The 72,089-nt window shown below is 36.6% G+C and overlaps 1 protein-coding gene across 4 annotated transcripts; it reads right to left on the bottom strand.

Annotated features, from left to right (window-relative positions):
* Window positions 1-4,944: 4,944 nt before the first annotated feature.
* Window positions 4,945-52,719, bottom strand: LNPK (lunapark, ER junction formation factor). 4 transcript variants are annotated; one of them, XR_009958744.1, is made up of 14 exons: window positions 52,639-52,719; window positions 48,546-48,627; window positions 47,213-47,257; window positions 45,885-46,072; window positions 41,771-41,829; window positions 39,058-39,098; window positions 32,417-32,497; window positions 32,272-32,323; window positions 27,150-27,374; window positions 21,738-21,843; window positions 20,968-21,038; window positions 19,489-19,659; window positions 11,225-11,483; window positions 4,945-5,493 (listed from the first exon to the last, which is right to left on the bottom strand). XR_009958744.1 is itself a non-coding variant. In XM_062578429.1 (13 exons), the coding sequence occupies exons 2-13, from the start codon at window positions 48,570-48,572 to the stop codon at window positions 11,287-11,289; spliced, it is 1,260 nt and encodes a 419-aa protein (XP_062434413.1). In that variant the 5' UTR covers window positions 48,573-48,627; window positions 52,639-52,719; the 3' UTR covers window positions 10,529-11,286. The 4 variants fall into 4 exon arrangements, 3 of the variants coding, with proteins under 3 accessions (XP_062434413.1, XP_062434412.1, XP_062434414.1); XM_062578429.1 differs by lacking the exon at window positions 4,945-5,493 and having other exon boundaries at window positions 10,529-11,483; window positions 47,213-47,254; XM_062578428.1 differs by lacking the exon at window positions 4,945-5,493 and having other exon boundaries at window positions 10,529-11,483.
* Window positions 52,720-72,089: the final 19,370 nt, after the last annotated feature.

Below are 72,089 nucleotides of genomic sequence, written 5' to 3' on the forward strand. Positions count from 1 at the left end.
TTTTCACCTCATAGTGAAGGACAGCGAGGTGAAATCAGCGTTTATATACTGAAGATCGTGCTTCTGGATGCCGCGGCGCTTAGAGGCCCCGTTCATCCTCAGCACGAGGGTCTCCAGCAGAACCTGCAGAAAGTGACAGCTAGGCAACACACACATTTTCTTTGTTCCTCCCTGACCACAGATGCATCATCTGTGGAGGGTGATACAACCCTTAAACTCATTTTTCAGTGGGGCATTGACTCAAGTGGAAATCTCAAGGCTTTAAGGAGGCTGCAGTTCCAAAAGCGCAGCTGGACACCCAGGTACCAATTTGAGCGTTCAGATATTGACTTATAAAAATGTCAATGTTTATGTTTAGTAACTGATCTTTTTGTTATTTGATAATTTTATCAAGCCATCTTCTGAGTCCAAAGGCAAAGATGATGGAGAATCAGCATTAGTGTCTTTGAGGGAGGGCAAAAGGAGAGCAAGATATATTCTTGTATATACGTTTTGCATATTCTTGAGAGTTATACAACTTTAGTTTTGCAAAGCAATTTTCCCACTTTCTCTGAGAATCAAATCTGATTTGAAAAAATCTTACATCAGCAGGGTTGGTTTGCAGATGTTATTTGTACCATTTGTTTATCAAAAATAACTATAAAATATTTTTAAAACATCTTTCCAAACTGTACAAATAGCAATGTGACATGGGCTGTCTGTTTTACTTATACTGTTTTACTGTTTCATATTCTGAGCAAACAGAGAGGCTATTTTCCCCAGGGGTTCAGGAGGGCATACTATTTCATTTCTTCAGAAAATTGTTTTTCTGGATTTCAATCTTTTTAGCCAGATATGACAAAATATAGTATCAAGAACACTTATGCTTTTTATCAGCTCTATTTTCAAAGCATAAATAATAGATCAGTATACATTTAAGTCAGGTGACCAAGTCTTATTTCAGAAATCAGATAAAGCATTTTACAATTTTTAAAGGACACTGTTCATTTTCACAACAGTATCGTTATGCCTTTAAAATGCTTCGAAAGACCAATTTATAAGCATGGAGTGATTCTGAGGATGTTTCACTAGTGTTAATAATACCTTACTCAGGTGGCATTCAATTTTCTGAATCCTTGAGTTAATGAGGCAAATAAATCAAAATTAAATTGGCCTTGGAAAAAAATTCAAACAAAATTGCATCCATCACATTATATATACTGAGACTCCTTCAGTACTGTTCACGATGGCTAACAATATTCTGGCTCACAGAATCATTACACTTATTCAGAATGCATCTTGTGAAAATTCTTAAAGCAATAGAGATTTTAAAAATCAAATAGATCAGACAACCACTACTGGATGAACATAATGTCTTACTGTATTACATCAAGAGCATTCACAATAGCATGCACACAGTTTTAGCTGAGTAGCTCCCATTAAGTGTCCCTAAATTTCAACTGCCCACATTTGTTCAGTCATCTAACAATCTCCTCTCAGCAGGATTTCACACCGCTGCAAGCGTGTAAGATAAGTTTTAAGTCTGAAAAAGAAAATACACTCTGCATCCAGGCTGTCATTCACTGTCTTTAAAAAAGCCTCAGCTGAGCAAATAGCTCAAACAAGCAGAAACGCTAGTGTTTTTGAAAAATAAATATTTCTACTAATATTGTTGCAGTAGAAATGGTGAAAAAATACTATATTCCCTCTCTTCTCTAAAATGAGTGAAAATAAGTATTTTTTGCAGATACTATAAGAGGGATTCTACTATTGTTAGGGAATACCGGTGTTGTCTGCTTTAAAAATGGTTAATATTATACACTAGTATTTAGAGAAAAGAACTGAAGATGTCAGAGTTAGTAGTAGAAGTAATTCAGTGTGGTCAAACAACAGTCAACAAAAACTGACTTGTAATGATAGAACAGTTACCAAGGTTTTGCCATTTTCTCTTGCAGTAAAGTAAAAAATATACTTCTCCACCCACTTTTCTACCAGCACAATTGAATTTTTTACTGGAAGTAGCTTTCTTATAAAAACAGAGCCTTAACAGAAAAACAGACTTCCGTATTGAGTTGTTGCAGCCACACTCATTTGCTATGTCATGAACACACACAGTACCTTCGTTTGAAAACTGTTTTGGTTTTCAGCTATTTTTAGCTCAAGATTTCCACAGAGACTTCACATTTTTAAATGGAAAATGCTGTGCAACAAGATTTCTTTCAAAATAAACCAGTCCTATGAACATTTAAAATCAATGAAAGAATACAAAAAAAGCTGGAATTTTCATTTTGAAGTAGTTAAAGGCCTAATATTCCCTTACATGGCACAGGTTCAAAGCAACAAGAAATGTTGCACAAAAACATGTTTCCAGAACTTCCCCATACAGGATCTTCCTTGTGGCTTTGCAGAAAAGTTTGTACGATCAACGCTGATTAGGATTAATTTATATAATGATCTATTGTGTTTGTTTTTTCTCACTCCCAAAGGGAGAACAAGAATGGAGATAGCAACAAATTCTTCACTTGAAAGTGTTAGAAAATCTGTCAGAGAAATCTTTCAATTTTGATGAAATTTTTGTTAGAAAAGTTTCGGGTTTATGATCAATTTATGGCCAATGCGTATACACAACAAGCGATCACCCCCAAAGCCAGTAGTTAGAAAAAGAAACCTACACTAGAAAAAAAAGTTACCCTTCTACTTACCTTAGATTTGGGAGATAAGGTTTCAGTTGCTACTCCAAATCAACCACATCAGTCTTCTGCCTCCTGCTTAAGTGTGCCAATAAGGCCAACCATGATTGTGAATTAGGTGTACAGATTTTTGATAGCTTAAAAATCTCCTATTTTAAAAGGTGTTGATTTCACCTCAATACTAAACAGAACACACACTTCTCTGAACTCCTGAATTACAAATTATACTCTTCACTGAGCAAAAATTTCAATGCATAAACACTCTAACAAGCCAACACCTCAATGTTCAGCTCCTGAGGAAGCCAGTATTTTAGAACAGTAAGTCCTACTGCACTTATTCCTTTGAGTTTTGTTCATGACATTGATGAGAAGTCATCATTCAACGGTTACTCAATGGCTTGCTCAGAATGACACAGAATTTTATTCTGATTTTTAGTCCACAGAACAAAAGCTATAAACTGGTACTAATCCTCCTCTTACAGATCTGCAGAGTCTTTATACTCTTTAGCAATGCAGCACATATTTATGTTTTTATAGTGCCTACCAGGCAGTGGTTGTGCACTATCCTTATCCAAATAATTTGTAACAACAGGTGAAGGAGAAGACTTGGAAAGCAAATGTATCTTGATGTGATCAGAAAAAAAATGAAACATTGCTGGAGCAGTTAAAATACCCTTCTAACTCAATACATAGTGCAGTTCTAATGAGATTCTCATACATTCTAAAAGATACATACAAAAAAAAAGCAAATTGACTTGCGTCATCCTCATACATGCAACTATAACTCTTGCAAGTATTATCACGGGAGCTACACAGAGGCAATGATGTCAACTGCTTGCAGGATCTGGCTTTGGCCATAAGTCAGAAGATGAACCTTACGTTACCTCAGAACGTATCAAAAAGAGTTAAAAAAAGATTCTCCCAGAAAACAGTATTGTAAAAGCCAATGGTACAAAAGTCAGAACTCACTCCTTTCTACTACGAAGCAATGTTAATTTAAAAGCCAAGATTCATTTGAAAAATAATCACCTGTAAATCAAAAAGTCTCCAAAGATTAATTTCTGCATTTACACTATTTGCAAAATATATTCAAGTTAGAGAAATCCTTTCTTTCCTGAAATAATTGCTTACAAGATGAGAACTAAAACACAATCTCAAGTGTAGTAAAGGTAATTGCTGCACTTACTGCTCATGTCATGTTGATGTATTACTATGTATCAAAGGTCACAGTTCTGTACTCATACATTATCAAATTTGAAAGAGCAATATTCGATTCTGACCAACCTTTAAACTGCCCAGAATGTGTGTGAAAATGGATATGGGGCTAACTTGGATTTTAAAAAAATGAACCCATGTTTCGGAAGCTGAGGGGTCAATCAGCCAGACTGACAGGGTTAGATGTCAGTTCTGCGCATCTAATACTCTCTTGGATTATCAGTGAGGTGCGGTACACTGATCAAAAGCTAAAACAGTTGTACTAATGAAAATGAAACAGTCTGAAAAAATTAGGTAATACAGGCCTGTGACACAGGGCAGTACCTTATGGACAATAATGCAAGAATAAGGACATAAATCACCACTTAGACACAATAAAACTTGCAATATCTACCCCCAAATGTATGCATTTATGGAATGGGGAATCACAGACAAAAAGTTGGTATCTTCAGAATTCTACTGTCTCCTCTGAAGTTGGCACACAATATTTTATACTGAATCAAGGCAGGTTTTCAATGCCTCTGCTTCACTGCGCACACAAAATTTTGCAGTCTTGTATCAGCCTGACCTTTAAGAGCAGCTGGCTGTTCATGCCATGAGCGAGCAACTTTCACAATTGTTTGTGGTATAGATAAATTGGTCTTATCAGAACTTACTCAGCCTTGAACAACTTTTGTTTTCCACCTATGCCAGTCCAACTGTGGGGGTGGGGGATGCAATGAAGAAACAGGGACATCCCCACCCTTGTTTTGGTAACACATGAGGCCATTTAAAAGTCTATGAAATCCAACCTGAGCAAGCATAGCCAGTGCAAAGGAATCATCATCTCAAGAGTGTAAGTCACCTTAAAAATTTTTACAAGGCAAAGAGCAACCTGACTGTTATTCCAGTCACAAAATCCGGATCAGATAAACAATCAACAGCCTTTTCAGAATCAAGTTATTCCTTATTAATATACACAATAAAGCTAGCATATATTTGAATAACAAGCAGTGTAATTTAATCTTATGCATTTTTAAAAATTTTTTGAATTTAATAAAAATATATTTCAAAAGGGGAGCACAAGCTTAAATATCTTCCCAATTACAAGTAGAAATTTCATAATGAAGTCTGTCAAACTAACAATACACAGTAATCAACATTTTTGCCATTTGTTTTAATGAAGTTTCAATTACAGGTGAGGTAGCTGCTGGTCAAGACCTTAGCTAAAATTGAAATGATACTTTTGATTAAAGAGGCTATTCATACTGTATACTACATAAACACACAAAAGCTTTACTAATGTAACAAGACTATTAAAACAAGAACTGAAATATTCTATAAATAGAGTATCTCCTGTTTAAATAAATGCTCAGTGTACAATACAGAATACACAACCAAACACATTAAGAAATACTTTCACATTTCATCTAAAACCTCATTTTAAATAGTTTCTTTAAATAAACTTTGTGTTTTTGTAAAATGTTTGTCTCTGTGTGCTGAACAATTCATAATTAAATTTCCTCAATTGAGTAGAGCTCCTTGAAGTGGTGTAAGGAATTAGAGGGTAGAATATTTCAGGATAGCTGGAAGGTCTTTGTTGCTTCAGGGTTTTCTATAAATCCAGCATCTTAATTTTCATTTAGTCAGCAAAATGGAGAGAGAAAAAGAGAAAGAAAATTATTATTTCAATTTAAGTTACAAATTTAGAGTTGAATTTGAATTTGCAAACTGAATATCCCAATTGCCTGATCTCTAGTATTTGTACCTATTGTTTTCTCCTGTATCTGATTATTTAAGGATTTTGCTACATGTATTTCTAACTGTTGCAATTTTCTTTTTGCAAATTATTCTTGTCACACAATGAAAAGAATATACGATTTCACAGTGGGAAAATCAGCTTATGAGGCACTGTTGAAAAACATTAGCAATTGCTTACTGAGAACTCTTCGTAGCCTAATGCTACGTACATACAAAAGCAGTCCTGAAGTATGCTTGTTCTCAGTGATGATGGTGAGAAATACTAGTACTACAAGAATTATAGTCAGGACCTCCCTTCTAAGGAAAAGTTAAGTCATGATCAAATTGATTTTATGCAACCTTGAAAGGGTTATATTATGATTCAGTGCTTTAGATTTTTCACTGTTGCCAACTCAGATAATCTATCAAGAATCTTAAGAGTTTGCTTTAATCTCAAAACCCCACGGTTTGGGAGCAAATTATTGTATAATCAATACATTTCATTTTAAAACCATTCTCTCTATCCTGCCCATCATACACATCTGTAGGTCTTATTCTTGCAGAAAAAAAGATTGAATGTGCCCTGAAAGGACCCCAGAGAGGTTCACAAATCAAAAGCAATGGTGAAGAGAAGCCAAATTCCTTGAAACTCACGAGCTTATGGGACAGCTTCATTTTTTCAAACACTGCAGGGCAGCAGTTTTTATTGTTAAAAGCTATCATAACTTTTCTACTTGTTGCATAAGCACCCTCGCCCCTAAAAAAGACGAAGTGTCAAGCAATTCCTACCCACTCGGAATGGCAGCTTTTCCTTCTGAATAGGGAAAATTGAGAGCGTGAAGTACATTTAATCCCATACTAATAGATACAGATTCATGACTATGTAATGTACAGATCACTTCCAGTGGAAGCTTACAGTTTTTCCTCTGAAAGAAGCTGCGATATGTTACTACACATCAAGACCTGGAAGCCTACAGTCTTATGTCAATCAGCCCAGTAGGAACATTAGTAACAGAAGAGTTAGTTGTAGTTGCTCCCCTTTGTCACCCTCCACAGATTTGAAAACCAAGAACTTCACCTCAAGACCACAGTCTGTCCTGCTCACTCACCCATCACCACAAATCCACAACTGCTCATCAAACCCCATTAAGAAACTACAGCTCAATAATTACAGGTAACCATTAGGGAGAAATATTTCTCCTAGTATGAGTGTTAAATTTGTTTTAAAGAGTAAATATTGCTACAGTTTCACTAATCCTAGAAGTGAGGAGCCCTGCCACAGATTGGTAATTATCAAAATTTCTCAAACATCTTCCTTTCAGTGAATCAAAACTTTCTGACAACAGCTAAAAATCAACCCTTCCATGAACGAATACACAGATCCTAGGGCTTGATACATTCTTAAGTAAAAGAACACAGGAAAGGCACACGCTACTAGAAAGAATTCATTGGTCAAGGAGTCTAATCCCTTATTGTCTGCTCACTCCTATCAACCTATTTTAAACCTAATATCTCCTGGAAATTTACTTGGCCAAATCATTAGGAAGTTTCAAACTCCCAGTTTGAGTTTATTCATGAATTACTTCCTAGTGTTTATATACCTCACACATTTATAACTAAGATCTTTTATTTATTTAAAGTGTCAGTGCTAGTCTTTCATGTCTCACATTCTGAAACTTTGGAGGCTAACTTTGCCCCCCATCTCCTTCCCCCTCAAAAAAAGAAAAAAAAAATCAAGATAGGTGTGCATTTACCAATTCAAGAAAGTAATTGAAAAATGAGGTACTTAGATGTGAGGCACTGAAATTTTAATCACATGACTGGAAAAGACCTCTAGTCCTATCTGTTAATGAAGGACCAACAGCTCTGATTTCTTTTCCCACCAGCTTCTGCTTTTGCTGTTTATAGACTGAACAGCTTTGAGACACAGCAAACAGATCCCACTACATCATCCACTGATATCAAGATGTCCAAGGGTAACCAACTGGCTGACCAAAATAATTGTGTTCTCCAAGTCTTACACTTCAAAGTAGCATTTTTCCCTTATCTCTGCAGTCTTAAGTGTCCTCAGTATACTTACATTTGACCAATTCATTTCAGTTCATTTTGAACTGGAATAATTCATTTGTCTTTCATGACAGATTCCACACAGCCTAGATAACTCCTCTCAAATACATAATATGCATTTGAGTAAGATAACATCTTGCAATTACTTCTAGATCACTATATCTTAGAAGCATGGCACAAACAAGTTTAAGTATTACTTTAGTGTCCCACTTAATGATTTTTCTCCTCCTCCACGATACAGGAATAATGGAGTTTGTACATCATCTTTCACACAACTAGGCTTTTAAGTACTTTTGAAAGTATTCAAAATGCATATGATGTGTTCAAATACATATTGGGAAGCAAGATGACAACACGAGCTCATCTTATTTGTTACACTCCCCCACACATTCTTCCATCTCTCATCTTTTGAGAGTCAGCCTAAAATTGGGATAAGTATCACTGACAACTGCTGCACCTTTTCATTCCAGATACTCCTTTTTCAAGTTTTCAGAGCTATAGAAACATCACTAACACTGGCTAAACAAAGCCTAAATTGCTGCTCATTGAAAGATATTTATGGATTCCAGTTCAATTTCTGCTGGACAGGCATCTATTATTGCCATTCTTAAAGATGCCAAGAACCAACTGCCCCAGAAACAGAATCTTTACTTCCGTATCAGTCCTGAGGCACGCACGCACACTTGGCAGTATGTATACCTGTGAAAGCTTACTGTAAACTGAGGAAAGCCCAGAGTCCATTTCTATCACCGGCATCTCCCTGCATCTAGTTTAGAGAATTAATTACCTCTCTGCCCTCACTTACTATAGCTGTTTTAATCCCCTAAAAAGTTACAAAATTAGAAATATATCGTTCTCAACTCAATTAATGCCAGGACATCCTAAACTTTCCCAAGTCTCCCAAAGCAGTTAGTGGGAATGATTGCTTGGAAACATTATCCTTGCTGCTTTTTCTATACAAAAACCTCTGAAAAAAACTATTATGTGCATAGGGCTCCTTTATGTCTTCCCTCCTCAAAAAACACTAGGCACCCTTAGTTCTCATAAATCGGTTTCACACATTTAAGCAAGTATTTGTTTTCTTGTCAGGTTGACTGTTTCTACCCAATTCTTCAGTGACATGCTAAATACAAAGTATCGATCATTTCTGTTGCAAGTTGATAATGTCACATTTAAGCATGTTAGGAGCAATGTTGGAGCAATGTTGGGAGAAATAATGCTTTTCCCTGGACATCTCATGCAAGATGCCAATTTTTCCAAAAAATTCAGATTCTCAACAACTTATGATTTGACATAGCAGAAAGTATGTGTCCTTGATAAAAAGAGTATCTGGAAATACATATCTTTCAGTAACAAAAAAAATTATAAACAGATTTTCTCAGCCTATTCAGTATATGTTGTATGCATACGGCCTGATGACAACATCAAGGTAAGAACCTAGAATACTCTACAGATATAAGAGATTTAATTTTTAAAGTAAATAAATACATGGGCCTAAAGTAATCTCAATCACTGAAGTGACAGTAATTCAGATATCCCTAGTGGGGATCATGCATGAAATTTTACCTGGTTTTAGTACTATGAAGATAGGTACACGCTTACTGGGTTGATTTACTACACTACTGATTTTTTTAAAAAAAAGAACAGAACAGAAATAAACTGATATACAAAATAGGGCTTAATATTTGAAAATCTTACATATGTACAAATCCATAAGCATTATCTTTCAAAATTATTCTCAATATTGTTTTACAGAAGTTTCAGGATAGAAGATGCACTTAAATTACCAAAAAATGTGTTTCCCCTATCACTTCGTAATATGCGCTTTTCTCACACCCAGAGGCAATGTTTTGAAAAGGGACCAGTTTCTTTGGATTCCAAACTAAGAGTCACACATTTAATGGCTGTCCATTTTTATTAATTCTTCTGTATATCATGTAACTAAATATCTATAAGTACTCTTTTAATCATTTGCCAGTATTTAATCTACTATGACTAATTAAAATGTGAATTGCAACTAGTTAACTAGAAAAAAAATTTAATCTAAATACAGATCTTCTGAACTTGAGTCTGAGGATTGAGCTTTTAAATCAACCCAAAAGAATCAGAAAATAAAGTATATATTGGAAAAAATAATTACTGCTGTTTAAGTAAGAAATTGTCTCATTCAATATGAAATCTAAGGTCATATTTAGAAACATACTTCTTGCAGAGGACATTCACATTAAGATTTTGCTATCTGAATATTGTAAATTAAGTTCATTGAGGGCAAGATTAAATATTTTTAAAATGTTAAAAGGTTTTTCTAACCTACCAACCTATCATATAGTGAAGTACATGGAGGGAATTACAAACTTGACAAAGGTTTTAATCACAACTACTCGTAAGTCAACTGAGCTATGCATGGACAGCACGTAAATAAATCTTTATATATATATATACACACATATATATACATACACACACACACACACACACAGGTGCCTCAATTCCAGTCACCAGAAGAATTCTGATTCAAGTTCCCAAATATTAGTTTTATCTGAACTTGCATAATAAGTGTGCTTAGCTTTAAACAGTTAGGATTAAAAAGTATAGCTCTGCAGTGATCCAGCAGCAAATACTCATTGTAATGTTATCCAAAAATAGAATCAGATTTTAGGCACAGTTAAGTCTTAATAATTGCATGTAACTTCCCCTTATTGATGGGGGATTGATTTCAGTTTTACTAAAGTCATCTTAGCTACACAATATGTATATATGCTCTTCTTAAGACATCACGTTATTTTTCAATTTCCTTGTAATATAGTTGCATATAGTAGATTAAAAGTTCTCCGAAGTTCTAGGAATCACAAAGCAAATACTGCTGCTACATATCTTTATTTTCCTTTAACAAAATACACAAAAGGCACAAAATCCACTTATCTTGTCATTATTGTACAGGTATAAATAGTGCTTTGTATTCAAGTACAATCAAGTGCAGACTTCCTATATTATGTAAACACAAAAAGAGCTTTGTATGTGTGCACCTCCGGTTCATCTGCAATGCAAATACTACCAAAGGAAATACCATTCATCTGAGTGCCATTTAACTGAATTCTGTCAAGAAGTTAGACAACGAGTAACATTGATATCACCGTAATGACACTTTCCATATGCTTAAGTCAAATGTTAGATGACACTTCAGCTTGTAAACATCTGTGTATTTAAAATATAGTCAATTCATTTTCAGCAGGAAAGCATTAAAAAGTATCTTAAGTTCACTAGACCAAACTTTACTAGGTCAGTTGCTGCCAAAATTGCTCTTTGTTTGACAGCTAAAGGGATACCAAATTATAGGCCACTTAAACTTGTACTTTTTAGTTTAAGTATGCAAAACTGAACAATAGCTACAACTGTTAGACTTCAAATAACTATACATTCTGCTGTGTGTTAACTCATTTAAAGACACATGCTTAACTTACAACACCCATTTTTAAACATAGCTTTGACATACTGTGGCAGTGAGGCAGTTCAAGCTCAAGCAATATTTAAGTTGTACCATTAAAAAAGCTCACCTGAATAGTAACAGGCATGAACAAAGCTAAAAGAACTAGCTATAGAAGGCACTTGAAGTATTTTATTCTGTTTTCATTAAAGATTCTTCATTCTGTTCAGTTGAAATAGCAGAATCCGTTTCAACAGCTGAAAACTCCATTTCACTTTCTGCTTCATCTTTTTCAACATTTTCAGCTAATCTATCATTTAGCAGCTCAAGACTTGGGGCTTGGTTATCTATCTGCTTTGTCTCAATGATTTGAGCAGCTTCTTCAGATTCTGTGAAAAGAAAAAATGTTATCACTTTCAGAAGTAGCTAATATTTAGAAAAGAAAGCATGCGAAATTATCTTCCAATCACACACGAGTTTCAACTAGTTACTACATGAAATTCTCAAATGCCAAAACAGTTCATCTTTCTAGCAAGAGTCAAAAGTAAAAAAATGTAAAATTTAAGGAAGAAAAAATATACTATGGAAAAGACTTCAGACCCCATTAAGAGTAATACAGTATTTGGTGCACGTATGTTTACATTCGCCCTCGGAATCTTTCTAGGCTTATTCTTTTAATGTGAGACTGTATCAGAATTAAGATTTGATGGTAAATCAGCTTTTGTGCATAGTAATGAAAGCTTGCAATGGTATAGCTCTTCCTACAAGGCTTTTAACACAGATTTCAACTCAGTAGAAACTATCCTGAACATGAACAGCATGTAACTATAAAAATTTTGGAACAAACTAGTCTAGGACATCTGAAAACAAAATCAAAATTACTAAGCATTCTTAGTCTACCTGTGTCTTTACTCTCAAAGTGTGCCAGGAATTTGTCGTAACAGGCATATTTTGACGATTAGTCAAATACTTGTATTACCTCTAAAGTAGTTACTCCTAGCTTCCTAACAGGGTTTCAGTAACAAATGGGAAAAACTGTCATTGTGAAGTAAGCATAAACAATGAGTAACTGAGCACTAGACTAGACTCGTAGATGACACAGGGGCAGCAAAGACTATCAATGGAGGTCCACTGATTATTATAACGCACATCGTGAAGGTAAGCAGTTTACAAAATTACTACAAATTGAAGTTTACAGATCAAAAATGTTAACCTTACCAAATTTTTGTAACTGCTTATGTACCAAAGTGTGTTGGGTGTCTGAAAGCATCAGGCTCAAACAGTCTGATTAATCGCAGAACACTAGCAGGGCTGAAGTTTTCAGAGCCAGTGCTCTGGCTTTGCAAGTTACTGACAGAGCAGCAGCTCCTGCACCCTCTAGTCCAGCAGAACTGGTATAACTGCTATCTGTCACCAGGAACATGGGACTTCTCTCCTCCCAACACATAGTTCCAAGGTCCACATCATTATCCTCAGCTGGCTAGTCCCAGGCTCCACTTCAAACTGTTCAGTTCAGCTCAGCTTCCCTGTTTCTTCAGACTTGGTCTTCCATCTTAGCAGGTTTGCAGCCAACTTTCCTCTTTACTTTTTCAGTTGTTCTCAGTCTGCTCAACACCTAACTTTGTTTCCTGTTCCAATACCTCTTTGGAGCCGTTTCACAGATTTAGTCCTCTTTCTCCTCTCCAAACAATTTACTGTTCCCAGTTTCTTTCCAGACTATCCCACTCTTCCCCATTCCTCTTCAAACAATTTCCCTTTTTTCAGTCCCAACTTATGCCCACCAATCTTAATCTCCCAAACAACAATTCTGTCTCACCTCTTCCTATTTTCCTGAGCCTCATTCTATGAACAATTTTGCTCCTTTACCTGATTCAAGCTTTTCCACATTGAGTTCAGTAGTAAAGAGGGAATCTAACTGCTACTGGTTAGGCTAGAGTCACAAGAAGTACAGAATGGAAGAAAAATGACTGTGCCCTCTTTTATAGTTCTCAGTATGGTTCAACGCAACCATTACTTTTTTACCCAGTTTCAGTTCTGTAGTCCTCAATGGAATGATGCTTAAGATCCTGTAGAATCGACATGTTCTCAGTCTGATGAAGTGTAGCAATTGAAGAGACTACGCATTCAGGCTGGTGGTGGATTTAGATATTCAGAAGTGGATACCAAGTGCTTAAAATTAGCCTAAGAACAATTTTAGGGACTATTAGCTGCTAATCCCAATAAGCTTGCAATAAAGAGAAAATCTGACAGGATACATGTTCTAACCATCTGTACTCAAAGGAACAAGAGAATGATGCTCTATTTTTTTAATTCCACTTGAAAGCATGGAGACATCACTTCTAAGGAAAAATTCAGGTATGTATATATTTTTTTTTACATGGCCTTTTCCTTCATCTCATTCTTGAGAACTCTCCCAAACATACAGCTAAAACAAACCAGTTTACATGAAAGCTTTAGTCTAGTAGAAGTCTCACATTCATATGGAACTCACGAGTGGATCCTTTAAATGGAAAGGCAGAAATCATAATAAGTGATGCTACTAACTCCACCTATAAATAAGATCAGCCTTCATTAGCAACTCCATTTTAAATGCATCAATTTGACTTTAGATAAACTTTCCATTGATCATAGTATGGCATGATTTAAACGACTGCAAAAATAGTAACTAAGAGAAAGTTTTGAAATTAAATTTAAAGATGACAAAAAATGTTAGTGTCTTTAGTAACTAATAACCCATGATTTTACTGAAGAATACACATACACATGATCCAAACAGCTATATGCTATTTAAAATGTATTAACACAACTCTTATAAGAAATACTGTTCCTAACTACAGCAATTCCTTTTTTCCCCTCAACACTTCTGATTAATGCCTAGTACTTAGTATATATACACTTCATATCATAGTCAGCTAGTCTGCTTTTTATGACGGAGAATATTTCACTGGATAATCAGTAAAATCACTGCACCACTATTAGTTTAAGTGGAAGACATGGCCATCATGCAGATATTCACAAAAACAGTATAAATTACTTTTACTTTGCAACTGTACTTAAGAGGAAAAACTGTTGCCTTAGCACCGCGAGTACAAACAAGAAATCAAAGATGATTCTTATTCTTCTTTAGATCATCTTTGGTTGGAGGAGAGAGACACAAGATAATAGGAAAAACTACAGAACAATTAGAATCCATAGATTCCAGAATTCTGAAATACTGAGAGGTATTTGTGACATTTCAGTAACAATGATGGCACACTTATTTGCAATTCTGCCTTTGCACTAGAATTGGACAATTCCTGGCTCTAAGCTTTGCTATTTGAACAGCAACTGCTTATCAAGAGAAAATCATTCTTTCTGAACTACAACAAAATAAGCTACAAAATTAAAACTCAAAGTCCAGATGACTACAAATTAAGCTAGTTTAATACAAAATAGTTAAGCATGTCAACTCCATACAAGTTACATTATTAAAACATGTTCTGTACAAATGAGAGACCAAGCACTACAGACAGCGACACACCCGTTTATCCAATGTTAATTTTTGTTGAGGATGAGATTATGCAAGGAAGCTCTAAGCTATTCTTCAAACACTTTTCCAGGTACAGTTCTCAAGAGCTTACTGTCAACCCTCCAGATCTTCCATCTACTTGGATCTGTTAGCAAAGCTTGTAAGACTGTTCTTGACTGAAATACATTGAAGGTAGTAGGAAAAAAAAAAAAAACACTCCTGCTATGTAAAACTATCTGGGTTAACTCAACAGCATTTGCCTGAAACAAGTTAGATAACTGCTTGTGCAGCAGCTTTCAGCCTCAGGGCAAAGAAAAGAGGTTTGTTCTCAACAGTTCTCTTCCATAGAAGGTCTATACTTTACTCACAAGGACAAGTAAAAGATGACAGAGGTAAGAATCATTTGGAAGTCATCACCTAGTTTTTAGGTAAATACTTAAATCCAGAATCCAATTTATGAGAGCTCCTGTTCATTATATAACATTATCTGTTCTATTGTGTATACATCAACACAGAAGTATAAAATTAATTCCTAGCATCTGGAACAAATTTGTTTTCAAAAGAAAATACTTGTGTGATAATTTTTCAGAAAACTTCCTGCAGTTAGACTTCACTAACAGCAACTGGCAACATCCAACTTAAACCTAGCTCAACCTACACTAACCTTTCTATTGTCTAAAACAAATCAGATTGAGACCTTTGAGACAAGTTTTCTTCACTGCTGCAGCTCCATTAGCAGAACAGACTTTCACAGTGCCATATGGCAAAAATATATTTAAGGTACATGTGCTTCACAGTAGTCTGTTCGTGGCTTTTATATCACAAAAAGCTATTGTTAAGCCTTTGGAAGAGTCCAATATTAACACAGCACTTGAATCTTTGCACCCTTAGTTTTCTACAAAAGGCAGGACACGCTGCTCAATGAGACTGAGCTTTGGCACACTGAAAACAAGTAATTAAATTTAAAAAGTAGTAATATTTACAAGTAATTAAACTCAAGGCAAGCTGATCCATATTTGTGTGAGAAATCATGGAATTCTGTCCATATCAGTTGAATTACAGAAAGAACACAGAAGGCAGAAATTCTCAACTTTTAAAGGAAATAAGGGATTGGATGAGACACAGTGCACTAATGCTATGCTACAGAAGGAGTATGCGCATGATTGTAAGTCGAGCCAGATCTCTGGAACAAAGGATGTTTACCAGGCCAGTTTTTTGAAAGTAGACTGGAACAAGTCTGACTAAAGCCAATATTCAAGCTTATACCTGTTCTTTGTCCTCAGCCAGTTTTATTCTTAGATAAAATGTTTCCGCTCCATCTGCGACATTTGCCCAAAGCCAATCTCTATTTTTTACATAGCTCAAAGCAGCACAAACTTGAAAGAGCAATATCTTTCAAGGCTAATATTACTGTGAATCATTTTGTTGAACAAAGTCTCTGCATCTGCTTTTCAAATACTAGCAGTTGCAGTCTACCAAGAAGCCTTAAACACGAGAGCATTAAATCATCATTTTGTCAAGATGGTCAAGAAATTTATACAAATCTGGAGACAGCATAAAAGATGTTGTCTCCATAAAGCGCTTTATGATGCTTCATGATGAGATCTGAAGTTCCAAGGCATCTAAGACCTTTGAATACCAGCACCATACATTCACCACAAAATACTGCAGTCATTTGCCAGCTTTCTTGTTTCAACTTTCAAAACATTCCTAAATGTAACTATTTCAAGAATGCATAGTAGTAGCAAGTATGAGCAATATAGAATTAATCAAAAGAGTAAAAGCGGTTCCTCATTGCTTTAACATGATCCAAACATTAATACTTCTAAATGCTCATGAGAAAAGAGGCTAGCCTTCAATGAAAGGCATTTAAGATCAAGCCTTTTAAGAAAGAGATAAGAACAGAACCAAAATATATTGCTTCACTCTGGTAGTAAAATTTCCAAAGTTGCTCTGTTGAATAGTGAAGCTTGATGTTTTTTCCAGTACTCCGCATAAGAATGACGGCTGATAACTCCATGTTTCCAAAGGATTTAGAAATCTAAATTTCAATGCCAACAGCACTCCCCATAAGCAATCTTCACATCTCTTATCCAGAGGAGAAGTATATAACATGCTTGTTACTAAAAAATAGATTTGGCTTCACACTATATTCGTTAGTAAATTCAGCTGACCAGAAAAAAAAAAATCTTTATACCACTTCTGTATCACATTAGCTTGCATAGTTCCTTTATGCTATGCCTTAAAAGGTGTTACAAATAAGAATCTGTTGTCAGCATCCTGAAGCTGGTTTCTTGGTGTTAACATTTGTTTATGTCTGTAAGTAAAGACACTCTAGTCTTGTTATGAGAGCTAGTATATCACTAGGAGTGAACAAAAGCCTTCCACAGTTATACCTCAATAAAATGATAGCTTCATACCCTAAAATTACAATCAAAGAAATGTTCACTTGTTAATAAAATCCAACTGCCTTTAAGCAAAATTATGTTTCAAATTAGTGTTCTGATGTAAAAAGTGATTTATTGAAAGTGTTATTTCCTCATTCATAAGATTACTCTGTGGCAAGTCACAGGAGGTTAACACAAAGAAAAACTGATAGTGTAGCACAGACCTATATTACATCAACAAAACATTTTGCAGAGATATCATTTATGTAGAATATTAATACATTTATTCCATTCCTAGCTGTTTGCTAATTATCAAAACAGGTTGTTTCATTTTCATCTTGGAGATGACATTCAGAAAAGAGTAAACATTTAAGTTATGCACCAAAAGTCAGCATACCAGTTATCTTTGCCTCTCCTGGAAGAAGGTGGGGGAATATATCAATCTACCCTTCCAAGTAAGGAAGGAAGAGGAAAAACCTGGGGTTTGACCCTCACATCTTTTGAGAGCACCTTAAAGTAACACCATGCTGGTAAGTTATCAGTGTTAAACTGGAATATCTCACATTTACTGCATTAAAATCATTCTATATTTTATCTTGAAATACTTGATACAATTCTGTTTCTAAAAAAAGCATGAAGTATTTTGCAGAATTTCACTCCTACAGCATCTCATGTGTCTAATGAGAATCATGCACTAGTTTGTAAGGTTTTCAGTTCTTTACAACATCTATAAACCAACTCAGCAGCTCAGACCCATTAAAGGCATAGTTTGATAAATATTTCTTTAATAATACCAGCCTAATTAGCATGTGCTCTCCCCAAACCTCTATGAATTTGCAGCTGAATAATACTCAGAAGTCTACGGCACATTATCTCCAAGGGCTGCACATCTAGTCTTTTAGGGTTTCTCCATTTGATTGAGGTAAAACTCAGTAACACATGATAGCTTGTCTGTATCAAAATTCTGACTTTAGAAGGAGCTAAGCAGCTACTAATTCATCTTCCACTCACTGAAATGACAATCGTTTGAAGACAAAGAAAAAATCTGCATGGTCTTTACTTCAGGCATCTGATTTAGGCCTTACTTCCATAACAGTAACAGTAGTGAAGAATGTTTTAAAAGTTCCCATCTCCACTGTTACCTTTGTTACTCTTCTACTGTAATTTTCCTCTCTCAGCTGTGTGAATACAACTGTTAGAAATAGTCATGTTGGTGTATTTTAGGAGTGACCCATAGCATAGGGGCAAAAGCAAGGAATGGTTTATATAATATATTGTCTTAATTCTAAATACTTCAGTTTGGAGCTTTTCAATTACGCTAAGTGATTTGTCAAAGGTGAGAAAGGTGCGCAGAAGCTCCTTTTAATGCCTTCTTCCATCTCACAGAAGGACACACTACCCCTTCAGGTAGGCCTGTAGCCAGCTCTACAGCTGCCTTGCAACTAGCTAAGGCAAGCTGCTTCTAATGAAGGAACAAGCACCGCTTTCATTAAAAGAAAAGAACACTATGGCACACGAAACAAATTTAGCCTACAAAGCACCCACAAACCACAGAGATGGCTAGTTGGATCAGACTTGCCTAATCCTCTCAGTCTTCTCATGCCTGAAAGTAAATACCAATTCTATTTTGTACCCAATATTAAAGATAACTGAATAGAAACATTATATCTATTGTGCTGTACGTGGAAGTTTCCTGCAGTTGGTGCAGTTTCAATCTGAATCTCAGGGGTGTACAATTTGATAACTCTGTACCACATGCTCCCTGGTATAGACTAATACAAAAATTCCAATATGCATACAATAACACATCTGACTAGAGATTCTTTGGTTTTATATTTTAATTTCTAGAAGACTTCTAAACATTGAATCTTCCTGTTGGCTGTACACCAGACACCTACTTTATCTGCAGACTATAAAACTTCTCAAAAGGAACTATGTTAAATTAAAATTGACAATTTGTCTTTGAACTCCCTGATCTTAAACAAGGTAGTTTTACTAGATTTTCCTGCCCTGAGGAAAACAAAAGGAACAAAGGCAGAAATTCCAACACACCTCAATCAAATGACCTGTTGAACACAGTGAAAGTTAACCACTTCAGGACATACCTTTAACTATTTGTATAATTTACAATGCTATTTTCCATCTGTTTATCAGTAACATTGGAGTTAACAATTTTATTAAGCCATTATTTCCAAGACATACATGAAGAAACTTCAGGTACAGGACAGCAAACCACAATATCAACAAGTTAAGCTAATAACGTTTTTGTTTCTACTTCTAGACAAGAAATAAAAACAATTGAAAAAACACTGCATCCCCCAGGAAGCTGTTCTTATTCTTATAAGAGATTCACCTAGGCAGAGAACTCCTTACATACAGCAGGTAAATAAGAATGCTCAAATCTTACATATCAATAAAAACACAGTGCCTACAAGAAGGTGGAGGGGGGGAATCTCACCAGATATTACAAAGAGCAGACTTCATGAGACTAGTACACACCTTCCGTCTGTTCATTCTCCTGCAGCTTTCTCTTTCTACTATCCAAAGGCTCAGTTTCAGATTGCAGTTCTGCAGGTGGCTTTTTTTCAAAACTGAAGTCTGGAAGTCGTGGAGCTTGGGGTCTAGTTTTCCTTGCAGGATTCAGGAAAAAGCAGTAGGCACACCTAAAAGCTGCACAAAAGTATATCCAAGAAAGTGGCCTCACTAACTCATATCATGTCCCACCTTTTCCCTACACAATACTTTGACCATCCAAGACACTAAAAAACAGATCAAATAACACATCCAAAAGAAAATTTTCTTTCTTCCACCTTGGCTTTTCAAAACAGAGAATTAAATAGCTATCAGTACCTGAGATCACCTCCATCAAATTTATACAAACTGCCCCATACAGCTTTATTTTTGACCTCAGTATACATCTTCCTTTAAAATACCTGCTTTCTCTCAGCTCTGCCTCACTTACCTAAACACTTTTTCCCATCACTATGCAATATTTGACCACAGTGAACAAAATGCAATTCAGAATGACAAGACGTTGCCAGATGGTAAATATTTAGTCTGTCCTTCCATTCCTTTATATAGAACACCAAAGATAACATCCCCTTAACAAGGGGTGAATTAATGTCATCTTAAAGTCTGCTACAGATTCTTCAAGCTATTCCTCACTGTTTACTCTTTGAAGAACATTGTTCCACATATGCTTAAGAAAAAAAAACAATTTTGTTTAGTAGAAATACAATTATGCCACATAATGGTTACATGCATACTTTTGCTAAGACAAGAAAAATGGTTATTTCTTGCACATTTGAACTGTGAATGTTTAAGCTAAGATGACATCTAGTCTTAATATCTGAGTCCATACGAAGTGTTCAGCTTATTCTCTTACAATGCTGTGTATTTTCTCACAAAACTGAGACAAAAGGAAAAATCTAAAATTCTTTCGTTTCTCAAACACTGTGCTTACACTTGCAGTAGAAAGGAGGCAAAATAAAACATCTGTGTTCAATAAAGAGCTATGTCTGTCTTAAGTTACTGTCAGCCATAAATTCACATATAGCCCCTCAGGGCCTGTTCCCACTCCTTTTCTGATGCCTCCCCAAGATCTTCTTGCCAAAGCAAAATTTTGTTTAAGTTCTGGTAGAAGAGTACTTTAAATGTCAGATACTTTCTCATTATAAAAGCCTTATGAGAACTATTCATAGCCAGTAGCAATTCTCAGGGATGTAGTAGAGGAGGCTTATTTCTACTAAATAGTTTTCTACACATAAAATCCTTGGCCTGAAAGTTGTAATGAAGTATTTTAAAATCTTAAAGTGAACCCTAAGATATGGGGTAGTAAATTACCATAAAACTGTTCCCATGTGAAGTAGCATTTGACAGTGCAAGTTAAACACTTAACTGTAACCAAACTGAGGCATGATGCATGTAGTCACAAAACATAAGCAGACCACTAGAAATAGGCTACAGTTCAGTTCTTACCTACATATTCAAATTCCTCCTTCAAAGCCATACCATTGTGTGAAAAACATTGCTGACATATTAGGGCATACCTAGAAAACATCAGCAATATAATCACATAGCATTAAGTATTAAGATACTGAAGTAACAGATGTATTTCACTTTAGACATTCACTAATGGTTTGGATATTTAGTCTTAAAATGTGCATTCATGGTGAAACATCTAATATACAGATTTACTTGGCTTTAAGATGTAAAGAATAGTTTTTAAAGTTGGTTAAAAAAGTGAAAGATTCTTTGTTACAACTTAAGCCTCATACAATTTAGCAGATTTATTTTAAGTATCAGACTTGTCAGAAAATCACATCCAAACTATTAAATAGCTTTTTTCTCATTAGAATATAGGCAACATGAAAAGTGATCATAGTTAAAATGGAACTTCTGTTTAGACACTTCCGAAGGTAATCTGAAAGTACGTGTAACTAATAAAGTTGAAGACAAAAAAAATGATTTTTTTTTATAGTTGGAAGTATAGTTCATTCACTCAGTTGAATATCAAAGACTTTCCTTTTCATATCACGTTTAATACAGCTCAGAGATTATTTACAAAAAGGTTACCATTTTCCCCACAAACAGATTTCAGATGAAGCACTAGAAAAGGGCCACTTCATTACAAAAATTTACAACAAGAAAAAGTAACTTGTAATGCTTCTAATCTTGTCCCTCTTCAAAAAAAAAGTTAAGAAGCTCACTACTAAAAAATGTAGATATTCTCTTTAGTAATGGCTTACCTGTTCTGAGGACCATCACCAACCAAATATTCAATAACTCTATCCACAACTCCTCTTTCTCGAGGAAGAATAGGTCTTGCTAAAGGAGGGCCTGGAGGATGAAGACCTAGAAAGACAAAAACTTGTGTGTCAAACTGATTTTTGGCTATGTTGTATATAGCCCTATAATTTTATTGTACATGCTACAATAAAAACTAACTGCACCTACTTAATATAAATGGTATTTCTAAATTCACTAGAGAAGCTGTAGGACTTCTTCAAATACAACAGTTCAAAGTTCTTCTGTTCTTCCAACTTCAATCTTTAAATTGTTCCACTATTTAAGTCTTTGATATCTAATGGATTTAATTAAATAATTTCCGAATGTAATACATCCATAGGGTATGTCTTCATGCGCTCTCAACTCGTCATATTCAATTATTCAAGTTTACACCAGTAAAATTGGTAAAACCAATTACAACAGTAAAGAACAACTAAGGTTACCAGAGAAGCCCCATTGGTTTCTGGGCAGTTACTTGAATCCAAGAGTCCAACTAAAAACAATATCCATTCAATCTATGTATCAAAGGGTAAGACAGATTTAATATCTTGGTAATTCCACATTTGACAAAACGGTATATACTTTCAATTTTATGCTTAGTCAAAGTCAGAATGTCATTGTTAATACCCATGTGTTTAATAAATAACAAAACAAAACTCCTTTAAAAACAGGTAATACCAAGCAATAGTTGCTACCAGTTTTGCTTATACATGGCAAAAAACAGAGACCAAGAACAAACACTTTCCCTTCCACTGACAGAAGTTTTAAAGCATCTGATCTACTGTACAAAAACATCTGCCAATTTCTATTTTCGTAGAGAGCTTTGAGCTCTTATATTTACCTTCTCTTCCAGCCTTAATACAGAAGATGCTAAGCATACAAGTAAAACATGGTCTGGTAAGGAATTAAGTCTAAGTCATCAAGACATCACCATACAAATAACCAAGTATCTGAAACTGTTTTCCAAGGCCACACTACTGGCCAAGAGAGATTTTAGACAAGAGTAGAAGTTACATAATTTTCACAAATTTAAAGAGCTTAGCATATTCCAGCGACTCATACTGCCTCCTACTTTCCTGTTAGTACTTGCCACTACAAATAAAAACTTTATCCATTTTAATGGGATAACACTTTTGCTTTTAACCCTATGCTACAAAATAGCTTTCCCAACATTGACATTTCACATTACAATGCTCGTAGGCTACAGATGAGGTTTGAAAGTTTGTCTGGTAGGATAGTTTCAGTTTAATCCCTTAACTGGGTGTCCATTTAGCAGTCCACATTAGATGAAGGTCACACACTTCCTGCCCCTCCAAAGCACTGACACCTAGGTTCTGGGTTGCAATTAGTCTTCAGTACAGAAAGGGTTCTGCAGACTATTAAGCAGTCCTGACATACCTCCACACTCACATGGAGGAGAGATTCTTTCCAAGACCACACACCACATATATATATGTATATATACACACACCCAAAAGTCCATCCAATAGTTCAGAAAGTATGTCAAATATGCCAAACCATGGAATGGCTAACTAGATCACTGCCATCCTCTAGAGAAAGAATACCTCTCACTGGACAGTGCTATCACCTCACATAGCACCATATACCTTTAATTCTAGATAGCTTGTGCTGTTGCTACAGTTTTGCTTGTCAATGAAAAACCATGTAACAGTCTGAAGCCACGCAAGAACTTATTCTTAGAAGTAAAAGCTTCAAGGCACTGAAAGTAACCAGAGTTTCTCAGGAAAAACTTCTGGCTGGTAGCTATTCTTACTATATCCAGCAAGAACAGACATAAATGGTATGGCTCAAAAGGAGAACATTTGGTAACTGCAGATTCAGTTTCTGATTCTCTTAAGTCTGCTATATGGTTCCAGTAATTTTCTTGGGAATATTTGTTTCACAGAATGCCCCCACATAATGCCCAATAAACAGACGTGGAAGCTGAGTATAACAAACTAAACACACTGCTCCAAGACACAAGAAGTATTTTAAAGAAAACCTAAATAAAGGACTATACCAAGGGAGCAGAGTTTGTTGATAAGCTGAACTAATTTGGAAGGACATTTAATTCAAAAATAGCATGGAAAAACAGTGGACTTCAAACTTCTCAGAGGAGTTTCATTATAGCATCCGAGTTGCTATAATGGACAACAGTGGGGCATGCCTGAAGTCATAACTTCCAACAGGGTAGTTCATTTTTTTTTATATATATATATATATAAAGGCATGTATAGAAGTAGTATGTACCCATAAGCACATACACACACAAAAATAGCACAGTAAGTCTCTAGTAAGCTGATCCAAAATGGACTTTATGTTTAAATATAGCAGTAAATGTAACTGCCAGCAACTATCATTCCAAATCTATCTTTTAATCACCACAGATTGGACAAAACAAAGGAAAATAGGTTATGGCAAACAATTAAGATTATGGCCTGCAGTTTAATCACCATGTAGAGCCAAACCTAAATCCCCTACAGCAAACAGCAGGAACATTGTTTCACAAACCACCAAGATTTTGGTAAATGTCTTCCTGAAGTGCTACATGTTGAATGATTAATCTTGCAATTAAGGTTACAATATTTCTAAAAGCACAGACTTTCAAAACTTAAGTTTTCTCCTCCAATCAATATTAGACAACTGAAATAGAAGGAATATCCTAGTCTTTATAGGCACAACAAAATTTGCTGAGAACACTAATTTACAACTTCGATAAGTACAACATCATTTCCCTCAGAACAAGTGTTTTTAAAATAACCCCGTTTTCACAAACAAAAGAACTGATAAAGAGAAAGAAAACAGTGAATACATTCAAGTTATTCCATCAACAAGAGCCAAGATTAAAAACCATCTCAAAGCAGTAAGTCAGGACAAACTCAATGCAACATCTACTGGGTCTTACATTTCATTTTACAGATTCTAAGAGCTCTCAGGAGAAGATTTCAAGCAAAATATATTTTCCAAGGCTTCACACTGACAGAGGCTATGCTTCCATTAAAAAAAGTTAATGGAAAACACTCAATATAGGTATGAAGGTAAAGAACACTGATACAACATGCAAAAGAGCTCTGGAATAATTTTGTAAATATTTAGTTAAAACTCAAGCATGTTTGAGCATTAGTGTTCAACAGATTGAATTTTCATATGACTTGTATACTACCAACATATGAAAGTTTCCAGAAGTTAATAAGTTGAAAAGTAAAGGTATGTCAAAATACAAAACATTAAAAAAAACATGCTCCAAGAGTATCTTCAATTACCTGTCTACTAAAAACTCAAACCAAGCATCTTGGTTCTCATGCTGTTATGGACACCAGTAATTAATATAAACATCAAAAGCAATCATTGTAGAAAGATTGGTCATTTTTGCAAAGCTTGGCAAACTCTCAACTACCTGCTGGTTATTAATTTTCAAACATATGGGAGCTCTGTGGTAATACACATTAAATTGATTCTCCTCTACAAAATATAGTATAATGAAAATGAATTATTAATCTTCTCTACTTTGGAGATAATTAAGGCTATTCATATTTGTTGCAAGCCGTGCGTAAACTTAGATGTAATGATAGTACTCTCAGGAACAGAATTTACACACTTCTCACCATATCTGTGAGGAAGATCTTATATGCCCAGAAAATTTGGGCAGATTTAGGAAAACAGGGCTTCCTTATCAGCTGAAAATTCCAGTGACTTCCATCTGAATACATGACAAAGCACTAAGCTTGTTCAAGATCCAGTTACTATTGGGAAGAAAAAAAAAAAAAACACATGTCCATAAAGTATTACTACAAAACCCGCACTAAGATTTTTTAAAAATTAACAGAGTTGGCATCTGTCCCTTGGAAAAAAAATCCCATTAATTTTGAACCATTTCTGCAGTTAAGGTGGAAATGTAGTACAATGTATGCAGTTTGCCTGAATCTCTCCTTATAGGAAAACACACTGTATCATACAGTTGGTATTACAGCATTATTTAGGCAGCTTCTTAACCAAGAAGGTGCTTGGAATTTTAAACTCATTATGACACTTTTAGTAAAGAGGTTTCAGTAAACTAATTTGAAATCAGATGCCCAGTATCCTGCTGTGAACAGCTTATTTTTGATACCTTCAAGATGATCAAAATTTGTTAAATTCACCTTTACATTTCAATTCACGACTGAAAAACAGTATTAGCAGTTTCATAAAGATCAACAGTTACTAACCAAAAAAATAAGGCTTAACAGACTCTACAAAGAAGTGATCACAGCTTCTTCAGAAGACAAGTTTATTCACAATGCTAAACACTATGAATAGATATTCTGAAATCCAGCTGCCCAATTTTTTCCACTGAGAGACAGGGTATCAATGTACTATGTACAGCCCTATTTTTAGATTGTATCATGCAAGTAAATACAGCTAGTAAGACTTCAGTTTCTTAAAGTTGAAATCAGAGACACAAGTCAAGAACTATTCTTTACCATTGCCTAAAGAGGGAAAAAAACGACTATTACAATAATGTTCAAAAGAATTCTGGCAAGTTGTGTCCTTTCTATATTCAAGATAGTTTTAATTCCTCTGTCTTGTGATAGAATTGCCAGACATCCCAGAACAAATGAAAGGCCTGGCACTAAACCATACAGTCCTACTATCCCTGAGCAGAACAAGAACAAAATCCCCCCAAAGCTAACTTTGATATCCCTCGTGTGAAATTCTCTTCACATTTGATTTGAAAAAACCCACCCAATCTGAATACGAGCTAAGAATCCAGGGAAAAGCATTTTCAGGGTACAAAACTAATTCAGAAGAGCATTCACTTCTACAAGATCTCAACCAAACTGTTGCTAAACTTTTGACTACTGCACCAAACTGACACACAACTTTAGAAAAATTCAGCTACAAGGCAAAGACAACTTTTCCAGAGTATTCAGTTTTTTAAACTTTAATCTATGCTACATTAAAATCTCTGCTAGAACAAAAATTTAAATAAGTGTCAAGATGCATGTTAGAAAATATGTGCAGGGTTTAGTGAGAAACATGACTGTATTCTGAAAGCATTCTCTGTACCTGATTTATATAAATGTAGAGCTCCCCTAAACCAAGGACATAAAAAGGTATGCTATATTGTTGACTACAGAATACTGCAAAGTTTTATTGCCATTTAAACAAAGAAGCCATAACAGTTAAATGAGCTCAGGCAATAGGTTTCAGCATCAAAAGGTGCCAGCTGTAAAGAGTTATGGCTAATTGAATATGGAACTCCCACTTAATCAGATAACTGCTCTGCTATTTCCAAATGAAATGCCATTTCCATACTGTCTGAAAATGGCCTATTTTATTGGTAACCAGAGAAAACAATATAAACTGTAAATAACATTAAGTGCTCTGTTTACCCATTCCAGGCACTGAAGTAGCAGGGGACCCAGGGCGTCTTGGTAAAACATTTGATTGCACGGATGGCACAACAGTTCTTTCTGGGGGTCCGCTCAGAGCTGATAGGTCTCTCTGCAGATTAGGAGATGCTGTTACCGGAACTGGTGATTTTGGAGAGCCTTGTCTAGCAGTTGCTGAAGAAGGCGTAGAAGCATTTCTTTGAGCGGTGGTCCTCTGACGGATTTCTGTCAAGAACACATGCATACTGAATTTAAAATCTAGCAGTATAATAAACAAGAAATTAGTTAAAGCACATTAATATTGCTGTTCTAATCAGCACAGAAATAACCTAGTCAAACAAAACCAGAAAGGCTTATAACCAAAGACCACCAGCTGCCTGCAAAGTATGCCATAGAAATAAAACTCAAGCAGAATGCATTTTAATAGCAATGATCATTAACTTTTATACACTCAGTCTTCCAGAAGAAAGTTAGCAGATACTTACTATTCAACTGCATACTCTAAAACAGAAAATATGGAGCCATGAACAGCTAGATTCAACCAACAATGCAGAAGCAGAACTGACCATTATTTTTACCCCCTGGTTTAAATATGCTTCCAAATACTTTGTCTTCCACATGATCTAAAATTATTCTGCTAATGTCTATAATATCTAGGCTAAATGCTCAGAGTTATTGGATTTTTTTTTCCAGATTGGCTAAACAAAATAGTTCCAGAACCAGAACAAGCTACTAGGTCATACAACTTCATTCACTCTGTTCAACAACACTACCAACAGGACACTTGCCTGGATTATCACAGAACATGAATGGGTTCTAAAGGAATGCAGTTACTTTTCTCTTCCCACTCCACTGTCAGACAGTTACTATTAAGTCACAGTTATATATATATATAAAAAAAACACACACTTAAATTTCTTCAGCTGCTCTTACCTAAAAAGCGTTCTCATTAACACCTATGGGAATATCATCCCAATAAAACATTAAGGTTTGGATATTATACAAATATACAAAGACTTGAAGTTCCATTACACTTATACACAAGTTTACCAAAATGAACCAGGCTCAGGAGCAGGTTCTGCTATCATCCACTACACCTATTCACCTCCAATTGCAGAGCTTTTGAAATATACTAACACAACAAATCAACCTGAAGTTTAACCCTCCCTTCAGGACTGCAGACATTCACATGGTTAACAAGTGAGAACACAGTCTATAAAAGGCATACCCAAAAGAGCATTTAAACCTAAACCTACAGAGTAACACCATTTCCAGCACCCACCTATTTGCAATCAGCTTGCTTAGATACCTTGACAAATGAAATTTATCAGAACTGGACTTTAACTTAATCCTCTTGAAGAGTTGCAAGATTAGAGATTTTAATCTGTTGATTTTGTGACAACTAGGAGATTTTAAATTCTTAACAGGCACTTTAGAATTCCACCAGCAGTTGCCTGGCCACAGGAGATAGATGGGTGTGCTGAACTTCAGAATGATTCCTGTCCCTGAAAATAAAGTATTACCCCATAATATATAATCCCATTTATTTATTATACGATTGCCCCAGTGGGGGCTGGGGTGATGTCAGCTTATGCCAGGTAAGGAAGAGTTCTGATCAGTGGGTCAAACAGAAGTTCATTTGGGAAAGTCACCAAAATCTAGAGCCATGAACTGGTACCACATGTATGCTGTTTTCTTGTCTACTTATCTGTACATTTAATTAGGATTAATATCCACCAAAAAGAGAAAGACAACTCAGGTAACTCCAGTCTGAATCATGCAGAAACGGAGAATGCTTGAGGACCTTTGGAGACCTAGTCCAATCCCCCTACTCAAGTGGGTCTCTTCCAACCTCAAGCATTCTGCGTTTGCATAAAGAGACAGATTTTCCTAAACATTCTTTGTGCATCTGCAAACCACCTGTACAAAGACAGATAAATAACTTAAATTCTGAGACCACCAAGGTCCACTTGCACTGAATACTGACTCATAAGCAGACACTAATGAAAAGGGCAACTCACAACTGATCATTCAATATGAGTTCTTAAAGAACATTCAAATATTGCCAATGGTGGAACAGCCATATCTTTCACATTTACGAGCATACATATTTTTCTCCCTCACATTGAAAACTTCTATTTTTGCAGAGAAAAAAATGCATTGTTTTTCCAGTGTTAGTGCAAGGGAAAAGAGCACAGTGCAGGTCAGTATGTTTTTGGATTTAGTAGCAAAATTAGGAATTTTCACAGAATCAGTAAGGTTGGAAGGACCTCTGGAGATCATCTAGTCAAACCTCCCTGCTCAAGCAGGGTCACCTAGAGCATGTTAGACAGGGCTGCATCCATGTGGGTTTTGAATATCTCCAGAGAAGGAGACTCCACAACCTCTCTGGGCAACCCGTTCCAGTGCTCTGGAATTTTCTTCCTTCTTTCTGATGCCCTCACATATCTCTCAGCTCGCAGTCATCAGTACTTGCTTTTTAAGATTATGCAGCGATCTCACTTACATTACAGGCCTGCTAACAGTTGTATCAACACAACTGAGGGAACTGCTATCAACAACAGAATATTGTTGATATGTATTTATATCACTGTTGATTTTTAAGTGCATTTTCTTGATACAGCCAGATTACTAAATAACTACCTGCTTATTTCTAATTCTCAAAATTTTTGAACAGATCAAATTGCACTTTAAAGGCTTTCAAATTCCTTTTCCTTTTGGATTTACAGGTGTTTAATCCCAAACTCAAGATTTACATGAAACTTCAGTCAAGACTACAATTATTTAATAGGTGTCAAAATGCCAAAAAAAAAAGACACAAAAATTAAGAGCCAGAAGAAAGAATATTGGGGCACTATGATCTTTTTTTCAGAGAACGAACTACTCTCTAATTCTGATCCACTAAATCTTTGTAGTAATTGCAGTGGAAATCACAAGTTTACAAGTTTCAGCTAAGTTAAAAACATACCAACTAACTTTTCATCAACTGCCTCATATACATTGAGTCCAAAATGATCATGCGTTGGTCATCATTCACTCTCCTTTGAGAAAAGCTCAGACAACTCCTCAGCAACAATTTCATTCTACAAATCTATTCCTATTCTACCACATTTACTAACACAGGCCACAGCCTACAGTGCCGTTCTTCCAGAAATGCTTTTAATTCAGCTCTCTCAGAAGCACTCTCTCATATTCCTGCTATTAACAGTCCAGTCAAAATCAGTGTACTACATGCTGGACCCAACTGATCAGCTTTTGACTATTTCAGAACCTTGTACAAAAAGCAAGCGTACTATGTTTTATAAACATACGCAAGACTAGCTATTACAGATAGAGCAACTTAATTGTCACCACTGCTAATCTCAGTCTGCCACAGAAACAAAGAATATCACTTTTCACAATCTTCAAGAATGCTGACAATCTCTTAAAAAAGCCAGGATGACTAAAGACTTCACTGTCCATTTGATTTATAGTTAATTAATCCAAAACATAATCAGTACATGCCAGTATCTACATTTTTATTCTAGGTTTTTTGCTGCAGTTAATCTCAGCTACCACAAATTAAAATTAACAACTTACCCATAAACTAATCTTAGATGTATATTTTCAGCCCCAAGAAAGACACAGTGAAAAGAATTTACTATAACATTAACCGAAAGCTAAGTCCCAACACATTTACAACTATGTCCTACAGAAAACTAGGGATTTAATATGCTAGTCTATGTCTACAGACAGCTACTCTTTCACAGATATCTTTGAATGTATTACATCTTTGAAGATCTCCAGATCTCTAAGTAAAAACATTTCCAGGAAGTTTCATTCTCTATAACCAGTGTTACTTGCATTCTACAAATAAATGTCACCTTAGTTTGGAGCTGATTTCTAATGCATCTTACTAAGAAGAAGAAACATAAGTTAAAAAATATTCTACCTAAACATTACAGGTATGACAGAAAATTCTTGGCAACAACCCATGACCTATACCAAGGAAAAACAAAATACTGTGACAGAATGGGCCCTCAGCCTTAAGAAGGCATGAATGCTACAGAACTAGAATGATGCAAGTGACAGGTAAGGAGCAAACTTAAAGAAAAGCTGATGTGCCTACTAGAAAAAGATAAAAACTTGACTGCGAACACACCACACTGCAACTACTCACTGAACATCAACAAGTAAGGACAGGTATTTTAATGACAATTTCAAGTAAAGCAAGAAGAACAAAATAGTACATTTGGCCATGCAGAAAAGAGCTTACAGAACACCACTGTTAGTAAATCCAGTTGCCATGCACCCATCAAAACTGGCACTTCAAGAGTGAAAAGATGAACATAAATGAGTTCAGGTACTTCAAAGCCTTTAGGCTAGAAGTATTAATATTACTGCAACTAACTACAGCATGTCATACTTAAATTTGAGAAAAGCTTAAGGTTCTTTGTATTAAATATCCACAACCTTATTCCCCCAAAAATTTGCAGCTGATGTTTTCAATGCAAACACTCTGCTGGGGTGGGGAAGAGAGACCTTTATTTCTTTTCAATCTATAAATCTCTATATGTAATCTAGAAACAAGGCTTCATTGAAATGCATGTTGCAATTTATTTCCATTTCTTTTTCTTTTATGCAACAGCATCTTTAAGTGTGACAATCTAAAGAAGTAAAGAACTGTTCATTTTTAGCATCTAGAAAGTATTTGATTTCTGCATTAGCTTTGTGGTATCTCTCTATCCACTATATAAAAGTAGTTTAAAGGCTGCATTAGTAATGTCTGATTAGAAAGAAACAGTAATAGAATTGAAAAGCCAATGAACATTACATAATATTTCTGATAGCCATTCAGTATTCTAGAAAAATTAGGAGTAGATATTCAGCAGGCCGCAAGGATCTGCTTCTCTATGCATCAGCATCAAGCAGCATTAAGCATTCTGCTAGGTGAAATAGCATCAGTCTTTGATGCATTATTTGAAAAATAAAAAACACTAATGGGTACAGTTTAACAAACAGTCTACTAACCCTAGAAAAGATTATCAACCTACAAGTTTATCACAGAGAGACTTCTATAGCAGATACTACTATGAAAGATGAGCATCTATGCTAAAGAGCAGCCATTTTACAGGGCTATTACCTTGTCCAGGTCTGGGGGTTGCAGATGTTCCAGCAGATGGGAGCTCAGCCTCCTGCCAATTAATTATAAATTACATCATGCAAATGTCCAGCTCCATGGTCTCTTTTATATTAAGGCAGTATCAACACCATTTGCAATGCAATACCTTTGCATTTGATTCTGGATCAAATCTCTCAAGAATTAATTTTGCAGTCTTGTAGGTTTCCTTCTCCATTACTTCTTCAAGCTGGAAGCAAAGAGTTCCACGTCAAAAGAGAATTCTTCAAAATATTTCCCCCCTTTATCACCTCCCACTACTGGCAACAAAGTTAGCAAATTTGGAAATCATACCAATGAACCAGTGTCATGCTCAGACACCTTCATATTTACTGTACTCATAAGGAAATGAAATTTTGCTTTAAGGAAAAGGTACTAAGCTTTAATGGGCCACCTGTATTTAACAGCTTTATTGCAAGGAAACACCAAATATTGTTAATTGTTTACATATAATGAGGAGAATAATTACATGCACCAACTTCAATAATAGAATGTGCAAAATTCTATCAGCCATCATTATTGGAAGTTATTAGACATGACAAGCGAATGACAGGCAATTCCTTAGATTTATTTCCTCATGGCACTTAATGCTATTAATTTAAGGAAGGTTGTTAACCAAGTGCTTTACAGAATAAAGTCTCTGGGCCAGTTAACTGCTGTCAGCATTGATTTTAGATTATTTATTAGCAGAAGCAATTAGCTTGCTGCAAATACTATGAAAACTCACTAACTAGAGAACAGCCATGGAATTTGCTCAAATGACTTTAAAGGCTGGATCTCCACCTTTACAGTGAACCAAACTGCTTTTCAGAAAAAAGTGAACATGTTAAGAATTTAAATAAAAAATTTACTGAGAACTATGCATACTTCAGGAAGCATAATTAAAGCACTTCATTATTACAGCATTTTATTTACAATGCACTCAAGCAGCTTTATAGCTAATACACAGGCTTAATTAAAAAAATAATCACAAGTAAAGTATCATTTTAGTGGTTAATAACCAACATTAGGAGCAGCTTAACTCTAAACCACAAATAGCTGAAGTTATGACAAATAGCTAACATTTTACAATAGCTTAAAGAGACTTTTCTCTCTAGATATGCCGATCAATGGCCACATTCACATTGAGGAGGCTGTTTGTTTAAGTTTGGTTGTTGGCATAAACAGTGAAACAGAAAAGGTCAGTGGTCAAAGAATTAAGTTCTCAAACCCATCTATCATTGCTAAAATAACAAATAATGCACGTTTACATAACTTTTAGGTCATTATTTTGCAAGTGAGAAACCAAGATTTCAGTCATTTTGTGCTATATAGATATATTGTGGTGGTTTTACCTTTACATAGACTTCAAACTGTAAGTAAAATTCACTCCAACTAATGGATTTGCAGTATCCATTTAATGGCTCACTCCTACACACACTAGCAGACATTTAAGGCAAGATACTATACAGGCTGTTAATTAAGGACAGCTGAAAGAAAAGGGAGTGAATAGGGAAGTAAAAAAAAAAATTAATTTCCTAAACTTGTATTTCAGCAGGACTTTGGATTTCACCCAGTAACTTCGTAAAAAAGTCTGTTAACAAGATCAGAATTAAGGGTCTAACATGGGGGAAAATATTTATTACTCAAAGGTGGAACCCATAGATAACCTCGCACATTAAAGGGTTAGCATTGACAATCAGCATCCAAACCTTGCCACCAAACCAAAGTGAGAATCCCAAGTCCCTCTACATCACTAATGAACAAAGCACACAGTCTTTTTGGGTCCCTTCTTTGTAGTCAAAAAGAAAGTGAGGAATAACCTTTAGCAGGACAAGATGATATTTAGGAAAAGAAAAAAGGATTCCACAATCCCCTGACACTATCTACTATGCTTTTTTTCTGAACCAGTAACTAAAAGGATGGTAGTTATTCATGTATTACTGGTTTTACAAAGTTAATAATATATATTATTTTGACACAGAAAAATTCAGCTCATCACATGATTCAGATGTCACCTAGTTATTCTTCATATTTTCAAATTAATGGATATTTTCAAGAAGTTAATCATATTTTGAAATTCATGCATAGCTTCACAATTCTAGTAATGTTGAATATGAGCAGTAACAGTTGCACAACTGCCCTTCTTGAGAATTTACAGAAAATGTCAATTCCCACAGTCAGACTTCTGGGATATATTTTTTTAGAACTGATTTGAATATGGCTGACAATACCAAACACGGAATCTAACAGGTCACAGACCTTACCTAGTCTTTGAATAAATTGGTATAAATACTAGATATAAAAAAAGGTTCAAGTGCATAAAAATCTGGATATTTATCTCAATTTGCACAGTAGAAGCTGGCTTATGCACTGCCATAGCAGGTTCACTTACAAATGCAAATCAACATACCAACTCCTGGATCATGCACCGAACCTACAGACGTCACCTCAGAAAAGACAAACCTAGTTCTGAGCACTGGCTCACTAACAGAGAACTGCTTGACTCTTCCTGATCTTTTCCATAATACTGTTAGCTCCAAAATTTTTCCCACAAAAATGCTTTCTACTTTCTGCCAAAGACTAATTCACAGTCTATTATTATCCAGTTGAAATGCACAGTAACCAGACTCACAAGTGAAATATCTATGACTGTTAATAGCTCCCTAACCATGAATTTTCAAAGTCTTTTATGGAATTAACCATATCTTAATAAAGAAACATGGTCACGTACCATGTTTTCTCCTATGAATAATTGCATGGATGGCCTCCTTTCCAATTGGCAAGTAAACAGAATTCCTGCAGCAACTATATCAGTTGCTTATATTGAAGAGTAATACATGTTAAGCTTCTTGTAATGCGAGCTAGCAACTGGAAATTTGAAGCACCGACACAGTGCAGATTGCTTATTCTTCATATCACCACATAAGTTCCCAAACTAAACAACTTGGCGTATCAAACACAGCTGGAGAGCTATTTTTTCTGTGTTCAAAGCTATAAGCTTTGTTTCAGTCTATTATAAGATAGGTAAGCACATAGAGCAAAGATGCCTTAAAATAGGAAATAAAACAAACAGTTTAATCCATAAAATTAGTATATACTCAGGGTATATCTTACAATCTTGTGTTTTGGTAAAAAACACAAATAACTTTTTGTGAACACTGCAATCCAATCACCTCTCAGTAAAAATGATTCTTCATTACAGATTGAGCTTCAGCTTGCAAGTTCTCAGTAGGCTAAGATATACCATATAGAGAAGAGTAGGTTTGCAAGGTGGTTATTAATTCCAAACAAAATTTTTGTCATATATGGAAGGTTATCAAAAGTATCTGCAGTCTTCTATGCCTGGAACACAAAGTTCATTCAAATTGTATTCCATAGCAAAATTTGTATGTTGCTTTTAAAATAACTCCAAAGAAGGCTTGAAATTAGACATTTTATTTTTCTTGGGAAATAAACAGATGAAAACCTTAAAAAGTCTTACTTGAAATGGCTAGAAAGACTGTACAAACCTAATATTCCATTCAGACCACTATAACCAAGTAGCTGAGCAAAATTCAGCAAAGTTGAATTCTAGTATCAGCAGAGTAATTGCTACGCTATCTTAGCAACTTTGTCATCAAGCTAAAAATTATCCCATCTTTTTAAGACTGCCACTTCAGGTAAAGTCTCCACCAAATCCCACCTGCAGAAGCTTAACACATCCCATGCCCTTGCATGGTTAAGATGTGTAAGCCTTTGAACTTGCTCCTCTATACACATTCGGACTTAAGGGCTCACGTGGAGGACTCCAAGGGCCAAAATGGCAGCTACACAATCATGAACATAACCAGTATTTCCCTTGCGATTAAGTAGAAAAAAGCCGCATCTTCAGGTAGTTCTGTAATTATAGCTAAGGGACTCAATCTGGCCTCCCATACCATAAAGAAGCACTCAACATGTTCTGAACCACTCACTAGAAAAACAGTACTGCAGAGACTCAGTTCATCTGTGGGAAAAGTATTAAACTCCAACTCAGAATATACTATAGACAATATTAATGGGCATTTCAAGATGAAGCATCTGTATTTTTAATGTCAGATGCTTTTAATCGAAGCTACATGATTAATATCAAAAATTGACTTTTTTTGAACAGAACTGAAGGTTCTGTCAACCAACTAATTGCACACCACCAGGGTACATCTAGTAAACAGGAGCTGACTCCAATATTGATACTTTCCAGTATGTAAGTAAGGTTGTTAAGGAAAAGATGGACTGCATGCCTCTATAGAAAACACAGGTGCCATAACACTTTTTAAGAATAGTCAATTGTCTTAATATAAGAGTTTACCAGCAATCAAGTGACTGAGCTTCAATGAGGTAAAAAACAGCTTTTGTAGCAGACTGTCAGTGTCTGGACAACTATTTGCATTACAAATGAACAGGTAACACTTAAATTACTTGCCCCAGATCCTTTGAGGATCATGATATTAATTTCTTAGTCACTACTTCTACTTTCAAATTCAGTAGCAAGTCAGAGTCTAACAGCAGGAAAAGTGACCCCCTACCTCCTACCATTCCCATTATTTTGCTTAGTGAAGAAGTTTCCATTAAAAAGCAGGAGTTACTACAGTTATTCATAGCCATAGATGAGACTAAGAAAATGAAACTAAAGTGAAACTGGATCTGAACAGCATCTAAAACAGTTATTACATAATGCAATTTCAAAAGTGTTTTTATCCAAGAGCCAACTTTAAATTCTGTCTCATTACCTGCATCTACTTTCAGCTCATTTCAACATGCTAGGTTTCATATATGATGACCAAATTTTAATGCTTAATTGAATACCTTTAAATAATAATAAAACTCCTGGGTAAATCTTTTGAGTCAAATATACTGACATTCTGATTCAAGAGGTTACAATAAGCCTTCAGCAAGGAACTAGATTTAGATACCTACCAGATCTGGAGATAATCATCCACTTCCCCCACCCTGCCCCTCAGATTGAAAGATTACAAGTTATTGGATTTCCTGGGCTGGACAAATACTCAGGACTGTTTTTAACAGTTCTGTTTAGTAGTTTGGCTTTAATGACTAAAGCTGGACATGCCTATATCCTACTAAATCTACATTTTAAGCTTTCACCTCCCCATAGTTACACTGCAATTTCTATACTGTTCACAGAACATTGGCACAGCTGTTTTAACTACTGCCTGCTCTCATGCAATATATAATTTTGCCTCATTCTCATGAGAGAAACATTATCTTCATGCTTTAATAGTACCAATTTCTAGACTATAGTAAAATAAACTCTCCATTATAAATCAGCTCTTATTCTTTCCTAATCTAAATTCTTTATTCAATTATTGTCTTATATTCTAAGGGTGTTAATCTTGCACATAAGTTTGACATTACTGTTCTTCTACAGTAAAACTTACATGATTACAGAAAAGTAAATTAACCGAAATGTAGAAGGTGTTAAATTTAAAACTACAAAAGCTCAAAAGCTGTTTTGTTTTCTAGTGCTGCTTCTGCTTGTAGAATTTTTCTTCTAAAGCAACTCTGTAAATTGGAAAGATTAGTCTAATTTTATGAGAACTATTTAATTGAAATTAGTTAAAAATTTAGCAGTTTATTCCATTCTCAGAAAACGTAAGCGCTTCTGAAGAGATGGTAGAGAGGTGTCAACCACAGAAGTCTGATGTGTGTGTATATGTATATATATAATCTAATATACAGATTAGGAGATAAAATTTTAGTAAATCCTCTTTACCAAAGGACAGTTACATAATTAGGATATAGGCTATTGCTTTTACATCTGTATTTTAACAGTGATTAAAAAAATGGAAGATAAGGAAAAAGAAAAATCACACTTCCTTCCTTGATAGTTATTACATAGACTTCTCTGCTTCAGGATGCTCATTAACAATAAACCCTTATAATTTAAATTTTGGGGTTTTTTATTATTATATCTCTACTGCAAGGTAAGAGATGAAGCCAGCAACAAGGTTAAATAGAGAACTTCTTTCCTTACTTTATGATTAAATAGACATGAAATAGCCTTCAATCTTACAAGCTTTTTGAAGAGTACAAGTCAAATACTTGGAATCTTCTCCTTTCAAAATTCATCTTACTGAGATTAGATGTTGATCAGTTGAAGCAAAAACCTGGTATACACCAGTTTTGTACTGTTAACTCATTCACACAGCTCATAAAATAGATGAGCTCATGAAAAAGGATGGAATAAGACAGAAGATTCTTTCCTCCTGAAAATGTATGTAATCAAAGAAATAGATAATACCAAAAAATAAATAAATGGGAAATAGCAATGCACTGAGGTATCAACAATCTATTACTTGAAGAAAAAAGTGAAACTAGACAAGAACAGAAGTCCTTTCTGCCATATATGAACAAGAAATTAAGTGATAAAGCTACTATTAAAAACACAATTATATGCTGTGTTCTTAAATCAGTGTAACACCTAATACCTTTTATAACCCTAAAGTAAAAGAATTAGTCAGCAATGAGTAGGTTAAAGTACACGTTTTCACCTTCAGGTTAAACAGACTGAATTACCTAACAGAGCTGAAATAGTAACTTATTCTCATACACTTATTCTCTATTTTGCATAGAGAAAACTTTGTGTTGTACCTGAAAAACGTACAGAAAAGAAATGGTAACAGCTCCTCTTCCCCTCAGTTCTTCATCTATATATTACAACCAACCTCAATTTCTAAAGATGTAAAAACACGTAAGCAGACAACAACTAGCTTTACTTGAAGTTTTACTTACTATTTTTTTCTTTTGAGATTTTAAATCTTCCAATGCATCATCTAGAAGAGAAATATACATGCATATTACTTTTTATATTATGAGAGAACTTCAGCATGTACTCTGAACATTTGTTTAGCCCTGTGAGATCAAAGTTGCAAACTGCCCACAAGCAATCCCATGTCAGTAAGCTTTATGTATAGCAACCACGGTTTTTTCACTGAAGTAAATCTTAAATCCTGAAGCAGATTGTAAGTTACAGCCCAGTACTGTCACTTTACATTTGCAACTATTAAAAAGTTTTATGTGCCACTTCTTCATTAAGCAAGCCAATTCTAGCTACAGCCCAGTTTTGACCTACATAAAAACTGGTAAAACATGAACAAAATACGCTTAATCTCATGAGTCAGAGTACAGAAAAATCCTGAGGCCTAAGTTTTAATATATCTGAGTATCAGATTTACTGCCTTTAATATTTCATGCAAGCCTCTTTCACATGCTAGTTTCAAATGTTAGATCGATTTCAAGTTTCAAATTTGAACCTCTATTTCACTCTTCCAATACTTTCAGACTACAGCAAAACCCTAGTCTTACTACAGCAAAACCCTAGTTTTACAAGCTACTAAAGGATCATCTCACTACTAAAGATAAGGGGCATTGTTATAACTAGTAGCCACAACACCTAATCTCATCTCTAAAATGAAGGGATGAGGAGGGAAAAAAAAAAAAAAAGAAGTCAAATGCATTTGAGATTTTCCTGTAAAACAATGAGTTTTCAATGAATGCCAAGCTCCTAGCATTGAAATAAACCACTCTCTTGACATCATCAGTTTTCTACCTCCTTTACAGAGGAAAGAATTTGATTTAAAAAAAAAAAAAAAACTCTTAAATATACATGCTTTTTTTTAAACTCATCTTTTGAGGATTCCCCTCCTTCCCAAAAGCAGAAAACTACAAACAATGGAGAACTATTGAATTAAATAATCAAATTAAATAAGCAAACATTCAGTAATTAGAGAATTAAGTTACTACAGAAACATTACAAATAAAGGAACATACACCAGTTTGTACTTTTGTGGTCATTTACAAACCTGCTTTGATACAATAAACCACTGCATCAAGTACACACCATATTAAAATCGTACATACATCACTTGAAGCAGGGCACTGAACAAGATCTCTTTTGCATTGTGCGGGACCACAGAGGATAGATAATTCCAGGAACACTAAGGCATCCTCTGCTCCACTGAATTTGACATCTGTGTTGGAATACTGCCTCTCAGGCATCTCAACACAAATGAACACCTTGAAATGCACTTCAGTGTGGTATGGTATCACCAGGCAGTCAGACAAGTAGCATAATATGGTCAGCTCTTAACATTTCCTACGAGAAAAGCTGTATTTGGTACAGAAATGCCTAAAAAAATATAGCCTCCCACAAACCAAGGCAATTAGTTTAAAGCGTAGGCAGTTGTTTCTAATCACTAATTTCTGCTTTCAAAAATAATCTCATGAAACAACTTTCCCTTCAAAAGTGGCCAAATGGAAATTACTGCAAGTTATTCTCAAGAAAACAATATATCTTAAACACATTGTTAAAAGAATTCATACCAAAGTAGTAAATAAATGTAAGATCTTTCATTTCCCCACACTTTGATGTCAATAAGTGTAAAGTTTCAACAGTTGTTTGTCTGATCCATCTTAGAAAAGGAATCCCGTAATCTTTCATTATCACTTGTTCTAGTGTTTCATTAGGTATTTCCCTACTTCGGGACATGGCTCCCAAGAATTGTGTAGTTATCCACAGACCTTTAAAGTATTAAATAATCTTCAGTGACTCCATGCATTGTATTCGCTCATCCCAGAATAAAAGACCATCTTCAAGCTATTCAATTGGCAGTTCACTATCTTACCTAGATGATCTGCTTTACTGCTCTAACTTTTGTACTGTTTGATTTCTCCTTTCCAAATAGAGGACTTTCATCTTTGAATGCAGCACTTCACTCTTACCCAGTTACCAGAACAATGCACAAATAATTCCTTTTGAAATATTCCAGAGTGCATTAAAGCATTGTATATACAAGTTCAACAAAAAGGACTAGACTTACTTGGATGCTAAAAATTGCAGTAAATGCTTTTAAACAAACTAGAAAAATGTACATACATTTTTTCCGATTTAGTCATGAAATGCAAATACATATTCATCTTTATAAATGCATCTCACATAATACATTGACAATTTTATTTGTACATAAAATTGTATGCCCTATACTCGCATATCAAATGTAAATGTTAAGTTTCACAAGGATTCCAAAAGTGATGTTGACAAAACCAATCTTGACAAATTAAACTCTCCTGCTATAGATCTCTATATGTAATAGATTAAGATGGTAGAATAATTGCTAAATGAAATTAGAGGAATGACTGCTACTACTACTATTTGTATTTCTTTTCCCTCATTCTTATCTCCACATTTTATTCAATCACACTTTAAAGCATCCTAGCAAGACAGAAAGCTATCATGATTTTACAGTGAAGCAAAATGAGAGGTTAAACCGTTTCTTTCACATTCACTCATGAACCACGTGGCAAAAACAGTTCAGCTAATGCTAAACATTTTAGTGTCAACCAAAAAGGCTACTCTTCTCCTGGAAACCACATTATCAAAATATTTACATTTGCATAGAAAGTCTCATTCTCAATTAATTCCATATGCTTAAAAAAAAATACTTACTATTCCTTTCGGTCCTTTTGGAAAAGAAAAAAATGAGCAGTGTTCTTATAAACCAGATTCTTTAAAACAGAAAGAAGAGTTAATTATATTAAAATATATTACAGTAATCATTTCTTAAGTCATTTAGGAAGCAGGACAGTTCATGTAAAAGATTACCAGACGAGATTTAACTTTGCAAATTCAAAGAACAAATCTTCAAGCAATATTAAAATAGAAAACTAAATGAAACTAGTATCTTGACCACACAGATTGATCTGAATTAAAAATCCAACTGTTTCTATTAAAATAGAATGAAACATTACTCCTACAGGTAGAAACATTAAGGAAGCAGCAACAGCATAGCTTGCTAAATCTTTCTTACAAATCTTTCTTACAAATCTGTTTCAAAACAAAATAGTAGAAAACACTGACTAGTAGAGTAGAAGAAAATACTACAGATTTCACAGAATGGTTGAGGTTGGAAGGGACCTCTGAAGATCATCTAGTCCAACCCCACTGCTCAAGCAAGGTCACCTACAGCAGGCTGCCCAGGACCATGCTCAGACAGCTTTTGAGTATTTCCAAAGATGGAGACTCCACCACCTCTCCAGACAGCTTGTTCCAGTGCTCAGTTACTTTCACAGTTAGAATGTTTTTTCCTTAGATTCAAACAGAGCTTCTTACAATTCAGTTTGTGCCCACTACCTCTCATCCTGTCACTGGGCACTACTGAAAAAGACTCTGGTCCCATCTTCTTTATGCCCTCCCTTCAGATACTTACGCACATTGATAAGATCACACACACTTCTCTGCAGGCTAAACAGTCCCAGCTCTTTGTCTTTTCTCATATAAGAGATGCTCTATTACTTTGAGCAGCAGAAAACAGTATGATCTTAAAATAGATCATTAATGGTTATGACAATTTGATTACATACTATATTTCAGATTTTAAAAAGGGTTGTTTATTGGGAATTTTTAAAATTGAAGTATATGCAGCTAGCTAAAAATTAGTCATCACTTCTTTCATACAGTATAATAAAAGTTAACCAAAAAACTAAACTTACCACCTAATGCTCAAAATTGAGGTGGTTTGTGGGAAGAATTCAATACCAATTAAAGGTATCAGATAACAGTATTGTACAGGCACTCAGTTAACTCTTCCAAGCAGTTAACTGACCTGTCTCTTGTTGATTTTAGAGCTCTGAATTCGTTGGTTTTAGTTGTGTTTCAATAGACTCAGAGACAGAGCAGTTTACCTATGTTAAGACAAAGAGAAATTGATTTCTGTCATTTTTTCATTTGAAAGGGGTCTCTGCAATCATCAGGACCTAATTTCTTTAAAAGCTTAGAACTGCTCTGATTAAAATGAAGCTTTTCCTGGTAAGTTATTCAGCTTAAGCCACATAGCAAATCTCATACTTCAGACCTTCCAAGGATATTACACAAAATTCTTCTAGTGCTGAGCACCATATTAAACACTAAAGTAGTAACATTTCATTTAAGTAAGAAATAAGCCCTAAAGGATAAGAAGATTCTTTGAACAACAGCTAGCATAAGAAACAAGCAAAATGTTATCAAGGTTTTAAATAGAGCAACCGATTCATAGGAACCTCTTTTGCATTTGTATAACAGTAACCCAGTTCAAAATGCTTTCAAAAGTTAAGAAGAAAACCCAAGTTAGTCAAGAGAACCGAAAGGTGAAATAACCCATTCAAGGTCAGAGTAACACAGAGAAAGTAGTTTAACTCCATTCCACACTCAAACCATTAATGAATAGCTATGTTGAGAATATGGATGGCTTTGCCAACTTAATGCAAGATGCATCTCTCCACAGATTAACAATAGAAGTAAATTTTTAAAAGGTTTGAATTCTGTTTAAAAATATGCTGTATGAGCAAAAACATCATTGGTTTTGTATTGTTATGTATATTTAATAAGGCAGGAGTCTTCCCCTACCTAATCTGTGTTTCTAAGCAATAGGTATCTAGTAGAACTTCACAGTGCAAACTCTTGATTTCTTCTTTAAGAACTCTTATGTGAAAGTTTAACAGTAGACTATTTCAGATCCACTTTACAACCTTAAAATGAAAATACATTTATCTGAGAATTAAAATGAACCAGACAAAATAGTTTGCATTTGAATTAGTCTACTTCAAGTGCATCCTTCTAGCATGCTAATATTTTTTCTCAACTTCTCAGATATTTAAATATACACTAACGTTAATGATGCTATATATTTCTGGAATTTAAATTGCTCTACCAGCATCAGTAACGTGCTCAGACCCTGAGGGAATGACCTACAGCAGAAATAAGTTGGTGACTGACTGCAAGCTGGAAAAGGCAGACATATTCCAGTTTGATTAGGGCAGAAAAATCTCTAGAGCTAGTACTGGGTGGCACCAGGCTTTCAACATGGAGTCACCTCTTGACCGAGAACAAAGACAAGCTGGCAGCTGCTTGCCATTCATACCTGCCAAAAAAGCTGAAGGGGAATACCTTAAGAGAAAATCAGATAAACAGTTGCAAGTCATAAGAGAACCAGAGTGTAATTCTGAATGCTTGTAAGCTGACAACTAACTTGGAATACCACAGCAACCCACCATTCAAAAAATTAAATGAGAATTAGAGAAAAACTGGAGAATAAAAATCCATCAATAAAAAAAAAAATCACATCACAGGACTGGAAGCCAACCATTACCCTCCATAAATGAAAGTGTTAATTCCTATACTAATTCAAAATACCTAGTGAAGGGAGGCTGGTAATATTTCCTTTTCCACATGCTTTCTTCATCAGTATAAGCAAGTTCTACATGCTTACATACACATACAAAGACCTCCAATTTTGTATTTAAGAATGTCATTTATATTGCTCTGTCAAAGACAAAATTGAGTTTTAACTTCTATATTAATTCTTTCCAGTCAGGATATTGTTGCCGATGTATTTGCTCTACAAGATTCTGTAATATCAACATATTACTACATTACGGATAACAGTATGACATACAGAAAGGATCCTCAGGTATATGTTTTTGCATGCTATGTTATGCATGCCACTAATCAAGCTTTCAAAGCCTTAAATATTTACATTTGACTCTGCCACCCAAGTCTAAAGTTAACACCAAAAAGTCAAGTTTTCACACAAAGATTTTGCACAAATGTAAACAGTATTTATGATTTTCATCCCAGCAAATTAGTGTTACTAATATGGAACACTAGTTACATACATATTATACACACACACACCAATATAATAGACTAGCCTACATAAAGGCTGCTCAATAGACTGCTTCATCTTCCTGTACAGTTCTGGGATTTTTTTTTGGGGGGGGGGGGGGGAGGGAGGGGGGAAGAGGGAGCACAAAGAGGCAGGTACACAGGAAGCAGGTGTTTAGTGAGGTGGTGGCTGATTGTTTTTAGAAATGAAGTTTTCCTTTGAGAAAAAGAGCCGCTCATGAGGAAGAACAGTCAGATCAGCTCAGCAAAAAGTATCCAACGTTCCCTCCCACTTCCAATGAGGAAATCCTTACACCTAATGATAATAGGAAAATTTCTCGATGAAGAAAAGTCAGGAATTTTCCAGAAAAACACAGCTAATTAGGTAAAACTGATCCTGAACATATTTAGGCTGATGATCTTTTAAGTCGATTCTGTGTTAACATTCACCTAATATCTGCAAGAACAGTTTCTCCACTCATTCTTGTATTTCTTCCCCAATTTTATATGCTGTATTTTATGACCAGGCAACATAGATGTCACTTTCATCTAATACTATTACTTTTCCAAAAAAGTAGCAAAAAAAACCTAAGGTGATGCTATTCTACTTGTACTACACTACCTTACAGCTGCTCAAATACAGGCCTTTTAGCCCTACTATAATTTTGATAAGCCAAGTAACTTTAGATGCTAACATTGAAGGTAAGACTTAGTTCTACACTAAAACCAGGCACAAGAGAGACATTTCTCTCCAAGAAAGTGTCTGCCTAACTATCTGAATTTATTTTAAAGAAAAAAAAAAATCAGTAAGTTATGACAACTCAAGAATTGTCAAAAACAATCCCAACCCCCTGCTGAGATGTATTTTCTACCTTCTTTCAAAGAGACAGTGGTTAGGAAAAAAATAGGCATATTTACTTACATCAGTGGAAATGCAAAAAATGGAAGTGTCATAATCAACCTTGCTGTCCATTCATCAGGAAGACACCACAAATACACAATTAAACAGGTGATAAGATAAAGAAGTGAAGAGTAGAGAAGTAGCCGTCCAACCCAAAGCTTCTGGAGTCTCTGATTTTTTTCTCTAAATTCTTCTAATGTCTGTATTTCCTGTAAATAAATGGGAGTTTGAGCTTATTAATGAAGTTAGTTGGTGGTTTTAAGCTGACCTTAAGTGTTTATTAAGGTTAGTCACATCAGTCTGATAATGACAATGCTTACCCAACAGATAAAACTTTCATAGAACTACACCACAATATAAAAGCTATACAGGCCACTTGCACCTTACAACACAACACAGCACTGCTGCACAAGTAATGTTACAAATTAGCACATTTTTCCTATTTTAAGGATTTAGTAAATTTAGGATGGGGGAAAAGCTACCTTATGAACACCAAGCTTCCTATGGTTATATAAGCCTGCTACCACCATATCTCATGAAAGTTTTAGGTAGCAAAGTATCTATGGTATTTCAAATGCTTCTAATATTTCCTTACTGACATACAAAATTTCCAAAACTTTTCAGTCACCACAAGTGTATTTTCTTCTCAGTATTTCCTCATACCAAGAATGAAATTCTGAAGTTCTGAACAATGCTTTTGGCATATTAATAAGTGATCAAGCAATGCTCTGTGTTGCCATTTTGATTGTATTTCAAGCAACAACAGAAGTACCCATACTTTCATTAAAAGGAAAACAAAAGATATCAACAATATATTTCAAAATAGTTAATTTCCCAATAGAGGACAAAATTGTCACAAATCCTGACTAGAATCACAATTTATTACTGAACTGTCTGTTCAGTTTTCTGCCCATGACCTTCCTTACTGCTACTATAGGCAGAACTGTAATACTTAAAAATATACATGGATGCTTTATTAATGTGCTTGATGAGTCAAACTTTGCTTTAGTGACATTTTCTAGGGAACATTAAATGAGAACTTAATCATTATAAACTGCCTAATCAAGCCAGGTTCATGTTCATTCCCCTTTCAGGCTGTCTAAATACCTATTTAACCTATGGTGTACTGTACGGCACCAGTGTTTGTTTTTTAATGATTAACAGTAAGGGAAAGAAAGGTAGCAGTGCATCTGAAACACAGAATCTCTAGTACGTCTAACTAGAATAATTATTAAAATTACATACAATACTGCAACAAAATTTAAATTATGTGTATAAGAAACACTGCTTGCAAAAGGACACGTATTTTTAAACAAAATCAAACAAAACCACAGAAAGCAAAGACATACCTTATCAATTTTTTCTAATACTTCTACAGTGGAAGGCTTTGCCTGCTTGTATAGGAAAGAAGAGATGTTAACCTTAAGAACATTCAACATCTTGAGGTTTACTTCAGGTTAATAGCTTCCTAAACAAGAATATGCATACTCGTAACAGATTAATACATATCTGTTTTACACAGAAAGTAAAGAGTTCTCCTACTTTAGGGCTTTCTGTTTGTCATTATTAATAAATCACTTAATAGTTACCTGAAGGCCCTCTACACCACCACAAAATGAAAGTCTACAATGCACGTACAACAATAACATACACGTGGGTAGGGAGCGAAACAAGAACTGATGAGGATGGAAAAGCTAAGAATAAGAACATATACAGAGAATCCCATTCTGAAAGCAAACTTTTGCTATTATTCATTCCACAATGAGACATGCTGTAAGTGATAAGAGGACTTATATGCAATTGCATTTATCTCCAGTAACGCTCCCTTAGGAAAAACCTGGAATCCACCTCATTTCTCAGGGGTATGAGGCCTTTATTTACCTTCCTCCAGCCTTCAGGACACAAACTCAAAGACTGTAGCCTAGCCTACACCACATAACAGAAAGACTCCCAACTTCCATGGTAATGCAAAAACTAGCATTTTACTTGAACTCTTGCTTTTAAAGGAGCTTTGTATAGGAAGCCCTCATAGATTTATAATAGGCAAAGGCAAGCCTAGGCTCAACAACTCACACCTGCCAGTAGTTGAGAGTGGTCACAAAACCTCACAACCCATCTGACCTAAGCTTTCCAATACACTCAGTACTCCATTCAATAATATACAAGCTAATAAAAATAGGAAGGAAGACAGAATTACAGATGTCTACATATCTACTAGAACACTTGATGTTCAAAGTAGATACTGGGTGATATTCTGAATTTAACTATTTTCATCTAGAATAGCTACCATTCTTTAGTCACAAACACTGCTATATCTATCCTTATGAAAAAGTATTTAGATTAAGCAAAAACTTACAAAGCTACAGTTTTAACTTTAACCAAACCAGAGTCAGGCCTGTCAATGCAAAGAAAGAACAGCCATCCAGCTACATAGTTTGGGGTTCTGGGGGGGGGAGGGGGGGGGGGGCAAGTAAACAGAAGTCTTGGTCCTTATGTCTCATACCTGCTCAGCTACTCACTTTTAAATCAGTGTATCTATAGGAAAGCTTCAGCATTAACATTCAACCATTAAGAACAGATACAGAATTATAAGAATCCTATCAAGCAATTAAGATCAGCACGTCCTGGAAACTCCAGTCTTCTAAACTAACTAGAGATTAGAGTGTAACAAGGTTTACTTACCCTCCATCTTGAAATTAATCCACCCATCTTCTACGTATGGACAAACGTTGATAGATTATCAATCTTCTACTATAATTCACAGCTAGAAATAAAGCATTAAGTACTTAAGCATTAGATAACGAAATACTCCAAGATTCACCAGTTTATTGGAATACTTAAAGGAACCCAAGGCATCGCATAAAATCGCTGCCTAGTTATCTACTTTTGTATTATTTTAAAATTCTGCCTTCCCTTTTATAGTCCCTGTTTTATTAAGTTAGATCACCAGCCATAATGTAGCCAAACTTATTTTTGCTTTGGAAATAATTAACCAGAAGGGAGCCCTGAGAAGCAGTCTCAAAATAACTGCTAAAAGGCCAAAATCTTCAAACATAAGAGCAATTTAAGAAAATTATTAAAACAGATTTAAGAAACTGATTTCCAATTAACTCCTCAGCTGCTCGCAAGCATAACTCAGTGTTTCTTCTCAGCCTGTCATTCCAGACATCCACCATTAACATCGTACTATTTACAATGAAGAACTGCTCTTCAATCTACTTCCTTTTAATGCTTTAACCAATAAGCATTTATCCTTCATTGGTAAGATTAATTTAAAGTATAACTAATCAGGTAGTTTAACACCCAGCTACTGAGACTTCCCTTGCTCCTGGAAAGCACAACACTGACAGGTGCTCCCTGCACACAGCATACACAGTGCAGCTACCAGCATATCAAATGGCCCTAAAGCAATTCCAAAAACACAGTAGTAGTTCATACTCTAGACAAATCTGGCACCCATAAAAACAGTAATTTGATGATCTGGGTCTAGGTTCCTGAAAGAAAGGTGTAATATCTTCCCATCAGTAGCTAGCTATAATAAATTAACTTTGAAACACAGGATAGTAGTGTTTCTCTGTCATTTAATTTACAAGACTTTATTTATTGAATGAAAGTTACCAGTTCATAGCAACTGTTACAGGAAACTAATGTAGAAACTAGTGTTCTACAAAAGCCTTAACTCTGGAATGAAACAGTAAGACTTCATGCTGTTGAGGGCGAGACACGTTGATCTACCTAGACAGAAATCTAAGACAAACATGATTATTAGTTTAGTTACTAAATTACCTTTGGCCAAAAACAAAAAATAAGGAATTCTCACCTAAATCCAGATTTGTCCCCAAAGCTATCTGAAACTGCCAAAACAAATCAGTTCTAGTGAACACTCTATCTGATACTATACTAATGTAGTCTGGCAAGCTCTTCACCTTTTAAGAAAGCCAAAAGCTTCAGAATCCAGACTCATGATTTCAAAAACCAATCCTTACAGATAGTAAGGAAATCCATATTTGAACTGCTGCCAAACTGAAGCTAGAACAGACCAGTCTTCCCTGCCACTGCCAAATCACTAACAGTAAGTGTGTGAGAGGGGAAAAAAAAAAAAAAAGTTACCTCTGGGTCTCCTGAATGAATTCTCAAAATCACTACTACAGGAACTCAGCTCAGTAAAACAGCAGTATTTTTATTTTCAATGGACAACACTACTGTTCTCTAACCCAGAATTTTATACAACTTAAACTTGGCAATTACAGGTAAGTTTTTGCATGCCAAGTATTGCAGTAGACCCTATCTGAGCAAAAACACTCCTCACAAATACTTTAAAGAGAACCAGAGAGCATCTTTATTGCAAAAAAGCTGTGCCAAAGGCTCAAAATCATCAGTTAGGAAGTCTGTAAAGCTAGCATGGAGTTTTCACATTGCATTTGCTTTCTTAATATTGCCACCATTGCTAGCAGCAATAGTAGCTGTCAGCAACAGACACACACAGAAACTTGCAAAAACTGGGATGCTCCCATTGCCTTTGTGCGCGCCATCTCTCTTGGCATCACAGTTCAAAAACTTCTGCAGCAGAAGTGCTGCTAGAAGCTAGCTGCACATGAGCCACTGGGGACACCAACCTCTGCCAATAGCACATTCACTGCGATGTCACTACATATGTTTTTCAACATATCTGGTAAATATCTTGAAGGGAAACAGATTTGACAAGCATCACCACACAATTTCACATCAACTATAATGCTGACAGGCTTTACGTATACTGCTGTAAGTTAGTAATGCTACTGAGACCGTTTCTCAAAGTATTAAGCAATGAAAGTAAATTCACATTCATAGTTCATGCAGTGAGTGCTTACTTAGGAGATAAAGAATTTTCTACTGTCTCTGGAGTATCTCCTAGGCTTTCCTCCTCCTCTTTTCTCCACAGCTTTTCAATATGACCACAACACACATTATCTTCAATTGCTTATAAGCATACTTCCTAGTGTTCTTCATCACCTGTCACTCCAGACAGCCACCCTTAACATCTTACTGTTCATGATAAGCATTTTTCTTCCACAGTTTTATTGCCTTTACATGCTCTAACCAACAAGTTGACACATAGCACTTTTCCTCTAAGATACTGTGACTCAACCTATTTCCACACATTATCGAAGATTTAATACACATAGCTGCAGATAGCTGCAACAATTGCTGATTGCAGCCTTAAAAGGAACAACAGTGATGTTTAAAAAATACTTAATGTAGGACCTTAAAAAAAAAAAACACTACCACCAATTTTTATTATCTCTCTCAAAAAAATGAATTTCCTCATAGCACCTCTATTACTCCAAAAATATGCAACTTTGTAAAAAGCAAAACAAAAGTACAACCAGTAAGAGAATTACAGGGCAGAAAGTTTCCCTTTTGAAAGGGAGTCTGGATCATGCACAATTACAAAACAGTCATCCACCAACCTTTTCATTTAAATAGAATAGTTTGATGATCTCATCATACTTTTATCAAGTCATGTAGTGAAGCAAACAGCTTTCTTCAGCTAAGAATATAGGCATTTTGTCTCTCCTATTAAACTTAAGATGTATTCCAAACAAAAACAGCAGATGACCCAGAAACTCCTCTAAGGAAAGGTGTACATAGAACATCACACATGTTTCAGTCTCCAGTTTCTTCAAACTGCTTTCAACCACGTTAAGATGAAAAGCTTTGCAAAAAAGCTCCAAATTAAATAGTAACACTTGAAATACTGAGATTCAAGACTGAGTAACATTAAATTGTTATATTGAAAGGAAAAAAAAAAAAACACACAGCTTAGAAATTTACAATCAAGCCCTTCTGTGCAGAACTACAGCCCCCTTTTCCCTTAAGTAAGGGAGGACATCCTGTAAAGGAGGAGTTTTGTAACACTAATAATAATTTTATTTTATATGTTTATTATATAACCGCCATATAGTCAAAGAATACAAGGCCTTTCTTCCAAATCAATTCGCCAGTTCTGCTGACAGTTTCCACCTCAAGTCCTTACTCACCTACAATATACTGACTTCAGAAACTTCCAGTGATTGCTAGACGTTTCATAAGCTATGAATGTCTTGAACGAGTAAACAAGACAAACAAAACCAAGACCACCATCCACCACCTACTGCCATCCTGCCCTACCACCTCCCAGTTAAACCGAGATACCTAGCTTTGTTAGTTTTTAGCTTCATTTTCACTGAATTTCGTATGAAAGCACCTGAAGCTCTTGTGTTTTTAAAATAGTTAATTAGAAAGATAAATGTAAGTTTCAAAAGGTGTCTTCAAAACGACCGACAACGGAATGGGTGGGTGCGCTGCGTGCCACAGCGCTTCTGAACGCCTCGCCTTGACGCCTGCAACAGCGAGAATCAGCACTCCCAGGGAGGGCGGCGAGCGGGGCTCCCAGGCGGCACGGAGGGCGGCGGCGGGGGGCCCGCGGCGGCAGCGGCTCCGCGCCCGCCCGCCCGCCGCGGCCCTCCCCGGCGGGACCGGAGAGGCGCAGCAGCCCCCGCCGCCGCGGGCCCCCCGCCGCCGCCGAGCCGCTTCTTCTTCCGAGAGGCGGCGCGGCCCGGCCCGAGCCCCGCGAGCAGCGGCGGCGGCGGCGCCCGGAGGCCTGCGGAGAACGGGCGGCCCGGCCGCGGCGAGGGGCCCGAGCCGGGCCGCGGGAGGCGCCGGGCCCCCCGCCCCGCCCACCCGTTCCCGCCCTCGGGCAGGGGAGCCAGCCCCCGCCGCGGGGCCGCGCCGCGCCGCGCCGCTGCGCACGTACCTGCCGCGGGCCGGGCCGCGCATCCCGCCGCCGCCTGCGCGTCCTCCCGCCGCCGCCGCCGCCGCAGGAGGGGCCGCTGCCTGCCGCCGCGCTCCCATCAAGCCCCGCGCGGCGCCGGCGGCCAATCAGCGCCGGCCCTGCTGCGGCGCGCGGCAGCGGCGCGCGGGGGCGGGGCGGGAGCGGGCCGTGGCGCGGCGGCGGCGGCGCCGCGCGGGGCAGGGACAGGGGCGGGCGCGGGCGCGGGCGGCGGCGGGGGCTGCGGGGCCCGGCGCGGCCTCCCAGGGCGGGGCGCGGCCTCGGGGCGCGGGGACGTTCCCGCAGGCGCTCCCGGCCGCCCCTTGAGCGGCTCTCTGCGGGCGGCGCGGCAGGCTGCAAGCCCGGCGGCGGGGGAGAGGTGTGCTCAGCTGCGGGGCTTGCTCTCGCGTTGCGGTGTCAGACATCAGCTCTCCCTGGCGCGGCTTAGGCGGCCCTGCGCCCTGAAGGCGTCCACGTCCTGCGGAGCTGATCCAGGCTGTCGTCACGGCGGGAGTACGGAGAGCTGCTTCAGGCGCCCGGTCACAGACAGCTCGAGTTTTCTGTGACTAAAACCTGGGAACACGGGTCAAACTGTTGTGTAAAGGTTTGCAACAGCTTCCTGATGCCTATATATTCCAGCTTAGACTGTGAAACAGGTCCTGAAAAAAAACTGCCCGGGACAGTCTTCATTTTGTATGAGGCAGGTGCGAAACTCACCTCAGGTAATTGCAGTGCAGCTCTGCGCTCGCTGCCGCTTTGGTTCCAGCAGGCACCTGCTTGAGCTGCTTTATGGATAATTCGTCCAACAACACCCAGTTGGTTCAGCAGCACTCATATTTCTTTAACTTGCGCTGCTGTGATGCCCTCGCTTCTCGTGCTGTGGCAGTTGTAAGGTGCTGACTATTCTTACCCTTTTCTGTCACTCACCCAAGAACCACGTTTTCCTTAGCTGTGTTTGCTATGTTTTCAGTAATACCCTGACTCCTGTGATCACACACTTTATTCAACACAGTAAGCTTCAGACTTTAAGTAGTAGAGCTGCTGAGTCTGATTGTCTCCCAGACAATCACTTGTAATTCTGACTTTGGGAAATTCATCCTTCTAGCGGCTGGTGGTGTTCAGAGCATGTGTTATCTCCTATTCAGAGTATCAGCTAGATAATAACTGGTTATAGCTCGAATCACAATCTAGGATGGGTTTTGTGTAAGTTAATTCAAAGCAAAGTGATGGTAGTCTGTGCAAAACCATCGATTAAACTAGAAATACTCTGACATCAATTGCAGAGGTCGAAACTAAGCTATATCTACAGCTTTGTTTCCCTCGTTGAGACCTAGAGTGTTGCATCCTTTCCAAATGGGAAAAGACCTGGCAACTAAGCCTTTCCTTCTCTTCAACTTTCTCCCTACATCCGTATCTGCTGACTAAAACACTTGCAGCAAAGACTCCCTCTGCCAAGTGGACCTCTTTCTTCTTACTTTCAGATTAAAGACAGCTATAGCGCACCCCTGGTTATGATACTTCTAGCAGGATGTTGCTGGGGGGCAGCTGATTTAAATCTTCATCTTTTAGACAAAATACTAACATCTTTTCCCATAATCTAGCATGGTATCCACTTAAAAAACATAGGTAATGGTAGTACACTATTCAAAGATTTTTTGGAATACTGTAGCCAATGCTAGCTTCTCGAAGACGCTTTCTCTTTCTTTTCCCAGAATAGTCATTTATCTGTCTGTTAGTTTTAAAAAGGTATTGTTAACTGCCATTTTTGAACTTTTCATGCAGATGAGTTTCTCAAGCACAAAATTAGCTAATATTTTAAGTGCATGTCTGGTAGTTGTCAGTGTGTCAACTGTGTGGTGCTATATGATAGTTTATAGCTGCCTGTTTATGGCCAAGAACTGCCTTCCAGAGGACATACCCACAAAAGAAGAAATGATGCCCATGTAGCTAGTGAGGCTAATAAAACTGAGTAAAGAATCATAACTTCAAAACGGTCAGAGTAAAAATTTCATTAATCTAGTTCAAAACTGCCCCCTACAGAGTATTTAAAACCCTAAATAAATTCCACTTGAAATCCTTCCTTATCAGTTGGACTTGTGTTTAACTTGATTCTGTGTAACCATTCTAACAGCAAGCTAGTCTCCACAGATTTCCCTTGAGGATCATATCTGGCACTTTTAGTCCTTCCATAAGCACAACACTGGACGATCATTAATAAACTTCATTTAAAATGTGTTAATCACCTTCAGAGTTACACACAGAGATTCTTCTTTGCCTCCTTTGTCATGGTGACATTCATAAAATGCATACATGTTAGCAATATATGTAGTCTAATAGTCTGATTTATTTTCTAAATAAATATGTGGTCCTATACATCCTTAGGAAAATGCTAGTCAGCTAAGAGAAGCTTAGCATTGCTAATTTGTGTTTACTTGAGGTTTTTAATTAGGCTGCCCAAATATGTTCAGCAGTCTCTTAAAATAGGCCCTCTTTGACTTTTCTGGCTGGCGAGGCTATATAGTTTATCACTTAAATCCTAAGAAAATTTAGGTGTTGAAACAAAACCATTGTCTATGTTGTAATTGGAGATGTGGTTGCAGCAAATGAATGTGTACGTTTAAAGCTAGCTTTAAAATCATACACTGCCCTGTCCGTAACACTAGGTCTGCATGTACTGTAATCTCAGCAGTTTTTTCACAATGCTTAATCAATGAAACAGCAGTTTGAGAATTACATGCCGCTGTATGCTGCTTTGCTCCAGCCCAAGCTGGAGTACTGTCTTTCGGTCAGCTCCACAGGAGCACAATTTTTCTCTAGAGTTTGCTTCCCATGCGCCGTAGGCACCGCAGCAATTAAAACAAGCCAGAGCTGTTAGGGACACTGTCCGTGCACTCCTCACTGTGTCTCTGCTTTCCACTTGCAAAGCTGCTCTACTGCCACTAGCCCAGTGCGGCTGGATTTGGATCGCTGCAGCTTCCTTTTAGCTCACCCTTGGCAGGATGCGCTGCAGCCAGTAGATGTTAGCATAAGCCAAAGCCAAATCAAGCCAACTATGGGTTGTGTCTCCCAGGGCCTAGACTACGCTTCCTTTCTACATCTTGTACGGAATGAAAGCGTGCTGGCAGCTCATAAATGACAAATACGCAGTAATTGACATAAATGTGTGACTATTTTAGGTATTTCAGTTTGGGTAAAAAAGAAAAAAGGCTTAATAATATGTTTGCTTAAGTAATATAAGAACTTTTTTTTTCAATGTAGAAAACGCATAATGAGGTAAAAACTTCATTGTACGGATATATCTGTAGTAAAAGTTAACCAAATCTGCAGTTTACTCTTAACTGACGTAATTGGTCGAGGTGGGCAATTCATAGAGATGACCTCAGACGATTTTCTGTTCTTGTTTCACTGCAAAAAAATAGTGGGACTCAAAAATCTCTACCTTTTGTGAATAAAAATATTTGGTCATTTGGACACATATGAAGTCCATTAATACATAAGTTTCTTGTGGGACCAGATATTTCCAGGGGACCTATGAGTTCTGCACACGTTAGAGCCACAGAGGATTTCATATAGACCTCAGCTGAATATGCAACGGTTATGTAAGGGTCATTATTAGGTTAGCCCACTCTATATTCAAGATTCTCCTCCGGCAATAAAATCTGGAGCTCCATCACACTTCATTGCCTCTTTTATTAGAAGCTTTCAAAATTTTTACTTGGCCTCATTCTGAGTATTGCAGGGATTGCGTCTCTACATAGGTTCTTTTAAATACTAACCTTTGATGAAGTTACTGTAGCTACTGTATTGAAGATACCATATTGTTTTCAGAATGGAAATTGTATTCAGTCAGAATGTAACATAAAACTGCCAATCTACTAGAAAATGTGACACAATAACATGATGCATGACATTATTTACCTTAATTCTGTAGAACAATTTGCCAAATCGTAATAAAATACCATGTTTTAAAAGTAAAATGAGTAACAAATGGCCAAATCTATGTGGTAAAATATTTGGCAATGCGATATTTACACCACTAGCAAAATACTCATTTTGCTTCCAAGATGACAGTGTATCTTTCCTATTAATAAAAAAGAAAAAAAGTTTCAATTCTGACTGGGACTAGAGAGAGAAGCAGATAAATTTTTCCAGATTACAAGGGACTAGAAAGGCCCTTAGAGGGAACTGATGAGTTAAAAAGAGGTGAGGCCTTAAGCCATGGAAAAAAAAATAGACTGGAAGCCGCAAGAAAGGCTTAAGAATGGAAAGACCAAATAAACAGTGTCTAATTTATGTCGTTTTCACGGTTTCAGAGCACCTTAAAAAACTCGGCGTTACTGAGGTGGGGTAACTTCAATGCCAGATTTTGGAAATGTGTTCTGCAATAGCAGCACTGAGGAAAATATCGAGACTTGATTTAATTTTCTGATATGTAACAGTATACGCTTATTTTTGTGTTCTGCTCCATTACTTGCAGTGTCAGATGTCAGCATTCTTATGTTTACCTTTTGTTCCCAGAGCACTTTTTTTTTAGTCTTTTACACTGTAGGGCATCTCAGTTTTCCAGTGTTTTCATGAAGTCCTCTACATCTGACTTGGTCACAAGTTCCTGATAAATTACTAGCTGAGAGAGAAATACACAATCCATCAGGTCAAGAGGTATCATTTTAAACAAATGGCTTGTTTAAAAATCTTCAACAGTCGCATACATTATTCTTTTCATGATTAAGACATTTTAGTAATAGTAATAATAATTTGGTGATTATCATTATTCTGTGGCAAAAAAATGTAATTAAAAATCTTAAATCAAAAGAACACTGAGTGTCTTAAAATTCTTCAAATCCTCCAGTAGGAACCTTTCCATATTTGAAAGACCATCAGGTTTAAAGCAGGAGTGTAAGCTTCACTTTCATTTAAGTACTGTAAGTTTCTGACAGAATATTTAGGAATATAGTAGGTTTTTTTGTGTGTGGCACAGTGAATCGAGAGAGTGTTTTCTTATAATATATATATATATATATATATATTCATTCTGTTATTAAGATCTTATGAGCAAATGGAAGAACCCCTAGAGTAAGAATGTAGCATGAGAAGCAGAAAGATGGTTTTGCTTATATTTGAGAGAAGTTATACTTCATATTTGAAGGTTTAAAAGCAATTATTGTACAAATATAAATACATACTCTTCCTTGATGGGCATGACTTCAAGCATGTGACTCTTTAATGGTTATAATGATTAATATATGTTTATAGTCAGAAAAATGACTGTATAAACAATAACTCAATATTCTGTAAGAAAGCGTACTAAATCAATTTTCCCTAGTCTCCAAATGAAAGCATGATTATTCTCACTGAAAGTATTTGAGCTGTACTAATACCGAAGTCAGCTATATTATTTTTGCTTCCTGGAGCAGTTTACTCTTTAAACAAATTAGGGTTCTGATTCAACAGGATACCTCCTCTTTAATAAACACATAAGTACATCCTTAAATTTTATTAACGTCCATTTCCTTGAAGCTAAATAAAATAAAGAATGCTTTCCAGTAGCCCTTTTAATACAGCTGTGCCTACCGGGCAAAGTAGGAACCTGTCAAAATGAGGGCCAAATTATGAAGTAATTTGAATGAAACTTTGGTTGACCTTCAGAGGATTTTTACTTGATGAAGAATAATGGAGTTTGGAACCAAGTAAATATGATTCAGGGGGCAAGTGAGAATGTGCTGTTCTCATGGCAGTGAGCCTCCCTTTCAGGGAGTTCTGTGTGTGTACAAAGCACAGACAAGTGCAGAAACAGGATACCATTTTTATTCAACCTGACTGCATTTTAGTGCTTTCTTATTAGTCAAGCTGGAGGAGACAGGCAATGAGAAGGAAAGTTCTAATTAGTACATATATTTTGCTTTTGATAACTGTTCAAAATGGCAGATAGAACATTACCTATATTAAATGCATTTCATACTTATTTCTGATTGTTACAGCAGGTTACTTTAATGTAGTATTAAATTTACATATAAAATAGTTTTCAGCAAAATACCAGGAACTGGATCTGCTAATAAGCTTTGTTCTGGTTGGAAACCAAACGGAACCATGTAGTCCCAGAATGCCAGAAATAGGACAATAAATATTTCTGGCACAGTTTCAAAGGTGCATAATGCCAGACATAGACATGTAAAAGCAATGGCAAGCTCTACAAAGATTATAAAAGAAATAAAATCACAGTTCGTAATTCATATAATCATGTTAAATAGCAGGCTTATAAACTGATTCATATAATAAAATCCACATGTAAAAGTATCTGTGATTTCATTCAGTTAAAGATGACAAATATTAGAAATATTAGAAAGCAAATATATATCTTGCAAGCTGAAGGACAATGAACAGTTGCTTTGTGTTCATAATTAGTGGTACAACCTCTGTTAGTTTTTTTCACACATGATTTTGAAATAAGCTTTTCAAAGAATGTGAAATTCAAAAGCATGCAGAATTTCAGAACTTATTTCAACACTGAGTATCTTTTACACAACTTATTACTTCATTACTGTTATTACTTCAAGTTTTAGATAATTTAAGATCAGAATTTACAGTCCCTTCTCTTGCAAAACTCCCAGGGAAGTCAACGTGATTTTCTCATAGTGTGTCATAGCTGGTAAATGTCTGAAATGGAGCTCAAACAGAGGGATGCTTAAAGTATGCTAAAACCTTTCCCTTTCTTAAAATAAAGCCATTTGATTAAATACATGTAGAAGATAGACAGTAAGAAGAATTTATATTGTAAACACTCTAGTGACTTAAAATGATAAGATTTAAGGTCATTCCAAGCTTGCTTTGGATACAAAAGAGTGCTTTGGTAAAATTAATGCATCTTGAATTTTAGAACACGTTTGGGAATTGTCATGTTAGAGGAATATCTGATGATGGGATTTAGGATGTTTCAGTGTAGGTTATCAGAAATAATGATGTATGTTAAAGTGAGTGAATTCAGTTTCTATTGCACAGTTTTTGTGTACTTTTCATATTCCATTCGTAAACTGACCCAGAATCAACCAAAGGACTGGGTAGTGATAAGTAAGGCCAGTGATAAAGCCATAATAGTTTAAAGACAGAGCGCAGATGGGATGTGAGGGAAGAGAAAAGTCTGAAATAACACTTCAGTTCTTTAGGCAAAATAAACCGTAATAAAATGTAGTAGAAAAGGACTGCTAGCTCATCTTTTCAACACAAACAGCACATCAAACTGAGTTCTGTTGAGAATAAAGGAGATTACCAGGAATTAGTATGTAGTGAAATCTAGGAGTTTTGCTTTGGGGCAAAATACATATTTTTGTTAGGTCTGAGTTATTTTATTAAGTAATATATATTTATCAATACTAGATCAGTTCATTCACACCAGAAAGGCATAAAAAGACTGTACTGTAATACATTTTGTATGTCCATGACTTCAGTTCTTTACAAAGGATAATCTTGTTTTACACATTTAATTATTTTCACTTTAAGACAGCTAGATGCTAATCCTGAACATCTTAACCTAATATTTAATGAAAACTTACTTGTGCTCACTTTGCTAGTCCACTGTCCTAGCAATTGGTTCTTCAAACATCCCAACCTCTATTCATCTTCACCAGAGATCTAATACCACAGTGCACTGACAAGATTGGTGGAAAATAACAATATTTGACAAAATACTTACAAAGTGATATTGTCTTATTGTTGGTTCATCTGTCTTTTGTTTCTTTCCCTGTCTTTAAGTTGTAAGCAGTTTGGGGTCGTCTCTGTTTCATGCTTCAATGACACACGGCTAGCAAATCGGTTCCTGGTTCTGGGATCTCTGGAGATTTCCAGTGTGCAACTATCCAGCTCATATTCTGTAAGGGAATGTACTGAACTCTACATATCTGGTAAATGTATTGACAAATCATAACCTTTTCTGTTTGGCTTGTTTGGTTATCCCTTGTTTTTTCCAAGCTCAGGAGTTCTCAATGGCTTCTATTTTCAGAAAGGTTTGGTGTGTTCAGATGAGATACTGATTTTCAGGAAGTACTAAGCATCTAGCCTTTGAAAATGAAGTCTCTCTAAAATGTCTTAGGTTTGCTATCCCAGATTAGAGAAATCCATTCATACTTGTTTAGCATTTTTTTTGAATCTTGACTTATGCATTTTCCTATTTTTTCCAGTATACTTTAGGAATATCACTCTCAATGTAAGCAAATTATTTTCCTTTTTTTTGTTGTTGTTGCATTATAACTAAAAATTAACAGTAAAAATAAATTATTGCATTACTGCTGAGAAAAGTGCAGGCACCACACATATTTCTAACAATCTATAAATGCATTCCTACAAACTTGTTTATTGGATAAGTCTGGCCATAAATTGGCCAGGACACAGAACTTTATATGAAAAGAGCAGAACATTGAACAAAAACATTATAAGACCACGGTATTAGATTTGAAGTAAAGTAACCACAAACTCCTAAACATATATCCCAAAACTCACAATCTTTATAATGAAAGGAAAAGACCACATCATATAACTGTCTTAGCCAGGCAATTCGGCATTTAACTTGTTTATTTTTCAGTTAAACAAAATCCAAATATCTCTAGGGAAGACAATGCTAATAACAAACATAACCACATAAGCTTTGTATATGAAATTCAATTTTAGCTTTAGTAGAGCCTGTCAAATTGGAAATTGTAGTAAAAAGCCAATAAACCTTAATCAAATTCTATCACACAGAGAGATTGAGCATTTTGTTTTTACCTAGTTTGCTCCAGAATTCCTTGTCTGATCCTGAGTCCTAAAATACTTGCATATTGCTTTGATACTTTGCTTAGCTTTGCAACTAATCTACTGATTTCTTAATTAGGAAATTTCATGTTAACAGAAGAAATCCTGCTTGATGGGCACAGTAAAGAAAAGCAAGAATGTCTGCCTTTTTCCTTCCGATAAAGTTACAGATTTTCTTGAATGTTATCCTTCTCCCCGCTGATAGAACTGCTGTTGATTTCCATAAGAGCAGGAGTATCTTGCACGTGGAATATCCACCTGAAGTCTGCTGATATTAAATCTCTCCTGAAGAGATTTCGTTAGCATTGATTACAAGAGTATGTGCATTGGTGTCTGTTTATTAAATGAATTATTATATAGCTAAAATAACTCTGCTTCTTCACACTGTGCTCAAGTATTTGTGTTACACTGAATGCATCTTTCACTCTTTAACACATCCTTTCATTAACCTAGAGGTTACACCTTTTCTGTTCTTTCATGTTGCATGAAATTAGACCCTAATGGTGCACTTGAGTACATTTAAATGGCCTTTTTAAGCTGTATGCTTTCATGAAACTTTATCAGGATCCTACACGGTTGCAGGGGTCCGCACATCACACGGGACTGAGACCTCAGGCTGTAAAATTCCTTCACCAGGAGGTACACCTTGTAACTACAACAGAACTTATTGCTGCACATCCCGGGTGCCATCAGAACACCATCGCCTGGTGAACCGTGCCAAGTGAGAGGTCCAGGATAGACCTGTTCTGCCTTTCAGTTTGGCTTCCTTGCTGCTGCAGCGAGGACACCTTCCTGCCGCGATCAGCGGCTGTACGCGGCATCCCGCGTGAGTTTAGAGAGCAAGAGGACTGGAGACGCTCTCGGCCCTTCCCGGCAGGGCTCAGCGCGAGCTGTCATCCCGGAGCTGGTGTTCGGGCAGATGGGAGTCAGTCCTGCTGCCGCCATCTAGGCGAGCTGAAGAGCCGCGACCGGGAGCCCTCGGACTGCGCCGCGGTCGCTCGGAGCCTGTCTGCCCCTTGCATTGCCTCTGCTCCTGGCAGTCATTTCTCAAGGAGAAATAAGCAAACCGCGCGTTTCTCCCCGCGTTCGCTCCGATACCGCTATGACACACATCTCCTTGATTGCTTGGCAGTTTTAATCTGCTCTTTTTTTCCTTTGTCTTTCACAGTTCTTGCAGACTAGCACAACTGCAAGGGAGCGTACGATTTTATTTACCGCTGCTTCTGTAGTATCTGAGCTGTATGTTGGTCCAGAAGAGCTGCTCTGTCTGATGAATTTTATAACACCCATGCCTTCAGAGGCAGCAGCCCATGCTGGGTGCTGTGTTGGAGAAACCCCCCAAGCTGTGACTTCCGAGGGTGATGAAACCGCACGAGGCACAGAGGGGAGGCAGCTGGAACCGGAGAGGTTAGGCATGTGTGAAAAGCCAGGCTCAGCTGGTCTGGAGCCTTCCCTGGGCCTTCAAACACTTCCCGACTGTCTCATCACTTTACTAAAAGCCATTTCACTTGTTAACTTAGGTCATATTAAGTACATTTTCATATTTTGAGCTAATTCTACCTTCAGGAATACAAAGAGCTCTTGAACAGAGCAGAATTTTGTGCAAAGAGAGCTACACAATCTGCGCTAAAGACCAGAGCTTCTTGCCATCATGGCAATGGCTGTGGTAAGCTTCAAAAACATCAGCAAGGGAAGAGGCAGCAGCATCCCTATTCTCCACTCCAGATCCAAGCAGGAAAAAAGGCACTTCACTGTTGTTCAGAACTGTCACAGCGCTCACGGTGTATACACAAAATATTTTCATTTTGCGCGACCATGAAAGCAGGCAGCCCAAAGGGGGACCTCTTCCACCCGTAACAACAAAGCCATACCATTTCCACTGAGCCCCAGCACTGATCGCCCACTTGGGCCTGAGCTGGAATTTCTCCTCAGGGATCAAGCGCACTGCAGAGGAGACATTCATTCCCTATGCAGAGGCATAATTTAGCATGCCTCCTTTGCAGTACAGGGAACATTTTGAGGAATCCATAACTGGTTGGTTGAATTTTTTAAATCTTTGTCTTTGAAAGGAGAATTCAGTGATCCACCCAGCTGCATACAATTAAGAACAGCAGCTCGGCATAACAGGGTGAGGAACTTTTAATGGGTGTTTATAGGTTGAAAGCATCAACCTCTCTTTTAAATAAAAGAAGCAGCAGAAGAAAAGTAAGTGCTTAAAGATAACTAAGAATTCAGAGTGCCCTTGTAAGGGGAAGATCTGGTATCCTAGAAGTTTGAAAATGCCAGGCCTTCAGAAGATGTCTGTGTTTCAGTATCACTAGTGAGGAGAGAGGGAAACTACTTTTAAAGTTACTTAAAAAAAAAGTTGCATTAGTATTTCTTAGCTGCTTGGAAAGTTAAAAAACATTCTGGTGAAAGGGTCTAGATTAAGGTATGTGAGGTAAAAACAAACATTTCATCATAAAATTGCTACACTAGCATAAAGAGAAATACTTAGTAGGCTTAAGGTGGGAATTTAGGGAATAGTATTTTTGCCTTTTTTTAACAGGAAATACTGTTTAGGTGTTTTATATAGGGGGTTCTGCATTTGTGAAGGGATAATTTGCTCTAAAATATGTGGGCAACCAGCCTAAATTCTCTAATTGAGTAGTTTGCTTATAACCCCAGGCCATTAGGTGAATGTAAACTATTACAGGCTTAGTAAGAAAATAGTCCCATTAGGATTTTTGTGTTTGTATGTGGTTGTGGGTTAGTGTGAGTGTTTCCAAAATCGTGGATTAATGAAAAGGCCTTTTTTTCTGAGTTTGCAAATACCTGTTTTGAAATTACCAAACTCAGGCTGCAGAGTTTTTTTTTTTTTTTTTTTTTTTTTTTTTTCCCTATCAAAAAATACAAGATCAAGGCTTAACTATGAGTTCCAGCATGAGTTATCTAGAATAAATCACAGGCATGCCTGCAATCTTCAGAAAATAAATATTCCTACAGTAATATATAATTTGGCTTTTGCTCCATATTTCAAAAACTCTCCTTAATTTTGAGTGCCAACTATTAGTGCAATAAAAAATGTCCTCTCTCCTATGAGAAAACTACAGTCTTTCTGGAAGGATAAGTATTTAGCCTTCATGCTTTGTGCATGTACTTCAATTGCTAATGTTAAGATGTCACACAAGCTGCTTGTAGATTCATATTTCTTTAAGGAAGGAGACAACTTTACGTGCAGCTTCTTTTATACTGCTAGTATTAAATCTTGTGCTTCTCACTACACAATACATCTCTCAGTTGAACAGCCTATTGCTTTTCCTGTTCCCAGGCAAATTTTACCCTCCTTACATTTGATTTTTAACAGTCACTCTGTATATGTAATATGATAAGATATTAAAAAGATGAAACATACTTAATTAAAAGTAAAAGGAATAAAAGTAATGTATAAATACATTAGAAGTCAGCCCTAAGTTAACTGATACCTTTCAGCATCTGATGTCCCTCCCCCCAAAAACGAGGATCAAGAGTATGAGAAACTCCACAGTTAAAAGAGAAAGGTCCTGCAATAGCTTTGATACAAAAGAAAGTATAGGAATAGTGGTTGTGCACAAGGGCAGGCAGTTGTCCAGCTGCAGTGACAGAGAGGTGTAAGTGTAGTTCAGAACCTCCCAGGCTCTGGATATATTCCTCTAGCAAAAGAAATGACAGTTCTGAAGACTGCTGCAGTTTTCATGTAAATTGGCAGGTTTGTGAGTATAATAGAGACTGGAAGCATCAAGGAAGAAAAGCAGAAATCAAAACAGTTTGCATCCAAAAACATTTTGCAAACTGAGGCAGAACACTGCAAAAGAAAGCTACATGCTGAAACACAGTGCAATGGCAATATATAAATAATCCGCTTGCTCAAGGGATTAAAGAGAATAACCCCAAGAGCAGCTTCCTATAGAATTAAAAAATGACGTAATGGGGATTTATTAAAAATAGATTGGTCATGTGGCTCATTCTGCTTTTCTTATAAAGCCGAAAGATTATAGGTTGTTGTTGTTTGCCCATTATATTAGCAATATATAGGATTTTGTTCAGTAAGTAAAAGAGTGATAAATAGGAGATCCCTATTTTGAGGGTTTAACAAGGCTAAAAGCACTATGAATCCAATAAAATAAAGCACAAATAAAATGAATGTGAACACAGAATAGGTTTAGAACAGTCAAGAGGTAGCACTATGTATAATGGTACGTTGCTCTGGCAGTAACTAGAAGATATGGTGTAGATGGAAAAGAAAAGCAATAAAAGTCAAAACTGAACATGATAATCTGAATAGGTTATCATAAAAATCCAACAGTCAAGAGAGAAACTGAAATTTTCGATTTTCCAGAAACGTTAATCATGTTGACATCACAAACAAATCTGCTTCAAACTTTCCTCCTTGCAAATAAGCCCTTCCGCTGTCCTTCCCAAATCTTTCTCCCTTCTATCCACCCTGCCAAGGTAGCACCTGAGACCTCACGAAATTGTTCCAGGTCTCAGTGCAATAATCTGGATCTACATGATCCACAATTATAGCCAAAGGCAATTGCAAGAAAGGGTGAAAGGGTGTTCAGATCCTCTCTACAGGTGCAGAGATGCGGTGCAGCAAGCATATCTGCCCTGGGGAGATGGATCGTATTCACCGTGGGATGGAAGCTTTAGAAAATGTAACTACTAAGCCTTTGTGTATTTCTACTCAACATGTGTGAATTAAGAGGTTTATTTATTGGACAAATTGGTTAAAGCACATCCCTAACTCAAGGACAACTCCTCTGCTAAATTTTAAAGTTCTTCATCCAAAGCACAAGGAAGCTTTAAGATTGTTTTTTAATTTTTACTTTGGAAACATTTTTCATTAATGCAATAGCTAAATTTTTGGTGCTGAAATTTTCCGACTCCAGTCAAAGGCAAATACAGACATTTCAGTTTGAACCATGCAAGTCAGAGACATTGGACAATAAGGTCTTCTAAGAGGTGTTAGAAACCTTAGCTATAAGCAGTACTATTTACACTACTTAAAATGAAGACCCAAACTCATATGCAGACAGCCTGATAGCTGTAACTGCAAATTCAAGTGCTTCCCTGGAATCATGAATTAATTTTCTTTTTTTCCTTAGTGTTGTCTCTCCTGACATCAGGTCTCCAGCAAGCTTAGCCATTAGCTCCTTTCTAGATTCCAATTTATGCCACAGGCAAATAAAGTTGGTGCTGAGGAGTGGGAAGTCGCTCCAAAGGGGATTAGAAACCACCTCTGAACATGGAACAAGGAACATAAATCAAACACTGACCCCCTGAATGTAAAAACAAATGCAAATTTTACTAACTTCATCAAGCACTCATGGTTTTCTTGCTGCACAAAAAGGCTGTGATGGAAATGGTTTTTCTTTTGCAAGACGGCTGCTGGTGGGACGAGGTTTGGTTTCCATACATACACCCCAAATGTCTCTCTTACCCAGCTATGCTGCCATCACCCTTCCTTGCCCCCACCTCACCACACGCAGTCTGGCTGTCTCCAATGTCAGAAGCAAGACACTACTGCTTTGAAAATATGGGGGAGGAGGAGAATTTTGCAAATGTTCCAATACTTAAGCAAATTCTCTTTGGCAGGATTCACATGTTTGCCTTTTTGACTATCCTAATAGGAATATTTGCAAAACAGGAATCTGAAGCACACGTTGCAAAATACCTGCAGTTAGCATCGATATGAGAATGAAGCTTCACAAGAAAATACCTGAACATTTTCTAAGAAAATTAGAAAGAGTAACAAGAAGTCTGAACCAAATAATTATAATCAATCAGCCTTGGAAAAATAAGTATTATGAAGCAAAATTAATAATAACAGCAGCAAAGAGGCAAGGGGGATTAAATTGTTATGAAAATAAATAGCATTTATTATGTTCAGAAGTTTATGCAGAAACTCCAGATGCCAAGTACTTCTGAAAATAAACAAATAAATAAATAAAGCAATGTTTACTGTGGAAAGACAAAATTAGTTGCCTTTAATCAAAATAATTCTGATTTGCCACGTAGAATTTCTCAGAAGATTTCTCAGGACAAGCTAGTAAAACATTTATCAGATGTAATAATTTGGGGGTGTAAGAAGCATGTGGCAAAACAACGTGGACAGATTTCAAAAAGGAAAGGAAGAAGAGACATGAATCAATTATTTTTTTAGTCAATCCTCTACTCTTGTTTCTACAGCAATCCAAGTTATCTTTCCTCTTTTCAGCTTTTCCATAACCTCATTGCACAGGGGTTTGGGACGAGCTTCAGCTCTTGTGTCAGCAGAGGCACATTTGGACTGAAATTGTCTTGCTGCTTCTGGAGAAGTTGCAATTAATTGTGAATCAGGAGCTCAGGTAAGCTGTGCAAGGAGTGTGCTTCACGGTGCATATTGCGTTTTAGCAACAGTGAAATATTCTTTAAGATGTGTCTCATCTGGTGCTGTCCATTTACATGGATGTCATGTTCTCCTCTTGATCTCTTAGACCTTCTGATTTTAAATCTTAATGTTCTGGTAGCATTAAACTGTTCTTTGAGATTAGGTTTAGAGTAAGATGAACTCACAAGAGACTTGATTTTAAAAGTACAGGCTGGACATGAACTTTACCTACTATGTCGTATCATGGATACAGGAACTGTATCTAGCTTAAACCCAGGGAAGAAAGACCCAGGATCAAAGCCAGACTTTGTAGACATATTTAATTATGTATTACTGGTAAAGCAATAAAAGCTTACAATATGGGCTCTATTCACAAAAAGGACGTTGTTTTGTCATGTTCTTCTTGTAAATTCCTTATGCATGACTCAAAGTGTCATTTTACATGAAATTCATAAAGACAAATGTCAGTTCTACATGGGTGTACCAATGTGTTACAGAGTTTAATCAAAAACAAATGTGTATGTTGAAATCGTATGTGTCATTAAGAGCATTTTTGCCCATAAATTGGAACTCCTATTATGGTCAACAGACTGAACTCCTATGCCATAAAGTTGCACTAGGCCTTCTGCATTTCCTGAAAGAGTATACCAAATGATTCCTAAATGCGGTTATTAAATAAAATGTTCTCCAAGAGAACTATTATCTAAGGGAAGTACTTTGGGAAGATTCTCCATACTTTGCATTCCTACTTCCATTTGAATTATTGTCAGAAATCTTGAACAAAATGGGAGCAAGAGAATGTCTTAAGACTGTTTGGTTTTGATCTTTATGAGAAAAAGAAAGCTAAAGTAGATGGCCAGAAAATTCTACCGAAAGAATTAGGAGGTACGTTACTAGGAAAAGTGGTCAGGACCAGCCCAAAGACAGGTAGATGTTAAAGTGCTGTGAAACAGAACATTGGCAACACAGATTTCACAGAATATTAATTTTCTGTGAAAATTAATCACAACTATCACAGGGAGGAGTCAATGCATCACAGTTGTGTTCCAAAGTAATAGAAAGCTTGCTTTTTAATACTAACTTACAAAAATAGTAAACAAATAAAATTGAATTTTTAAAAAATGAATTACAGTTACAGTAATGGTCAAAAATGAATGCACAAGGAAAAGATGCTGAGATAATTCTAAATATGGCATATTTACTCTCCCATCCTACATAGCAAAGTGCCATGCATCACGTAATTTAAATTAGCAAATAAACTCCCATAGAACAAAATTTACTATTAAAGGGATAATAGTGGGTAAATAATGATCAAATGAAGATTACAAGAAAGAAGTCAGCATCTGAAAGTCAAAAAGACCCAGAGATTTTCTAACTTTTTAATGGATAAGTGAGAAACCTCTAAAAATATCACACAGACAGCCAGCAGCAAACTGATAGCATATGTTCATAGAGCAAAGGGAAGAATGCGTTATCACCGTTTTGTAAAATGCTTTAAAATTTGTATTCCTCATGCATCGCTGGCAAGTGTTGACTCTGCAGATGAAAACAAGAGTTCATCTGCTGAGAAAGAGATACGGGGGGGGAGGGGTGGAACCAACTGGCTTTAAAAGGTTATTAGTACTAATTAACTGTATTTGAATCTGGAAAAGCAAATATTATTCAGAACTTGATTCTGAATTCTGATATACACCTCAGTTGATTCCACTATAAATTCTTTATGGTAAAACTGTGTGAAAGTCAGATTCTTGGTTTTCAGTTGCTATTTCTGTTCATGTGTTTTGATTGCTCAGGGGAGAGCAAGGTTGAAATTCTCTTCACCATCAGCTTTCCTGCACACAGCCATGTTCTGCTGGGGTGAACTTACGAATCCCCTAGGAAAATACCATCAAGCTCGTACTCCCTTTACATACCACCATCTCCCTCCCCTCCCCCTCAGGGGTTTCTATGGATTTACAGGGTCGTTGACAGGAACTGTAAGGAGGAAATATTTTAATCAGGAGCAGTGATCTTCATCCATCCAGAAGAAGAAAGATCTACATTTGGAAACCTCCTTACATCCATGGAGCTAGCGTCCATAGATACAGTCTTGGTCATTTGCATTAATTCCTTACTGCCAACGAGGGAGAGCATCGATCCCCTCCTTTACCCACACATGACCGTTTCTTACACGAAGCATTTCTCTGCTCCGTGGTTCAAGACCCAGGGTAGAAATCTGGCCACAGCCGAGCGTGGCCACGCGGGGCAGCGCCCGGCTTTGGCTGGGGCCGCTAAGTCGGGCTCTCGCATGGAATGGACGTGACAGGTCCGCGCAGCGTGTCCGCCCTGACTCGGAGCTTTGACTGCCTGGGAGTAGCTCCCACTCTTGCAAATCACATTTGTCCTTTCTCTTCTCCCCTCCCCCTTCTAATCCAAGTTAGAATTCAGTTCAGATAAATGTGAATTATCCCATAGAAAACTAAATAGTAGTAGAAAACTGCTCAGAGAGGAGGTGAGACTATGATGTTTCCATAAATTGCGATTGGACAGGCAGCAGCCTCACTTGTTAATACCAGACTTTAACAGATAAAAGGCCAGTGAAAGGTTTCTTCAAATGCCTTGGAGAAAAAAAATACACATATATATAATTATATATAAATACATATGTATTTATATATGTACACACACACACCTTTTTGCCAACTGTTCTAGAAAATTTCAGAAAGCTCATTCCAACATTTTTTTTTATACAGATGCAAATTTTTATGAAATACTAAGAAGTTGGCTTCCCTCCCTTCTCCCACTCACCAAGTTAGAAATAACCATCAAAACAGTAGGATGCTTTTTAAGGTGAAATTTCCTCCTTTAGCAGGAGACTCACATAGAACTGTGCCTTGTACCAGTTAAAGCTTTTTGATGCCTTGAGTTGTGCTTATCCCTTGAGCTAGTGTACTGCTTTGCAGTACATTTAACCGAGATTCCTATTGACCTTATTAGGCTCTAGCTCAGGTCCTTAGCAAGAGGTGTGTCAGCTGTATCATGACTTACTTCTGCTGATACAACAGTGTACTGCTCCCTGGAGGATGCCCTGTGCCTCATTGGCTTGCTACGGAAAGAGCTTGCAGTGGAGGAGAAAAGAACTTGCACAAGAGAGATGAATAAGACTACTAAATACTAATGTCCAAAGACCATGAGAAAAGTAGAATTAATTACTTTAGTGTTCAATCATAGTTTTGCTTTGCTTTTTTTTTTCTATGCATTTCAGGACATCAAATCATTTGCAAGAACAAGTGAGATCTTCAGCAACATCTCTTAAGAAACACTGAAAATTCTAAGTAAAATATACAGCTTGCCCCCTCGTTTTTGCTACTGGGCATATTTGGCAGAAAACAGCTTTATGATGTTTAACAGGGAAAGTATAGCCCACCTGGAATTCAAAAAGATTAGGAGTCCATTTCTGGTTTTGTTGTGGACTCTTGTCTTCAACTAGTCATATGTGTATGTCTCCATTTTTCCATGCTTCAGATAATGACTTCTGTTTTACAGCATCACTCTTCAATTATTAGTTTTCCAGCATTAGTTTTATGTCTTTGGCTAAAAAAAATCTGGGAGTGTAAGCTTTCATGTTCAAAAAAAGTGAGCATTTCTTCTGGTTATTTCATTCACTAAAAATCACAGCCTATGTAGGTAGCCTCAGAAGTTTGATGATGTAATTAAAACATAACAAATAAGGCATTTCATGACTTCAGCTGAGAGAACAGAAATCGGAAGATGTCATGTTTTTATATAGATAATAAATATCATTAAAGAAAAAATACTTAGACACATGTACATTTACTTATAGATGTGAGAAAGTACTACTGGCTTTCTGGAGGCAAAATGAAGGATAGCTTTCATACCCAAGTTCACAGTGTAACAGTTCTTAAGTTCCCAGTAACACATTCCACATTTTTGTGAGGACTTCTATTTTTCTCCATTCTGTGTGGTTATTCTTTTGTCGCTATATTTTTTGGTTATTTGTGGTTATGTGTGATTATTTTTTTGTCATTATAGAAAGCACAACAGGTCTCCAGAACAGTGAACACCCAAAAAACACCTCTGTCCCGCTAACAGAAAATATGATCCCCCTCAAAGCTGGAGTTGTCCAAAACCTCAGATAGTCCAGTTAGACTTTTAGCAACACAACTGGTGCTTAGCTTCTGAGTCTGGGAATCATGCCCCAGTGTCAGGGAAGCTCAGCCTTCCTAGTGCCATCCTGCTACGCAGGAAAACATCTTCAGCTAGG

Source organism: Rhea pennata, chromosome 6, assembly GCF_028389875.1.
Source record: "Rhea pennata isolate bPtePen1 chromosome 6, bPtePen1.pri, whole genome shotgun sequence".
In the NCBI taxonomy this organism is placed as follows: Eukaryota; Metazoa; Chordata; class Aves; order Rheiformes; family Rheidae; genus Rhea; species Rhea pennata.

What these genes read in the sequence shown, in the direction of transcription:
- LNPK (XM_062578428.1), bottom strand. Translation starts at nt 48,572, where the DNA reads ATGGGTGGATTAATTTCAAGATGGAGG. An exon ending in TATTAGAAAAAATTGATAAG is followed by an intron (nt 46,073 to 47,212) that starts GTATGTCTTTGC and finishes ATTTATTTACAG; the next exon opens with GAAATACAGACATTAGAAGA. An exon ending in AATCTCAAAAGAAAAAAATA is followed by an intron (nt 32,498 to 39,057) that starts GTAAGTAAAACT and finishes CTTTGCTTCCAG; the next exon opens with CTTGAAGAAGTAATGGAGAA.